We start from the raw sequence: 72,089 nt of genomic DNA, 5'->3' as shown, positions 1-72,089 counted from the left end.
TGGGTATCCTTTTGTGTGTTGTATTATGGGTTGGACATGGTGAGGATTATAATACATAGATTGGGAGGAGGAGGAGGGAGGGAAATGTTTTGTTTATTATGTTCTGTATTATGTTTTCTTTTTGGTGTTACTTTATATGTAAAATATTGGAAAATGGGGGGAAGAGAGTTTTTGTTCTTTGATGGTTTTTGATGATGTTTATGGAAATTGTCTCTTTTCCTCAATAAATTATATTAAAGAAAAGTCTATTGTCATTTCCTAGTCCAGTGGTTCTCAAACTTTTCCAGGTCAAGGCACCCTTGATGACTAGGACAAGACACCCCTTGACAAAAACAATTACCAAAATGCACAGTCGCCATTTTACGGCTTTCTCCCGTGTACTCTTTCATCCCCCTTTGTGTACTCAGTTGTCCTATGTGTCCCCCTTTGTCCTCTTCATGTCCCATTTTGTCCCATGTCCTCCTCCGCTCATCCCTGTGCAGAGTTAAAAGCTGTGGAAGCCAATCATGTACCTCACCTGATCCTGGGGGCCGGTGGCGATCAGAGACCTCTCTTTTCCCTCACTCCTCGTCCCCATATCTAGCAATGCCAGAAGAAAATTCTTTTTAAACTTCAGTGAAATATTGGAATTGTATTTCTAATTCCAAATGCAGTGTAAAGTTCATTTTTTGCAAAGATTGCTTAAAAGCTGAACTGGCAAAAGCTGAATTGCATGCCAAACAAATATTGATAGACTAGGATAGAGGTTCTCAAAGCACCGCAAGCACTTTCCAGGGGTGCCAAGGCTGCCCTCTGAGTCACATGTCCCTATTCTACTTCACTGCTGATCACATCTCTCACCTGTCTGAGGGTGCCCACGGTGATCATTGGTTTCTCCTCTCCCTCACTCCTACCCTAATGCCGACTCTTCCTGATCGTGTCATTACACGCAACTGGCACTAGGGGAAGAGAGAGGGAGAGGAGCAGCCAACACAGGACTGAAGTCTGAACACTTAATTCTGCCACAGAGGCCCATATGCAGCAGAGCATGAATCACTTCTCTGCTGCCTGCAGAAATTTTGGTCTCACAGTCAAGAAAACTGAGGTGTTTTATCAACCCGCACCAGGGAAGACGTACTCAGAACCAACTGTCCCCACTGAAAGAGAACTCCTGACGTCCGTGTAAAAGTTTACATACTTTGGCAGTACACTCTCTAGATCTGTAAATATTACTGAGGCTGTACAGATGCATTCTGTTGCTAAGGTGGGGGGGGGGGGGGGGGGACAGAATGGCATATGAGCGTCACAGAGCGGGTATGTTGATTACTTAGCCAAGAACCATCTAGTATGTGTACAGACTTAAGAATATTGTTGAAAGAAAGTGGAAAATAGGAGTGTCTTTTGGCCTACCCATATAAATGAGTGAGAGATAGAGAAAGGCCAGTTGACAAGTCATAATAAATGTCATATCGTATCGTATCTATGTAAATAAATACCAGGCAACCTAGCCTATACATTCACCCAAATATCTGATGCCTGTAGACCAGGGGTCTCAAACTCGCGGCCCGCGGGCCATTTGTGGCCCTCGATACAATATTTTGTGGCCCGCACCAGCAAAAGCTCCTTTATAGTTCGCTTCAGTGCTCCCAAGTAATCCGCTGCATCCCCGCCGCTAAACGCAGAGCCCCCAAATCGCCTGGGGGGCAATCCGTCGGCATTTCCTGGAAAAGGCAGAGCTTTCAGCTTCAGCTCTGCCCTGCCTGACGTCAATCGCCGCCTCTCCCCGCCCCTTTCTGTGAAGGAAGAGTGAGAGGGGCGGGCAGAGAGGCAGAGCTGAAGCTGAAAGCTCTGCCCCTCCAGGAAATGCCGGCGGATTGCCCCTTGGGCGATTTGGGTGCTCTGCAGCCCTCGTTTTGCGGCGGGGACACGGCGGATTACTTGTAATGGGAGCACTAAAGCGAACTTTAAGGTAAAATAGGCAAAATAGTTCGCTTCAGTGTGAATTTGAGTTTGAAAAAAAATTAATGCAATGGACAAGGGGGGGGGGGGGGGGGCAGTGGACAGCACCTGCTGATTGTGAAATCCCTTATACGGCCCAGCCTCATCCTGACTTTGCCTCCTGCGGCCCCCCAGTTAAATTGAGTTTGAGACCCCTGCTGTAGACTCTTATACCTACATCGGGGCTCCCAATTTTTGTTTTACTTTTTTGTTTTTTTTCCATTGAAATTGACATAGGGCTCAGTTGCTTCGCAGAATAATTTTGCATGTCTTCTCACTGCCCATACAATGCTCTGAGCTTGTTCACAGTACTGCTTTGTAATGGATCGCGTTATTCTAACTCGCTGCATGAGGCTTTGTATTAAAATCAGTGACCCATATCCGATTCACTTTTTCTCCAAGTTTTCTCCTGGGTTATATTGTCACATCTTGTCAATAAAATGCCTTTTAAGCCCCAGCAAGCAAGAAAATTATTTTGTCAGTACTTTCTCACCTACTTGTTGGTACTGTTTCAAATGCGGTGTGCTGAAAAGTTAATCAAACAGAAGATGAAAAATTATCTCCAAGGAGAAATTTTGGGAGAAAAAGTGAATTGGATCAGGCCCTATATCCAGTCTCCATTGCAGTTCACACTCATTATAATGCATGCGTTATGCAGTGCACCACTGTAAACCCAGCCTCTGAGTTCAGTGTTTTAGCTAATATTTAACTATTAAACAGTTGTCTTCAATACCTGGCAAATAGTAAAAGTATGCAAATGTTCACACAAATCTGGAAAAATACATATAATACCTACAGTGCATAATACTGTTTGGCTTTAGTTAAACAGATTAAAAAACAGTGCACCTCAATGAGTCATTATCTCGGTTTCAGCCATTTGTGGAAACGCAGCCATTTCCATACAAACACAGAACATAAACTCCGAGAAGCATTTAATGCCGGGCTTTCAATATCCTGTACGTTTAAGGAGAACATTACTAACATCAGTATGTGTTTCATTTCAGCATAGCCGTGTGATCTTAGACATTCGCACACCGCACTATCTCTGTATAATTTTTATGCTGAACCAATAAAAGTTATCATACTCTACAAAGAATCCAATTTCTCAGTAAGTAACAGCTGCTAATAAAAGAAGGATCATGTTCCTGGCCTTCTACTGAAAGGAAATTAACTTGTACTTAATGTTTTATAACTCTCCTTTTTCAAATATTTGCCTATTAAGGATTTTAGCACTGAAAGGGCTAGTAGACTATATTAATGATTATTGCCATTAAGGGATACTTTCCTTTCAATGTTTTTCACTTACAGCAATGCCAAAGCTAAATAAGGAATAACACAAAATAATGAAACATAGGCATATCCTGTAGTATAAACGTCTTCCAATAATGTGAAGTTCTATTTTACTTTAAAGTTCCCTGGAACAGATTCTGTTTGTTGATATACTGTGGAATGGAGATCTCTTGCAAACGTCCCCCATGCTTTATGCAGATTCTTTCTCTGATCATTGCTTAAAATGCTCTCTATAAACCACTTTATTTTCATGGTTTTTAAATGTTGCTGGAAAATAAAGATAGCCATCTTGAAACATACTTAAAGCAAACACAGTACGTGCTAAAGCCAATACCATCTTCATTTCTCAGCCACTGGAAAAAGTGCTCTGAACAATAAAATAGCATGTTAACACACAGAACTTAACCTCACCAATTTATATTTTTAAAGGACCACTATGGCAAATAGTGTAAAATTTAAAATACACGTAAACACATACAAATGAGAAGTATATATCTGCCACAGTTAAATACACTATAAATGACTTTTCTCCTATGTTGCTGTCACTTACAGTAGGCAGTAGAAATTTGATGGAACCAACAGGTTTTTGACTGGTCCATCTCTTAATGATTCAGGCTGCCCCCCTACCTGATGGCACACTATTCTGGCAGTTGGACTGAGCAACTGCCGTTCACCAAGTGCTTTTAAAAATAAAGAAAACCCTGAGAATCCTCCATGAGGAGACGGGCTAGTCTAAAACCTGTCAGTTCTGTTAGATTTCTACTACCTACTGTAAGTGACAGCATGTATTTTTTATTTCTGTGTTTTGATGTTTTTTAAATTTTTCGCGATAGTGGTGCTTTAAAGTGAGACAAAACTAAAATTTAACCTATAGTTAAAACATTAAACACAGCATAAAATAATAGGAAAAAAAGATATAAATGGTTTTGAAGCTACTGGGAGGTTAATACTCAAACCTCTACTCTACTTTGAGCAGCATGGTGGCGTAGTGGTTAGCGCTCTCGCCTTGCAGCGCTGGGTCCCAGGTTCGAATCCCAGCCAGGTCAACATCTGCAAGGAGTTTGTATGTTCTCCCCGTGTCTGCGTGGGTTTCCTCCGGGCACTCCGGTTTCCTCCCACATCCCAAAAACATACAGATAAGTTAATTGGCTTCCTCCTAAATTGGCCCTAGACTACAATACATACACTACACGATATAGACACATGACTATAATAGGGGTGAGATTGTGAGCTCCTCCGAGGGACAGTTAGTGGCAAGACTATATATAATCTGTACAGCGCTGCGGAAGATGTCGGCGCTATATAAATACTAAATAATAATAATAATTTACTCATAAGCTAACTGACAAGATTGCCATTGCCATAATGAAATTATTATTAGAGTGTGTTCAGATAATACTAACCTGCATAAGCAATGCAGAAAATAGGCTGCTGTATCCAGGGGGGAAGCAGAGAACCTTTTGGGCTTGATTACACCTGGGGCGTTTTGCATTTTTTTTAAGCACCAGCGATTTTCAAAATCGCTCTAAAAGTGATTGTACGATTCCCTATAAGAGGGTTCACATCTGAGCAGTTTGTTTCCGATCCGCTCAGCAAATTGCTGCCTGTACCATTTTTGGGGCGATTTCCCACTATTTGACAGGTATAGCAATTTCCCCAGCGCTTTTAAAGGAGTCATCAGGCAGTATTAAAGAAAAGAAGTGCTACTTACCAGGGGCTTCCTCCAGCCCCAAGCTCCCAGCATGTCCCTCGCCGCAGCTCTCCCTGTAGCCGTTCGCCGCAGCTCCGTCCCGGTCCCCGGCGATGACGTCAGGGCGACCTCCAGGTCGGCCTGTACTGTGCCTGCGCAAGCGGCGCTGTCAATCATCGCCACGTGGCCCGGAGTGGACCGCCCAGGCGCAGTGCCATAAAATGATCCGATTTTATGGCAATTGGATAAAAACGATCGGATCTCCCAAAAAAGTCAAAAGCTTTTTTTTACATTTGACTGAAAAATCCGATTGGATTTCCCGTTTTCTTCGATTTTTATCGATCCGGAATGCCCGATATTTTTCTTCAATCTCTCTAAAGATTGTATGGTGTGTGTTAGATTGTCAATTTATTAATATACAAACCCTAGCAATTTTGTCAGAGTTTCCAATCATTTTTATCATAATTGAGGAAAAATTAAACATGTGTGTGGTACATTGGTCATATTTTTGACATGTTACAATCAGTCAGAAAAATTGATTGCAATTCTTAAATGGAACAGATATTTAATAAATTGTATGATGTGTGGCCACCTTTAGTCAGACTTCAATCGAATGTACAATGCTCTACAGCTTAAGCCAATCTGATAATTTTCTGTAATCTGTTCTGTAACCAGCAATCTTATCAATTTCACACATCACTTGCTTCGCCTGCTTTGTCCTAATCTCCAGATGAGATATGACCCCTATAATAAAAGCAGAATACAGAGAGCACACATAGTGCTCAGCACTGTTTGACCATAGTGCAATTTCCACCTCGTTCTGCACTCCAGGGGGATATGCCTTCACCACTGGGATTAGAAACAAAGTCCCCCCCCTCGTGAATTCACTCACCGGATAGCCGCTTTGATACTTTGCACGTAATGATATGCAGTAATCCACGCTCCTCAACCGGTCTTCACTTAAAACTTCTTTTATTTAAAAACAATAAAAGGCAACCCAGCATACAACGGACATCAAAGGAACCCTTGCCGCGGATACAGGGCACTCAGTCCTCACTTGGTTTGCCTGCACTTCCGGAATGTCAGCGCGCTGCCTGGCTTCGCCCTACGCGTTTCGTCGCAGTGACTCATTCAGGGGCTGGCAGCACGCTATACTGACATCAATAAAATACCGTCGCTGCCCGTCCTGGAAATCGCCCACGTTGCCGCCCTCTAATGTCGCTAGGCAACTAAGCGGGGAGCGTTGCCTACAATACTTAAACAACATTTCACCTTTACTTACAGGTGGCTTTAAAATAAACACTAAAACAATTGCATATCTAATAATGACATATTATCTCCTATCCGATATAGTGCTATGGCTACATTTCCATATCATGCAAATTGCCGAGCACGGACTATTGTTGTTAGACTCCTCCCATCAGTCACAGCATTACTGTATTCCCAAACACTATTTAGAGGTTTTACATTCTGTCTGATGTGACCCCATGTTAAGACTCATACCCACTATTTGGCAGGGTACCCATAAGTTTACCTCTTGTTTTCTGGTCTAGATTTAATGTACACATGTTACACTCTGGTAATACACTGGTCTAGATCTACTATTTACGTATTGCCCCTCCTTTACAGTACTGCTTACCTTAAAGTGACAATACCTTGTGTACCAAAAGTGACAGTGATTTAGCGCAATGAGTATTTTATCACCCTATTATCTCAATAGCCTGTGAACCACTGAAGGTGCGACCCAAGTTGCACTTTATTACCCTTCAATTATATCTGTGAGTGCTGGTGTAGCTCTACCTCGTGTGTGAATACTATCTCCCAAGTGCTCATTCCTTTGGTGAACTAATGCCAACTCCAATAGTACCATAGTGTGAACCAAGCAATAATACATATTACATCATGCACCAATGGCCTTTAAGCATACGGACCATCCTTGCCTAATGTGCTATTTTACTTGATTATATTGTACACCAGTCCCATTTATAACTAACACCCCATGATACCGTGGTGTGAACCAAACACCAATATGCAGCAATGGCCATTACTCATATACGCCATACTTACCTAGTGTGCTGCCTCCTTCTCTGATAGTGCAAAATCATTCCTATCTTAGGAAAGTCCCTAAATATTATAACTAAGTGAGTACTACATCCATCCCTACCTGCCAAGCTGGAAATATCGACCGAAGTGCAGGCCTCTTTGCTGCCCTCACCCCACGACCCTCACTTCCAGGTGTGAACCAAGTGTAATGCCTATTAATAACTCTCAACTAGCAAGCTATTATAGATTGCATCCTCTGCAATCTATAATAGTGCAACTTAATCCCTCTTTACTTAAAACTGTGTCTTCAACTGTACAACCTATTTGATTAAATATAAACAAATAAAGTACAAAGTGCCCCATCTACCAAACTTTGGCTACTCGCAGCGAATTGCTTCACTGCCTGCCTATAACTAACTGTATAACTCCACAACACTTCCAAAACATATCACAGCAACATGAATAATACATAACATTCTAAAATCACCTATTTGTGATAAAACAATTAATACAGTGGCTTGCAAAAGTATTCGCCCCCTTGAAGTTTTCCACATTTTGTCACATTACTGCCACAAACATGAATCAATTTTATTGGAATTCCACGTGAAAGACCAATACAAAGTGGTGTGCACGTGAGAAGTGGAACGAAAATCATACATGATTCCAAACATTTTTTACAAATCAATAACTGCAAAGTGGGGTGTGCCTAATTATTCAGCCCCCTGAGTCAATACTTTTGTAGGACCACCTTTTGCTGCAATTACATCTGCCAGTCTTTTAGGGTATGTCTCTACCAGCTTTGCACATCTAGAGACTGAAATCCTTGCCCATTCTTCTTTGCAAAAACAGCTCCAGCTCAGTCAGATTAGATGGACAGCATTTGTGAACAGCAGTTTTCAGATCTTGCCACAGATTCTTGATTGGATTTTGATCTGGACTTTGACTGGGCCATTCTAACACATGGATATGCTTTGTTTTAAACCATTCCATTGTTGCCCTGGCTTTATGTTTAGGGTCATTGTCCTGCTGGAAGGTGAACCTCCGCCCCAGTCTTAAGTCTTGCAGACTCCAAGAGGTTTTCTTCCAAGATTGCCCTGTATTTGGTTCCATCCATCTTCTCATCATCTCTGACCAGCTTCCCTTTCCCTGCTGAAGAGAAGCACCCCCAGAGCATGATGCTGCCACCACCATATTTGACAGTGGGGATGGTGTGTTCAGAGTGATGTGCAGTGTTAGTTTTCTGCCACACATAGCGTTTTGCATTTTGGCCAAAAAGTTCCATTTTGGTCTGATTTGACCAGAGCACCTTCTTCCACATGTTTGCTGTGTCCCCCACATGGCTTGTGGCAAACTGCAAATGGGACTTCTTATGCTTTTCTGTTAACAAGGGCTTTCTTCTTGCCACTCTTCCATAAAGGCCAACTTTGTGCAGTGCACAACTAACAGTTGTCCTATGGACATATTCCCCAACCTGAGCTGTAGATTTCTGCAGCTCGTCCAGAGTCACCATGGGCCTCTTGACTGCATTTCTGATCAGCGCTCTCCTTATTCAGCCTGTGAGTTTAGGTGGACGGCCTTGTCTTGTTTGGTTTACAGTTGTTCCATACTCCTTCCATTTCTGAATGATCACTTGAACAGTGCTCCGTGGGATGTTCAAGGCTTTGGAAATCTTTTTGTAGCCCAAGCCTGGTTTAAATCTCTCAGTAACTTTATCCCTTACCTGTCCGGTGTGTTCTTTGGACTTCATGGTGTTGTTGCTCCCAATATTATCTTAGACAACCTCTGAGGCCGTCACAGAGCAGCTGTATTTGTACTGACATTAGATTACACACAGGCGCACTCTATTTAGTCATTAGCACTAATCATGCAATGTCTATGGGCAACTGACTGCACTCAGACCAAAGGGGGCTGAATAATTACGCACACCCCACTTTGCAGTTATTTACTTGTAAAAAATGTTTGGAATCATGTATGATTTTCGTTCCACTTTTCACGTGTACACCACTTTGTATTGGTCTTTCACGTGGAATTCCAATAAAATTGATTCATGTTTGTGGCAGTAATGTGACAAAATGTGGAAAACTTCAAGGGGGCCGAATACTTTTGCAAGCCACTGTATCTAATTCTATGTTCCGCCCATGGGGTTCCAGTGTACCCAGTCTGTAAATCCACTCCGTTTCTTTCCTGCATAATTGTTGTAAGCGATTAGACCCGTGCCAATGGGTATGCTCCACTGCCATCACCTTTAAGCCACTAGGGTCACAATTATGCACCTTGGCGAAATGTGCTGACACACTGTGCCGCCTGTAACCTTTTTGAATATTATAAACATGCTGGTATATGCGTTTTTTAAGCGGCCTCGACGTCCTGCCAACATACTGAAGGGGCGATTTCCCAATAATGACAGGTATAGCGATTTCCCCAGTGCTTTTAAGAAAAAATACATTGTATTTATTCTTTTCTGGATCAAAGAGTTCCCTTCCTGACTTGCGTCAGGAAGTGAAAAAACAAATCGCTTTGCAAAAGCATTTGAAAAGTGCTTTCTACAAAATCACAGCACGCAGGTATGCGCCGGGATGGGGAAAAAAAACGTGCAAAAAATCAAAAATCGCTGCCGTCAGCGATTTCGATTTTAGATGTGAACAAAGCCTTTCTGTTTGTGCTCAGTAATAATTACTCAAGAAGATCTGAAAAAGCAAGAGGTTTTGAATCAGGATGATACCATTTATTGACTAACTTAAAAGAATAAGATTAAGCTTTCGACTGTGCAGCCTTATCAGAGCTGGGACAAGGTCCTCCAGCACCCAAGGCTGAGACACCAAAGTGCGCCCCTCCATCCCTCCCACCCCAGCTGTCACACACTGATTGCTATTACACTAAGAGGGCCACAGGGCCCACAACCTTCCCAACACCTTAATATCTAGTTATCTGGCTTGCAGTCACTGCTATGTATCCCCTTTTCTTATTTCTTTCTGCTTCAAACACAATTAGGAATGACAGCTGAATGAATTGTGCGCCCCCTCCTACTCTGCGCCCTGAGGCTGGTGCCTCTCCAGCCTATGCCTTGGCCCGGCCCTGGCAGCCTTAGTCAGACTTCAATCGAATGTACAATGCTCTACAGCTTAAGACAATCTTATAATTTGTTCTATAACCAGCAATCTTAACAATTAGATGCAGTAAAATGTAAATATGCTTTGGAATGAATTAAAAAGTCTTTATGTTTTATTCATTTTCTACTGTTTTTAAGCAGAAAAACATAAGATTTTTGAGCTTCATACCACTTTAAAATCTTAATAGCGTTTAACTGGTTGAGTATCCATTTCTTACTCGCTTCTTACATTTGCCATTGCCCATTGAACATTCTGTTTTCTAGTTGATTTGATTAAAATGACTGAAAATTAAAGTTCTAATTGTAATCATTACAATTTACTTCAATGTACATTCAGCTGGTTGTCAATAGACTCGATTGGAATGAATGAAAAACATTTGATAGTTTGTAATCAAACTGCTACGTCTGTTTGTAGTTTTGTTTGATGGCAAGGCAGCCATTTTCTAGTCAAAGAGGGTATATCAACGAAGTTCAGGAGAGCACAAGAAGCCAGAGGGTTGATCAGCTTTCTGGCATATCAGTTTATGGTTGGTTTAATAGAACTCTATATTTGCTGTTTTGGAAACAGCACATGAATAATAAATGCATTCTATGAGCAGGCTTTGAAGTTAGTTAAGTTAGCTCATCCATGTCCAAGCAAAGTTACATTTACTAATCAGCATTCTTGGTTGTGGCGGCTTAAGTTAGACACACACACAAAAAAAAAATCACAATTGCTGCTTAGTGGAGCCTTGTTTCTATTCATAAATGTGATATTAACTTCTTCAGCCCTAAGAGTTGTAGTCACCTTATGGACAATACTCCTTCCATTAATTTACCAATAACTTTATCACTACTTATCACACCTACATTATCTATATCCTGTTTTTTTTTTGTTTTTTTTCACCACAATCACCATTTTTGTGGGGCATATTTTTTTAGTAATTATTTTATTCTCTACGCATTTTAAAAAGAGAAAAAAAAAAGAGAAAAAAGCACTTTCTTGGCCGCTGCTGGCTGGCTCTAATTATAGAAAACTTTTGGATTTTTATTCTCACTGGCAATTAATCCCAGCCTCCACTCTAGCTAGCACACTATCATGCAGGCCTCACCAACTTTGCCAAGTGTATCCCTATATAGCTTCTCTTGGCCCCTTCCTCCCTGATGCAGCCCCTAAATATTTTGAGAACTGGTGCAATTCCACACTACTGGAATGTAGGATTATTTATTTTTTGTATAGCACACTTGCCTCCAGACCTTCCTCCAGTATGACCCCGATTCTGGCAAGGTGGGAGGGCAACTTGGGCTTCAAACTTACTCCGGCAAAATGGGGTTACTGTTTTGAAACTCTTATGAAAGGAAGTCTATATTACTCTATCCTAGAGACCAATGTGAAACTCCTACACCAAGCTTATCTCACTCCTGCACGAGTTTCCGAATTCTACCCAGAAGCTTCACCCTTATGTTATTGAGGTTGTGGAGTCCGAGGAACAATTGGACATATGTGGTGGACTTGCCCATTGGTCTCTACCTATTGGACTTAGGTCAGCGCTCTTGTGGCCTCCGTGCTACAGATACCTTTTACCAAGGACCCTCCATTCTACTCTTTGGCGATAAAAAGAATAATATGAGACATCCATCGCATAGACTCCTGCAGCATATAGCTAACTCCGCTAAATCATACCTTGCCTCTCGATGGAAGAGCCCAATTTTACTAATAGATCATGTTATAGCCAGGGTTCACAGACTAATGATTTATGAACGTATGATTTCAATTATCGTTGATCGAATGCTACAGTTCACTAGGACATGGGTACCTTGGGTTGACTATGCTGATATTAATGGACTACAATTCATGCTGTTCTTTGATACTTAAAGCAGTTTGAAACCCTGATATAATATTCAATAAAAACATGTTTTCCTACTTTTATATGCTTTTTATATATATTTATCAAATTTGCACTTGTGCATAAGTATTATTATTAATTTAGAAGTTATAGGTTCCCAAAAGTACAGTTTTTTGCTTTGTGAGCTGACTTTGCATTTTATTAATAACTGGTTTTATTCATTATGCATTAAAGGCAGACATGCTTTGACTCTCTGTGTCGAGCTGCTTCTGCACAGTCAGAGAATGTGTCACATTCCTCACTTGATACATAGTTACATAGTTATTTTGGTTGAAAAAAGACATACGTCCATTGAGTTCAACCAGAGAACAAAATACAACACCAGCCTGCTCCCTCACATATCCCTGTTGATCCAGAGGAAGGCGAAAAAACCCTTACAAGGCATGGTCCAAATAGCCCAAAAGGGAAAAAAATTCCTTCCCGACTCCAGATGGCAATCAGATAAAATCCCTGGATAAACATCATTAGGCATTACCTAGTAATTGTAGCCATGGATGTCTTTCAACGCAAGGAAAGCATCTAAGCCCCCTTTAAATGCAGGTATAGAGTTTGCCATAACGACTTCCTGTGGCAATGCATTCCACATCTTAATCACTCTTACTGTAAAGTACCCTTTCCTAAATAAATGGCTAAAACGTTTTTCCTCCATGCGCAGATCATGTCCTCTAGTCCTTTGAGAAGGCCTAGGGAAAAAAAAGCTCATCTGCCAAGCTATTATATTGCCCTCTGATGTATTTATACATGTTAATTAGATCCCCTCTAAGGCGTCTCTTCTCTAGACTAAATAAACCCAGTTTATCTAACCTTTCTTGGTAAGTGAGACCTTCCATCCCACGTATCAATTTTGTTGCTCGTCTCTGCGCCTACTCTAAAACTGCAATATCTTTTTTTGTAATGTGGTGCCCAGAACTGAATTCCATATTCCAGATATGGCCTTAGGCCCGGTTCACATTAGCGGTTGCTATCCGGAATCGCCGTGCCGGAGCCGTGCCGGAGCCGGACCGCATGCGGACCGGACGAAACGGACGCACGGCATAGCAATGAAAGTCTATGCGACCGTTCACATGCGTCCGTTTCGTCCGGACCGGAGCCGGACCGGATCCGGACTCCGGCGTCCGTTCCAACATGCGCTATTTTTTGGTCCGGCTGGTCCGGCTGACGTATCCGGACCGGAGCCGGAATGTTGCATCCGGCCAATGGAAACCAATGAGAACCGGAGAGCGCACAACACACTGGCTATAAAAACCGGATGTTATACCACACTTCCTATGCTGACTCTATGGTATGGTGGCCATTTTGGATGGGGACCACATGGCACCAGCGTTCACAGAGTGGAGCAGCAGTGACTTCATGCTGGAGCTGTTTGGCAGCAACATGTCTGACGATATGTCTGATAACGAGGGGGTGAGGCCCTACACATCAGAAGACCTCATCCTACAGGTGCAGCAGGTACCAGCCCTGTGGGACAAGGGGGATGCGGACCACAGCAACATCAAAAAATGCAGAGGCCTGTGGAAAAAAATTGCCAAGCTGTATGTGGAGGACTTTGAGCACTTGAGCAAGAGACAGCAAGGCACAGAGGGTATGTTGACTAGAAGTTTTTGGGGGGGCTTGTGGTTTAGCTTGTGATGTATTCCACTTTTGCTATGGATTTGTGTCACCCACGTGTTGCCCACCCACCCGTGGCCCACCCACCTGTTCCCCACCCACCTGTACCCCACCTGTGATGTATCCCACCCACCTGTGATGTATCCCACCCACCTGTACCCCACCTGTGATGTATCCCACCCACCTGTACCCCACCTGTGATGTATCCCACCCACCTGTGATGTCTCCCACCCACCTGTACCCCACCTGTGCTGTATCCCACCCACCTGTACCCCACCTGTGATGTATCCCACCCACCTGTACCCCACCTGTGATGTCTCCCACCCACCTGTGATGTCTCCCACCCACCTGTGATGTCTCCCACCCACCTGTGTTGTATCCCACCCACCTGTACCCCACCTGTGATGTCTCCCACCCACCTGTGATGTCTCCCACCCACCTGTGATGTATCCCACCCACCTGTACCCCACCTGTGATGTCTCCCACCCACCTGTGATGTCTCCCACCCACCTGTGATGTATCCCACCCACCTGTACCCCACCTGTGATGTCTCCCACCCACCTGTGATGTCTCCCACCCACCTGTGATGTATCCCACCCACCTGTACCCCACCTGTGATGTATCCCACCCACCTGTACCCCACCTGTGATGTCTCCCACCCACCTGTGATGTCTCCCACCCACCTGTGATGTCTCCCACCCACCTGTGTTGTATCCCACCCACCTGTACCCCACCTGTGATGTCTCCCACCCACCTGTGATGTCTCCCACCCACCTGTGATGTATCCCACCCACCTGTACCCCACCTGTGATGTATCCCACCCACCTGTACCCCACCTGTGATGTATCCCACCCACCTGTGATGTCTCCCACCCACCTGTGATGTCTCCCACCCACCTGTGATGTCTCCCACCCACCTGTGATGTATCCCACCCACCTGTACCCCACCTGTGATGTATCCCACCCACCTGTGATGTCTCCCACCCACCTGTGATGTCTCCCACCCACCTGTGTTGTATCCCACCCACCTGTACCCCACCTGTGATGTCTCCCACCCACCTGTGATGTCTCCCACCCACCTGTGATGTATCCCACCCACCTGTACCCCACCTGTGATGTCTCCCACCCACCTGTGATGTCTCCCACCCACCTGTGATGTATCCCACCCACCTGTACCCCACCTGTGATGTATCCCACCCACCTGTACCCCACCTGTGATGTCTCCCACCCACCTGTGATGTCTCCCACCCACCTGTGTTGTATCCCACCCACCTGTGATGTATCCCACCCACCTGTACCCCACCTGTGATGTATCCCACCCACCTGTACCCCACCTGTGATGTATCCCACCCACCTGTGATGTCTCCCACCCACCTGCGATGTACCCCACCTGTGCACATAAAACATACACAATGACCAATTATTAAACATCAATTTATTGTAAAAAATTAAGACATTTAAAATCACTTAAAAACTTGAAACTCCAAAATAAACACATTTCAACAAAACATATTAAAAACCAAACATTCACCCTCGTCCTGGTGGTGTGGTAAAATAAAGTCTCAGTTGGTCCCTGTTCCGCAGTGACACTACCCTTGGCCTGGTTGCATACCTCCGCAGGGGCATTAGTGGAAGCACATTCGGGGGTTCCGGAGTCTCTCTTTCCTCCTGCCGCACAAAGTTGTGGAGGATGCATGCTGCCTTCACCACGACAACTGCGTTGCCCGGTTTCAGCAGCATGGGCGTGTGGAACACCCTCCACTTTGACACCAGGATCCCAAATGTGCACTCCACCATTCTCCTTGCACGGCTCAACCGAGCATTGAAGTGTAGCTGGCTGGCATCAAGTCCCCTGTCTGGGTACGGACGCATTACATGGTCGGACAGGGCGAAGGCCTCGTCCCCCACAAACACATAGGGGTAGGCCGGTGCCCTTGTCCCAGGCCAGGGTCTGTCACGGGGGAGACGCAGTCTGCCTTCCTCCATCAGCCGGCAAAGGGTCGTACGCTGGAAAATTCCAGAGTCATTGGAACTACCGTACGACCCCACGTCCACGTACACAAACTTGTAGTCCGCATCTGCCACTGCCATTAGAACAATGCTGAAGTATTTTTTATAGTTGAAATAATGGCTGCCACTCCCCACGGGTTTCTGAATCCGGATGTGTTTCCCATCCAGTGCGCCAACACAATTAGGAAACTTGCACTCGGTCCAGAAGCCCTGGGCGATCTCCTCCCATTTCGTGGTGTCCGGCACAGGCATGTATCTGGCCCTCAGTCGCGTCCAAAGGATCCTCGAAGTCCTCACGACGATGCCTGCCACCGTGCTCTTCCCAATACGAAATGTGACATGTAGCGATGTATATGTTTGTCCAGTTGCGATGTACCTACAAGAGAAATAATCGAAATCAATTTTTCATGTCGTTACAGGAGAAAGGTTCAAGACAAGGTGGCGCAATATACGTGATGCATACGTGAAATGGCTACGGAAGAAAAAACTTGCCGAACGAAGTGGCAGTGGCGGGGGAAAGCGACAAAAAGACTACCAATTTGCCAAGCAATTGTCTTTCATCAATGCAAGCCTGGAACCTAGACTGTAAGTACCACTACTGTGGGCAGGAACTGAGAGCTCATTTTAGCAGACAACTACCATGACTTCGGCCATGTATTGCTATAAACTGGCCTCAATTCCCATGGCTAGCGAACTTTTCTCACAAGCTTTATCAAATGTTTGGTAGAAACGGTTGATAAAGTGTTTGCTAGTGTTTGCTAGCTCTGTGAATTGACGCCACTTGCTGTTTGGCACACCAATAAATATTGTTTTTATCTACAGGACTGAAGACAATTTGGAGCAAGAGGAACCGACCCAGGAGGCACGGTTCAGCAGTGAGGAGAGCTTGGTGGATGATGACGTCGCCGATGTAACCTATGTCCCCGAGGAGAGGAGTAGGAGGAGGGAGTCCTTAGCTATCCCAGCTCTCTCCTTTGATGATGACTTGGGAGAAGAGAGCTTGGATGTTGAGGTTGCAGGACCGAGTGTGGATGAAGCTGCACCTCCACAATCGACCGCTATGGAAGCTCCCGGGGAACAAGAACAAAGTGAGGAGCACCGAGAGACTGCAGCACAACCAGCGCGCAGGGCAACCCCGACACAGGCCAGAGGACGGGAAGATGCTGCCATACCACCAGTGAGGACCACCACACCAGTGAGGCGTCGAGGTACCCTCCCCCCAACAAGGAGAGAGACAGAGTCCGAGATGTCCGGGGCTGTCTCCGGACTTCTCGGGATTCTTCAGAGCCACCAAACTCTCATAACCCGGCAGTTGCAAGATGAGGACAGGGGCCATATCATGGAGCAGTACAAGTCCCACATCACTTCACTGCAATGTGAGCTCGACGCTGTACATGGGCACTACAGGGACGAGCTTAAAATGATGCATGAGATGCACAGAGGAGAAATCGACCAACTGCGTGCGCAGCATCATCAGTCGGTGGGCCAGCTGCAGAACATGATGCAGCAAATGCATCAACAAAGCAAGGAACTACTGAAATTGCAGGCACACCCGTGTTTTCACACAGTGATGTCTCTAATACCATATTTGGAAAAGGTGCCTTCCCAAAACTTGATGGCGTGCCATTCCACTTTGCTGGAGGTGATCAAACAGCACATGGACACGCCATTATTGCAACCACCAATTTTTAGACCCCCACAACCAACAGCGGTGCCAACCTGGCAATCATCACAGATGTACACCGGCTACAGAGGCAGTCAATATGGGCCACCGCTGTCAGGGTCCAGCTCATCCACGACCAGCACCCAAGAGAGTCCAGATTTCCAGGCAGCAACTCCCACCTTTTCTAGTAGTGGTGCCGATACAATTTGAAAAAAAAAGTCAAATTGTTCCTGGACATGCTCCTCTGAATACCTCCGATCCTCGGAGGAAGGATACCATCACAGGGCTTTTTAGCCCAACCTTTTCACTGCCCCATCTCCTTCAACCAAGGTTCAGAGGTGTTCAGATGACCATGTCAGGGAACTTTTGGTTTTGCTGGACTTGAACTTTAGGGCCTGGTGTCCCCGAAAGACACTACCTGGGTCACAACCTTGTGCCTGTTGCACTGCACCTGTAGTCCTGCACCTGTGCCTTTGATTCCTCTTGTTCCTTACTTTGTTGTTCCTAATCACTTGCACAAGACCCTTGGAGCCATGGGTGAAGGATACCTTCACTGGTCGGTGAGAGGCCTAGCCTTTTCACTGGCCTGTGTCCTTCATCCATGGCTCAGAGGGTCCTGTGCCAGTGGTTAGGTTTTAGAAGCACTAATAATTTAGGGCCTGGTGTCCCCGAAAGACACTACCTGGGTCACAACCTTGTGCCTGTTGCACTGCACCTGTAGTCCTGCACCTGTGCCTTTGATTCCTCTTGTTCCTTACTTTGTTGTTCCTAATCACTTGCACAAGACCCTTGGAGCCATGGGTGAAGGATACCTTCACTGGTCGGTGAGAGGCCTAGCCTTTTCACTGGCCTGTGTCCTTCATCCATGGCTCAGAGGGTCCTGTGCCAGTGGTTAGGTTTTAGAAGCACTAATAATTTAGGGCCTGGTGTCCCCGAAAGACACTACCTGTAGTCCTGCTCCTCTGCCATCGGTTCCTCTTGCTCCTCACTTTGTTCTTGTTGCTAATCACTTGCACAAGACCCTTGGAGCCATGGATGAAGGACACCTTGACTGGTCGGTGAGAGGCCTAGCCTTTTCACTGACCTGTGTCCTTCATCCATGGCTCAGAGGGTCATGTGCCAGTGGTTAGGTTTTTAAAGCACTTCAATTTTAGGGCCTGGTGTCCCCGAAAGACACTACCTGGGTCACAACCTTGTGCCTGTTGCACTGCACCTGTAGTCCTGCTCCTCTGCCATCGGTTCCTCTTGCTCCTCACTTTGTTCTTGTTCCTAATCACTTGCACAAGACCCTTGGAGCCATGGATGAAGGACACCTTGACTGGTCAGTGAGAGGCCTAGCCTTTTCACTGACCTGTGTCCTTCATCCATGGCTCAGAGGGTCATGTGCCAGTGGTTAGGTTTTTAAAGCACTTCAATTTTAGGGCCTGGTGTCCCCGAAAGACACTACCTGGGTCACAACCTTGTGCCTGTTGCACTGCACCTGTAGTCCTGCTCCTCTGCCATCGGTTCCTCTTGCTCCTCACTTTGTTCTTGTTCCTAATCACTTGCACAAGACCCTTGGAGCCATGGATGAAGGACACCTTGACTGGTCGGTGAGAGGCCTAGCCTTTTCACTGACCTGTGTCCTTCATCCATGGCTCAGAGGGTCATGTGCCAGTGGTTAGGTTTTTAAAGCACTTTAATTTTAGGGCCTGGTGTCCCCGAAAGACACTACCTGGGTCACAACCTTGTGCCTGTTGCACTGCACCTGTAGTCCTGCTCCTCTGCCATCGGTTCCTCTTGCTCCTCACTTTGTTCTTGTTCCTAACCACTTGCACAAGACCCTTTGAACCATGGATGAAGGACACCTTGACTGGTCGGTGAGAGGCCTAGCCTTTTCACTGACCTGTGTCCTTCATCCATGGCTCAGAGGGTCATGTGCCAGTGGTTAGGTTTTTGAAGCACTTCAATTTTAGGGCCTGGTGTCCCCGAAAGACACTACCTGGGTCACAACCTTGTGCCTGTTGCACTGCACCTGTAGTCATGCACCTCTGCCATCGGTTCCTCTTGCTCCTCACTTTGTTCTTGTTCCTAACCACTTGCACAAGACCCTTGAAACCATGGATGAAGGACACCTACACTGGTCGGTGAGAGGCCTAGCCTTTTCACTGACCTGTGTCCTTCATCCATGGCTCAGAGGGTCCTGTGCCAGTGGTTAGGTTTTTTAAGCACTTCAATTTATTAGGGCCTGGTGTCCCCGAAAGACACTTGGGCAGCTATGCCCTGCAACTCTTCCAGCACAAAGTTGGTGGTTGGTGTTCCTTAAAACTGACCGGGCTATACCATAGATATGTTATTTTTTTGTCTTCCATGTTGGAAGAATGTTTCCATGTTGGAAAGTGGTTGTTTTTGCAATAAAAAAATTTGTTTTTACATACCTCAGTGTGATGAGTAGTTGTTCTTGTGGTGTGACTGCTCTCCTGAACGTGGTATCCTTCTTCCTAAGGTCATCCTTCACCATCTCCAAAAGGGTATCAAACCTGTCAGGAGATGGAAAGGAAGAAGCTGTAAAGTATGTTGTGGGACAAGGTGTTGGGTGGAGGATGGGGGAGGTGTGTTTACAGAGGTTTGGGAGTGTTGTGGAGGGTGGGGGTGTAGTGTATAGCTAGGTATACAGGGGTGTGGGGGTCAGGGTGGTGTGTTTAGCTAGGTATACAGGGATGAGGTGTTGTGGGGGTGAGGGTGGGGTGTTTAGGAATGGTGGGGGTTGGTGTATTTAGGCCTAGATACTTACAGGGGAATAGACATCCGAGTGTAGCTGTAGAACTTCTGTGGGTGTCGTCTGAGGTCCCGGTAGAGGGCCTGGAACTCTCCCTTCCTCTGCCTCCTGGCTAGTAGAGGGTGCACCCACCATCTCCTGCGAGGAGCACGCCTTCTCCCCACATAGTAGTAGGTAAACAACAGGAAGGAGAGAATTCCCATGTAATAAGCGTAAAAAATGACTGGATCCATAGTCCCAACTGCTGTCTCTGTATCCAAGGATGGTCTCCACACGTCCAGCTGTCTCCAACAATGACCCCAGAGCTTCTGCTGACCTCCCAGAACCCCAGGTATTTATACAGGTTGTTATCTCTTTAAGAATCCGGATCCGGACCGCAACCGTGTTCATACCGCACGGAAACCGTATGCAACCGGACCGGATCCGGACCGGATCCGGACAGGAACCGTACGGTTCAGGTCCGATCCGGCTCCGGTGCGGTCCGGACATCCGGTGCGGTTTTCGCAAAACCGCAAGTGTGAACGGGGCCTTAGTAGAGCGTTAAACAGGGGCAATATTATGCTAGCATATTGAGTTTTTATTTCCCTTTTAATGCATCCCAAAATTTTGTTAGCTTTAGCTGCAGCGGCTTGGCATTGAGTACGATTATTTAACTTGTTGTCGATGAGTACTCCTAAGTCCTTCTCCAAGTTTGATGTCCCCAACTGTATCCCATTTATTTTGTATGGTACTAGACCATTGGTACGACCAAAATGCATGACTTTACATTTTTCAACATTGAATTTCATCTGCCGTGTATGTGCCCATATAGCCATCCTATCCAGATCCTGTTGCAATATGACACTATCTTCCTGAGAGTTGATGATTCTGCACAATTTTGTATCATCTGCAAAAATAGCAACATTGCTCACTACTGCATCTACTAGGTCATTAATAAATTGAAGAGCACTGGACCTAGTACAGACCCCTGTGGGACCCCACTGCTAACAGTCTCCCATTTTGAGTATGATCCATTGACCACTACTCTTTGTTTTCTGTCCATTAGCCAGTTCCCTATCCATGCACACAGACTCATCCCCAGTCCCTGCATCCTCAACTTTTGCACCAGACTTTTGTGTGGAACAGTGTCGAAGGCCTTTGCAAAGTCCAAGTATATCACATCTACAGCATTGCCAATATCCACATTAGCGTTCACTACCTCATAAAAGCTGAGCATGTTAGTCAAACAGGACCTGTCTTTGGTAAACCCATGTTGATGCTCAGAAATAAGATTATTTTCTACTATGAAGTCATGTATAGTATCTCTTAGTAACCCTTCAAATAGTTTGCATACAACTGATGTTAAGCTTACAGGTCTATAATTTCCTGGATCTGATTTTTTGCCCTTCTTAAATAATGGGAAAACATGGGCTGTACGCCAATCCACTGGGACTCTGCCAGTTGAAAGAGAGTCACAAAAGATAAGATAAAGGGGTTTATCTATAACTGAACTTAATTCCCTTAGGACCCGAGGATGCATGCCATCCGGGCCAGGTGCCTTGTCTGTTTTTAATTTATTTAGTCTTGTCTTCACTTCTTCCTGCGTTAAGTATTTAATATTACAGTTGGAAGATTGAGACTCTTCTGCATCTGTAATTTGCAACAGTGCTGTTTCCTTTGTGAAGACAGAAGCAAAGAAAGCATTTAATAACTCTGCCTTACCTTGGTCATCCACCATTGAGTTCCCACCCTTATCCTTTAGGAGTCCTATACAGTCAACCTTTCTTTTTTTAGAGTTGATGCACTTGTAAAACTTTTTTGGGTTAGATTTGATATCCCTAGCGATTTGATTTTCAGCTTCGATCTTTGCCAGCCTAATTTCTTTTTTACAATTTTAATTGCACTCCTTATAATTGCTTAGTGCAGCCTCGGTCCCCTCCTGTTTTAGGACCTTATAGGCATTCTTTTTCCTCTTCATTTTATCTCTAACCTTTCTATTCATCCATAGAGGCATTTTTTTTATTCCTAGACATTTTGTTTCCATATGGGATATACATACTACAATATTGATTGAGAATAAGTTTAAACGCTTGCCATTTCCTTTCAGTGTCCCCCCCTTGTAGTACATTATCCCAGTTCACCAAACTTAGTGCCTGCATAAGTTGATTGAACTTTGCTTTTCTAAAATTCATAGTTTTAGTGGTCCCGCTGCCCCGTGGCCTATCAGTCACCAGATCAAACGTTATCATGTTGTGATCACTATTTCCCAAATGTTCTTGAACCTGCACATTTGATACATTATCTGGTCTATTAGAAATGATCAGATCCAGTAACGCATTCCCCCTAGTTGGTTCCGTTACCATTTGAGTCAAATAATTGTCCTGTAGTGCTGCCAGAAATCTGCTGATTTTACCAGAATGGGTAGCCTCAATACCCCAGTCAATGTCTGGAAAGTTGAAGTCGCCCATAAATATGACCTACATTTAAGTAAACACAAGATAACGTTATCTACAAGTTCGGATGCGTTCACATTTCACTGCACTGAACTTTCAAGCTCTGCGTGTAACCCGTCTTCGAATGCTGGTCTAGTAAAAAAAAAAAATGCTGGTTGCATATAATGTGCTGTAAATAATGTTTTAAAGCAAAGATGAAATGCTGGGTTATATTCTGCTTTAATATATTTCCCACTTTACTCCTATATACGTACGACAGAGTGGTTGACTAAAATTATATTACAGATACATGCATATTTTTACCCAATTTATATGTAATCAAAGTTATATTCAACTTAACTGGTGTTTTGTTTTTTCTCTTTTTTGTTTTGTTCTTTTTGTTATCTCCGTCCGTGGGGTTATTGTGCACAACTCTACAAATGTATATCTTTACCTTTTTATGAATAAAAATCATTGAAACGAAAAAACCCTATTTCCCAATTTCCATCCACTATAGTTTTAAAATAAATAATGCTATGGTAGATAAAACCCGCACATTTTATTTGCCCATTTGTCCGGTTTGCCCAACATTTAAATTATGTCCTAGTGCAATGTATGGACATAATATATTATTCAGAAATAAAGGTGTATATTTTTCTATGTTGTGATTTTGTTCTTAAACTGTACCCCAAGAATTGCAAGGCATTATTTGCAAAAACAACAGTAATATACCTAATATGTAACACGTTATGTATTCTATTTCACATTCTGCTGATTTGTTTTCTTTTCACAAACCTTTTGTAAGGATCCCTCCTGTAGCGTATTCTGTCCATTGCAGTGGAGCTGCAAATGGACAGTTCTGGCTTATCTGCTTGCATTGGGTGGTGCATTTAAACGGGTCTCATTGTCATTTGTAATCGCTCTGCAGTTCTGGGCAGCTCAGGATGCTGTCACCGTTCCCCCGATTGCTTGTTGCAGCTGAGCTGCGGCCAGATAGCCCTGGATTTCCTGCATGCATGTTGTTACATAATTCTGCATGTATTTCTTATGGGGGTCCTTTGCAGAATGTATGACCCCCCCAGCATTACATTATGATGGGCCCAACACAAAATCACACGGAAGAGGCTTCTAACACCGTGTGTTATGGTTTCCTGTGTTTTGAAAGATTTGAAAAGCTTGACTGTGAAACAGCAAGCAAATGTAGATTCTTGTTAAATCCAGATTTCAGACTTCAGCATTTTCTACCTGGGCTGATCAGATAGTTTGCACTCTGTTTAAGGTCAAGCTTTTTGATTGGGCAGTTGATGTTTTGAATCACACTTCTCTGAGAGAAAAACCTTTAGAATTCATAGCTTTTGTGATACATAATTGGTTAAGAATATCTCCATTACCATATCCTCTTAATGAACTCCTGATGCTAGTCAATCAGATGTCTCTTCAGCAGTATTTAAAAGCAATCTGTATGCAGCAAAGTCTAAAGTATTGCATAAAACTAAACGTAAACGTTCCAGAAAATGTTCACAAGCATCAGTCTCATCCATAGTAACCGCGCATCAGACTCTGTCATTAGCAGATAATGAAATGCAATTGTCACTCATGGCAGTCAAGGCCTTCAATATTTTTCCCTAAAACAGTTTGGTGCAGAACCTGAGGATGCAAGGAATGGGGAAGAGTCTGTGTGCACAGATAAGGAAGTGGCTAATAGACCGAAGCAAAGAGTTATGGTCAAAGGATCATATTCAAAATGGGTCAGTACTGGGTCCAATAATCTTCAATTTAATTATTAATGACCTAGTAAATGAAATAGAAACACACAGGAAGATGGTGACATTTTGCAGAAGGATCTGGACAAATTTACCATATGGGCAAGTAAATGGCAAATTAAATGAAAAATGTCATACATCTTGGCTGTACCAATGGTCTAGCACAATACAAAATAAGCGAGGTACAGATGGGAACATCAAACTTGGAAAGGGGTATGGAGGACTGGTTGACAACAAGTTAAAACACACCAGAACTGAGAGGTACATGGAGGTCGACATTCATTTCCTTTCAAACAATACAAATTGCCTGGTGGCCCTGCTGATCATATGCCTCCAATACTTTTAGCCATAGACCCTGAACAATCATGCTGATCAGGTGTTTCTGACTGACTCTGACTAGATTAATCACATGCTTGATTTGGGTGTGTGATTTTGTCACTGCTAAAGCCAGGTAAATCATGAATCATATTTATGGCAATTTCTATACCTGCATTTCGAAGGGGCATAGCAATAATTACTAGCTAATTCCCAGCTTTGTTGATCCAGCAACTTTTAGGGCTTATTGGTTTAAGCAGGTGTGTGAGGGTTTTGGACTTCCTCTGGATCAACTGGGATGTGTAAAGGTGCAGGAAAGTTTTAGTACCATATTTTCTGGTTGTTTGTTTTATTTTAAGTAAAGTGACACATGCCATTCCATAAACCACCGACGATTCGTTTCGGGGCCCCGTGGGGTCCCCTTTGTCAAGGTAACAAGCACAGAATGTCACCATTCTGTGCTTGTTACCTTGACAAAGGGGACCCCACGGGGCCCCGAAACGAATCGTCGGTGGTTTATGGAATGGCATGTGTCACTTTACTTAAAATAAAACATTGAACTTGGTTCATTTTGAGTGTGCGGATCATCTGGACATTTTTTGTATACTACTTCGATCCAGCACCTCGACGGTGGTGTGCAATTCCAAACGGACTTGTATATTTTCTGGTTGAACTCAATGGACAGATGTATTTTTCCAACCAAACTAACTATGTAAATTTAGTCAAAATGGTCAGCAGAACATAGAACAGCCACAAGAAGGATTTGTTGCCAGGAGCACAGCAAGTGATCTGCATACATTTCTATGGGTGATTTATGCACCATAAGTTTCATTGTAATTTGATCCAAGGCATTGAACTTCAGCATTGAATGTAGATATATGCAACATCATTGTCCACAGTAGTATACCCTGCAGACCATTTTTTGCTGTTTGCAGCATATGTTTATTACAGCCCCAAGTGAAACTGGACACAAAATATTACCAGTAGTTAGAATGTTGGTAATATCTCAATGCCTACAACTAACCTCCCTCTCCACACTTATCCTTCCACTCTAGACTAACACTACAATGTAGCCATACTTATAACCTACCCATGCGGTCAGTTATAATCATAGCTGAGCACCCTCTCCTAAATTAATAACTCAACACCCCTTAGCTGGAAATTTGCATTGTAGTCTTTGGAGACACCAAGTAGGGACTAGCGCTATGGCACCAAAGTCATCTGCTTTGTGTTTACAAGCACCCGAGAAGGATGCACACCATTAAACAGGTAGCCTGCAGAGACCATTCTGCAATTCTGATAGCACCACAGCCACCTTTACCAAACCTGCAGTGATGCCACCATTCCTGATCACTAATGCAGCAATGTGGAGCAGGCAGCTGACATCTCATTAACCCATGGGAATGAGTGTCCTCATCCACATGCACATCTCCACTTTAAATATCATCATTATCATAGTAATGACAGTACAAAGCTCATGTGGTCTATACTACACTACTAACCAGGGCCTTGGAATCGGTAAAAAAATCATCTGACTCCGACTCCTCAGCTTACAAAACCACCGACTCCAACTCTACGCACCCACAATTGCTGCAACTCTTCAACTCTGACTCCTTAGTCTGATTCTTACCAGGTCTATGGAGTTAGAAACCACAGAATGACACCAGGCACCCAAAATTTCTCCAACTCCTTGACTCTGACTCCTTAGTCTAATTGTTAAGAGGGCTGTGGAGTTGGCACAAAAATCATACAACTCCAACTGCTCAGTTTATGAAACCACAGACTCCAATTCCAGGTACCCAAGATTGCATCGACTCCTCGACTCAGACTCCGCAGCCCTGCTCTTAACAACAAGAACATATAAAGAGAAATCATCTTCTATATAAAGCATGGGTCAAATAAACTCATCTTCAATATGACCAACAATGATCCAATAAATACAACAACTGCAATTGATTACCTGTCACCTAAGTACAACAGACTGACATAACTAAAGTCTATTGTCTTGCTTTGTGTCATTGGCAATTCAATATAGTTTATTCACTTTTGACATTTTTAATACAGCTGTAATTTTTATTAAACATGGTCACTTTCCTGAAAATATCATAAAATCTAAAAAAAGGAAATAGTAGTGATCTCATTACTGTTTCAGGTATGCATCTTCACAGATCAAAAATGCTGGCTGTACTTCTAATTGGGAAATAAATGCAGTTTAGCTCATAAGACATTTTGCTAGAATATTACACCAGCTAATCTCTGTTCATTAAAAGATAAAAATATCCTGGCTAACAATCTCACTCTTATTAAGGCATGCCCTTTAATTTAAGAACATTTCCTTGTTTTTTTGGACTTGGGGCTATAAAAATTCATCTGCTCAGTCACAGACCATTTAATTTTGGATGCATCATTGCCAGTTGGTTACAGTAATTAGCATTCCCTGTGTTGTGGTAGATTCCCTTAAGCTATGCTAAGTAGGGTTGCACTTCTTGTATGAAAACATAAGCAGAAATGAGCGAACGAGCCAGGCCACCCATCTCACAGGCATAAGCTCAACCTACAGCTTCTTGGCTCAGGGTGACTTGTAAACCCACCTGCAGATCTTATTTACTGATTATTTATGACAAGGACAGACGGCATCTGCGAGCAGCACATTATGGCGTCTCTCAGATTCATTGCTAAATCCATGATATTATAATGTCTCATTAATGCTTATGCCCAGATACTCTCATAAATTATAGCCCAAAGTTTCATAGCATTACCTTTTTACATCTGCTCCACTTTATATCGCTGAGGCTAAGGTAGACTGGTAATAAGCCGCATGAACGGCATGAAGCATGTTCCTTACAGTTCAGCCCTCGGCGCAAGTTATGATCATAAAAAAGTCAGTGTTATGCCACCATAGGACCTAGCACTCATCTATAACATCCCATCCAGGCACATAGCCATAGCTGCAGATTCACAAAAGGGAAGATACTAAAATGGGCCACAAATAGGACAAAGCTGCCTCTCGCCTTTACAGTCTGAAATTTACATAACAGAAACACCAGAAGGAAGTGCCCCCTTCCTGGAACCAAACTTTTCAAATATGCATACTAAACTGAATACACAAGTGTTATTGTGCAGAAACCATATAGGGGAACAACACGTGCCGAGTGTGGCAAAAGAGTACGTAGAGGTAAAATTGGTTTGTATGACAAACTGAAAGTCCTCAATGTGCTGTGCAAACTTTTGACACATTTAAAGCAAACCCGATGTGCATCCCCCTACCAAAAAAAAAAAGATGCATATTTCTCTAAAAAGGTAGCCTGAGGACTCTCCAGATGCATTCCACGTCTTCTTTGAGCCCACTGCCGCTAGTCAGGACCGTCATCTTGTTTAGAGACACCCTGACCTTCATGCATGACTGTGGCCTTATTGTGCCTGTGCAGTAGCACATGCTCATACATGGCACGAAGCGCGGCCATGAGAACATATCAGACAAGCTCTCATCAGATGGATTCAGATCTGACAGATTTGGGATAGTCCCATCTCCTCATGGGCATTCTCTAGCTTGGGGAATGAGCTGAAGGAGAGCTCATCTCTTAAGAAATTACCAATGAAATGTTAATTTTCTGAGCTGATGCAAATATTATTGCAATTTGTACGCACCTTGTAATTAATCAAATACAAATGCCGCTGACTTGCACTTACCCCATTTGAAATTGCATACAAATTGCAAGAAAACGTGCATCAACTCTTAAAACTAGCATCTCAGGGTACTCAGTGTATCATTTGTACTCTGGAGCAGAGGATCTGACAGTTTCTGGAAACCTTGTTCCTGTGTCCCCGAGTGGGCAGAAAAAAAATGTTCTACTGGCCTCTTAATGACTCAAATGACACCAGGCAAATGTTGGGAGGAAGGACTCACTGTCATTTATCAGGGAAGTGCAGTGCATGCAAGGTGCAGAACGATAGCTTGGCAGGGATGACTAGTTATTCATGAGAGCCACTGGGGTTCTGTGCGTGGCGTTAGCTTGGTAGGGTTTACAGTGAGTATGTGAATTATGTAATATGAGGGTCGGGCCGGCGGTGCAGTACCATGATGTGTGCATTATTTACTTACTGTGTTTTATCGGCACTGTGCACAGCCGTCCGTGATCCGCCCCCTCCTCTATAACATCTGTCTTCCCTGGCTGAGCTGACTTGTATAGAGTCACCCCATCCCCCGAGTAGGTGCACACGGCCTTGTGATTGGTGCTGGGCCTGATAGCTGCATGTCACTCACAGGCAACTTGTACTGGCTGCCTGACCTGTGAGTGACCAGGCTAGTGTGTTTGAGCGTCAGATGGATCCTTGCTGGCTGCCTGCTTAGTGAAGGAGAGACACTGCATAAGAGAGTGAAGGAGGTGAGGATACAAGCTGCCACCGCTGCGCTAATACTATGCATCTGGGGACACAGGAAGATGGCGGCCCCCTCCCCGTATCCAGGGTTGCCCTCGTCCTCTTCCCACCCAGTGTCTTCCTCCTTACTTCCTCTTGCCCAGTGTCACCCTCCCCACAAACCCCATTCCTGCACAATGTCACCCTCCAAACGTACCCTGTCCACTGTCATCCACCACCTCCCACCCAGTGTCACCCTTCTCACGTACCCCGTCCAGTGTCACCTACCTTTACCCCAGTGTCACCCTTCTCACATACCCTGCCCAGTGTTACCTTTGGCATGTAATATGCCCAGTGTAACCCTCCCCATGTACCCCACCCAGTGTCATCCTCCCCATGTACCTCGACCAGTGTCACTTACCTCCCACTCAGTGTCACCCTCTGCATGTATCCTGCCCAGTGTCACCCACTACATCCCACACCATGTCACACTCCCCACAGAACCCAACCAGTGTCACCCACTTCCCACTAAGTGTCAACCTCCCCACATACCCTGCCCAGTGTCACCTACCTCCCCCCCCCCCGTGTCACCCTTCCACAGACCCCACCCAGTGTCACTCTCCCCACATACCCTGCCCAGTGTCACCTACCTCCCGCTCAGTGTCTCCCTCCACACATACCCTTGCCAGTGTCACCCACCTCCTATCCAGTGTCACCAGAGCAGGGACAAGGTCCTCCAGCACACAAGGCTGACACACCAAAGTGCGCCCCTCCATCCCTCCTACCCCAGCCATCACACACTGATTGCTATTAGACTAAGAGGGCCACAGGGCCCACAACCTCCCCAACACCTTAATATCTAGTTATCTGGCTTGCAGTCACTGCTATGTATCCCCTTTTCTTATTTCTTTCTGCTTCATACACAATTAGGAATGACAACTGAATGAATTGTGCGCCCCCTCCTACACTGCGCCCTGAGGCTGGAGCCTCGCTCCAGCCTATGCCTCGGCCCGGCCCTGAGTGTCACCCTCCACACCAAGTGTCACCCACTTCCCACCAAGTGTTTTCCTCCTCACCCAGTGTCACCCTTTCACCCCACTCAGCAGCTCCATCCCTCCCACCCCACCAGCACCCAGTGGGGGAACGTTTGATGCATTTATGTCTGAGGTAACACTTGCTGTATTTCATATATTAGGGGTAATGTATGTACATTTGATATGTGTCAGAGGTACCGTTTGCAGCATTTCATGTTTTCTGCATTTCATGTGTGGGAGGTAATGTTTACTGCATTTTAACGTGTGGAATGTAACGTTTGCCACCTTTCACGTTTGCTGCATTTCATGCATCGGAGGTAACATTAGCCTCATTGCATGAGTGGAAGGTAACGTTTGCCTTATTGCATTGTTGGAGGTAATGTCTGCCTCATTGCATTGTCGGAAGTATCATTTGATGCATTTCATGTGTCGAAGGTGACGTTTGCTGCATTTCATGCGTCGGAGGTATGACACATAGGTAACGTTTGCCTCATTGCACGTGTCGATGGTAATGTTTGCTACATTTATTGTGTGATGGTCATAGTGACTGCATTTGCTACTTTATGGTTATTGTTGCGGCATTTGGTATTTTAGGGGCTCATGATTACTAAATTATATGCTAATAAATGAACCAAAAGAAATACAACAGGAAAATTGATATATTTTGATGGCCACTTGATGACATGATAGCATCACATAGTTCCTGCATATTTATTGTCTGCACATCCATTTTGCGAATCTCCCATTTCACCACATCATGGGGGAGATACTGCTTTCTTATGTGTGTGGGGAACGATGTCAAATTACCTTTAGGGTAACTTTGCTTAACTGTGTTTTGGGAGAAAACCCGGGACAGTGCCTTAGAGTTACACCATTACATTACAGTTAGCTCCACCCCCATCATGTCATGGCTACACCCATTTTTTGCCGTGGTGTGCTCCGTGCGCCACACTCACCACCAATTTCCTCTTTTTTTTGGGGGGGGGGGGGGGGGGGGTAGGGAGGGGCAAATTATCAGCACCGGGTGTAAAACACCTTAGCTACGCCACTGAGCAAGGCATAGGTGCCGCTAGTATAGATAGCCAGGCATAGGTGCCACCAGTATAGGTAGCCAGGCATAGGTGCCCCCAGTATAAGTAGGCAAGTATAGTCATCCCCAGTATAAGTAGCTAGCTATTGGTGCCACCAGTATAGGTTGCCAGCTATAGGTGCCCCCACTATAGGTAGCCAAGTATAGTTGCCACCAGTATAGGTAGCAAGCTATAGGTGCCCCCAGTATAGGTAGCCAGCTATACGTGCCCCCAGTATAAGTAGCCTGGAAAGGGGGAGCAGCGGGCACACAGTGGCGGGAAGGGGGACCCGACTCCCCCTCCCTCGCCTGATCCCCCTTCCACGCTCCCCCTTCCAGAAATGTGCAATGGCAGCGGGCGGGGAACGATTTACCTCTTCCTTGTTCCAGGCGACAGAGCTCTGCGTACCGCTGGTCTTCTCAGTCTCCAATGCCACTCACTGTACTTCCGCTAATCAGGAAGTACAGTGAGCAGCATTGCAGACGTAGAAGACCAGCAGTACGCAGAGCTCCGTCGCCTAGAATGAGAAAGATGTGAGTAGTCCGGCCACTGCACTAATTTTTAGAGAGGGGAGCGCAGAAGAGGGGGGGGGGGGGCCCAGGTGAGGGAAGGGGGGAGTCGCCCCTCCACTGCTGTGTGCCCACTGCTCCCCCTTTCTGCACTTCTACCCCTTCCTGCTTGCGGCCCAGGGCCCTTTTCAGCACGGAGCCTGGGGCAATTGCCCAACTCACCCCATCCAAAGGCCACCACTGCCTGATAATTGGTGGCAATGTTAAAAGACGCGATCAGTGGACATAAATGGCTAAATGATGGCTATACATATGGTAAATAGCACACCCAAATTACAGTTTATATCCAATAAACACAGTAAACACATTTCCACCTATGATGGTGCCATATGTACCCACTTTGGTTACATTGTTATTGGCCATTCATAGTAGGCAACGTTGTAGCAAACGTAATTCTGCCCTGAATACAACAATCCCAGTTCAAGTGAACTATAGGCTGACCATAATTATGCTGCAATGATCATGAAATGGCAGCATCCACATCTGCGTACGTTAAAAAGGGGCGCTGGGAAAAAAGGGCGCCGGGTTTTTAACGATAAGCATGGATAACGTTTAAAAATGTATTGTACTGTATTTCGTTTAAAATTAATGGTTTTTAAAGTTATAAATCATTAAATAATGTGCATTAAATCGGCAATTGTAAAAACGTTAATCTTTCGTTTAAATAGTGAAACGTATAATAGCGTTTAAAAAAAAAAATACTAAGTAACCCTCCCTGTACCTACCCCTAACCCCTAGACCCCCCTGTTGATGCCTAAACCTAAGACCCCCCCTGTTGGTGCCTAAACCTAAGACCCCCCTGTTAGTGCCTAAACCTAAGACCCCCCTTTTGGTGCCTAAACCTAAGACCCCCTGTTGGTGCCTAAACCTAAGACCCCCCTGTTGGTGCCTAAACCTAAGACCCCCCTGTTGGTGCCTAAACCTAAGACCCCCCTGTTAGTTTTTTCGTTTAAAAATAATGTAAAAAAAAAATAAAAATAAAAAATGTACTGTTTTTCGTTTAAAAATAATGTTTTAAAAAAAATATTGTACTGTTTTTCGTTTAAAAATAAAATTTAAAAATGTAGAAATCATTAAATAATGTGTAATCATGAGAAACAGTAATAAAACATTAAGTCTCCGGGCGCCGCTTTTAAAACGTTATTTTTCTCCGGCGCCCTTTTTTCCTATCGGGCGCCCATTAAACGATATTTATTATAGGAGTGAATGGCGGCGCCCGATTTGTCCACTAGCCTCAGGCGCCCGAATTTACTGTTCCCCCACATCTAGCCTGTTGAACAATTCCACAAGGAAATACTGTGCAAAACAAAAAAAAAGTCATACAAGCCTCAGCCGTGTGCACAGCCAGTGAGCAGCATCACTCTGTTTGCAGACACGCTGCTGGCCCCTATACGCCTCCCTATTGGACAGGAGGGATGCAATCCGGATGGTACACTGGCTGTGCAGGAGAATGGAGGCGCGCTTCATTACTCGCACGGCGCGAACAGACAAGTAACCTGCTGGAACTGGAAACGCGTTGGGGAATTTTGCCTCTGCTGCGCTCCGTAGCCGATCACTTGTGCTTGCGGTAGGACACCGGAGAGACGGGAAAGCGGTGCAGCAGTGTGTGCGGGCGGTACCAGCTGCAAGTATGGCTCACACCGCCGTACAGAACGTCACCCTGGCGCTCACTCTGCCCATCACCTGTCACATCTGCCTGGGGAAGGTGAGAGCTGAGTGCCTGCTTATCACACACTTGTAGCATGATCTGCAGCCTATACGGTGCCATATACATTATACAGTATTATGGTTTCATGGTTTCAGCTATGCCAGTTGCTTTGTAGTTAATCTATGCATAATTAATCATGAAACGATCATTTATAAAGATGAAGTGAAAACTTGGCTTTATATGCTACGCTTTCTCTTCTATAGAAAAGTGTAATCCAAGTAGGCAGAACCCGATCTTTGCAGGCAAACCATCAAAAACTGATGATTAATCATGTGACAGCTAATCAAGCTGGCAAATATCAATCACTAAACTTTAATCTGGTCCTGTGGAAAGATTCGCCTTAGCCAAGGAAAGCTAACGCTAGTTATAGATCAAGAAAAATGTACTTATTAACTTTATATATGTAGAGAATATGAGCAAATGTGGTAATTTACTTTTTTTTTTTTTTTACAATAGATCAGTTGCTATCAGTTATAACTGAAAGGACAACTGATTTTCAGAGTAATGTCCATGGTTCCCTATGGCTCAGTTCCCACTATACATGTTTTAACTGAAAGCTTGTTCACATTGCACTGCTATTGAAATGTAAAGCGCATTTGTTTTTCAGCATATAGTGTAAAATAGGCCTTTCAAAAGGTGGCCACTAATCATCCAATCATTTTTATTTAATCTTACCAAATCTATGTCGTATAAGGGTAAATTGAGTGAATATATTGAATGTGTAATTAGGCATTTCCATTATATTACATACAAATGGTAAAATTGGATTAAAAGGTTGGATAATTAGCAGCCACCATAGGGCCTGTTTCCACTACACGCAGATTGGATGCAGAAAAATTGACTCCAATGCCTATGGGCCTATTTCCACTACACACGGATTCTGGATGCAGAAAACTGACTCCAATTAATGTCTATGGGCCTGTTTCCACTAACCGCCATTTTTCTAAAGCAGATTTCCCATAGGCATTCGTTGGAGTCAGTTTTTTTGCATCCAATCTACGTGTAGTGGAAACAGGCACTTATTGTGAATGGCCACGTTCGTGTGTGCTGAAATTATACATACTGTGGCTAGGATGCTTATGTGCAGAATGCAGCACTCCGTAGAGCTTGGTTGCTAACTTGCTGTTTGGAATGAGCTGAGAGGAGGGAGCATGTACTACTACGAACTAGGGCTAGTCAGTGAGATCAAATAATTCTTAGTTGATGCAGGATTATGTAAATATATGTAGCTTGAACATGGACCAATCAAATCCTGCCAGGGTGGAATTCAGTTCGTCCATTTTTAAGCTGCGTACAGAATTTACATATTCCTGCATCATCTCTGAATTATTTGCATCTAATTGACCATCCCTACGACAGGACCATATGTAAAACTTCAGTTCTAATATTTACTATCTGCTATCAAGAATGGGTATAAACTTTTAAATGTATGATTGAGATTTCCGGCCCTAGGATGTGTATTAGATGGGCGTGCCCCAGACTATAGTGGTATGTGCGCACATCCCATTATGATTGGCCAATTTTACCACCTCCATGTAGTATGAGGGTCGACAGATTGTGTAGGTAAGCTCACATACTACCGCACATGGATGTGGTAAAATTGGCCCATCAAAATCTGATGTGTGTGTATGCTCCCTAGGAGTAGCTGCATTATTAACTGCGTCCAGCTGAACTACGGTTTTTCTATAGATTGTATACTTGACCTTGAATAATGAAGTTTTCTGCTTTTGTCTATAGGTGCGACAGCCTGTCATTTGTGGCAATCGCCATGTTTTCTGCTCCGTTTGCATTGATCTGTGGCTAAGAAACAACAACCAGTGCCCAGCTTGCAGAGTTCCTATTACTTCGGACAATCCCTGCAAAAATATTATAGGTAATGTGAAGACCTTCCACAGTATTGCATATGACTTTTTATTAAAGGGGCACTATTGCTAATTTCATCTTTTTTAGACCCTTTAGCATACATATGTGTTGTTGGAGAAATGATGTTTCTCAGTATGTAGTCTTATACAAATGTATTTGTTCACTGGCAATAAACATTTATAGCAAGTCTGTCACGTCAGCAGTTTTACCTTTCCGAAGCCAATGCAGTCTAAACCATTATGTAATAGGGAGGCATCTGTTACTGATCACTGAGCTGCCGTTATTTTTCACCGCTCTGGCCAGCTCATTTATTATTATTTTTTTCTCCCTGTGACTGCACTAACGTGCAGTTACTGAGCTCACAGCACTCGCCATAAAGTGAAGGACGCAGCCTCCTCCGTACAGCGTAGGATGTTGCTGTGAGTGGTTGTGTGTAGATACGCAGCCCGGCCGTCAAGGACCACTTTACCTAAGCTGGCAATGAAACAGACACCTATTGTCCGTTTCTATGGGAACCTGACCGGCTTCCGCTGCTAGATTGCGCAGTTCGGAAACCTGTCGGGGTCTAAAAGAGATGAAATTAGCAATAGTGCCCCTTTAATGTAGGAGCTAGAATTCAGTGTTCTTACTACTATATGTATTTACACTAAGCAATAACTTTCACTTCCTGCCCTAGTAGACCCTGATAGCAAATGTCAGGAGGTGAAAGTCATGTCTCCTCTGAAGGGACACAGACTTGTCCATCTCTGCAACAATTTGACATTTCTCTAAAATGAAATAATTTCTCGTATTAAAAGATAATTTCTTTTGTAGGTGGAGTAAGTGAAAATGAAGACATGTTCAGTCCTTCAATCCGTAAACATCTCAGGAAAACTAGACTGGACCTTCTTCATAAGGAATATGAGGTGATTAATATTATGTTGGGAAAACATAGGATTTGTTCTGCCTGTTGCTAGAGCTTATGCAGATTGTCAGGAACCGGCCCGTGGCACGCCTGCGTATACGGTTCCCGACTGCGGGTTTGACCAGATCAAGTGGGGGACAGCCTTATTCAAGCCACAAACAAGGCTGTGACCCCTAAAAAGCTTCTTACTGCCACCACTAGTGGTTGCTAGACACGTCAACTCAGCTGTCGAGTGCTCAACACGCAATCTGCGTTTTCGTATTCGGGTCAGCTTTGCGCTTAGGCCGAATACGGGAACGCCACGCACCCACACACGCAGTACAGTTGTACAGTAACACAGCACAATCAGGCACTGACTTGTAATGCAAGTTACACTGTCGTGCAGCAAAACCACTAACAGTCGTTCCGAACGATACTGTTAGCCACTCCCACTCTGCTGTTGAGCGTAGAAGTGTCCCATACACACAATGCAATTGCAATTTCACATGGTAGTGTTGCTCAAGCATACAATTAGGCATGGACTTATACACAGCTACACTGCAGTCTCCTCTAGGCTATGAGTGTTAGTTTAGTACAGCAGAAGTCAAGCTTATTAAATAATAATTTAATATTCCAGGAAAAAAGTGGAACAATGCACAGCAGAATATATACAAAAGATTACAAAAAACAAAATATAAAAAGTTACAAAATTAAGAGTTTACAAAGATACACACAAGCGATTTGCTTACCAAAATAACAGGGATCAAGATAGACGAATCTTGGACTTGGGTTCTGTGGACGGACACCGTTCTGATTGGATCAGGAGCCAACTTAGCTTAGACCGGGAGTCCGGCTCCAGCTACCGTCAGGAGTAGACTGATTTTAGGTATCTGTCCCCTGCTTTTTATAATGGAATATTTGCCTTGAGGCTATAAGCCTGTTTGGACGGGGGAACTAGATTTAATTACATCCTCAGACATAATTTAATTCCCAGAGATCTAACATCCACATGTGAAAAGTGTATTATAGCACACACACAACAAAAGACTTCCTTAACATTCAATTTCCCCAGGTTAAAGTGTATTTTAGCACATACATCAAAAGACTTCCCTAGTCCAAGTTACAGGTGACAAACACATTGTTGACAGTATTGGCCTGAATAGCCATCTCCTAATTAGAGGCTAGGTAGACAGTCCCTAATTTAAAAAAAAGCCGACATAAAAATGGGAAAATGAAAATATATTACTGTATTATCCTTAACAACATCAGCACCCCAATATATCACCACACAGATGACTGGATTGTCCACCTGAAAGCAGAAACTAAACCGCTTTAAAGGACAACTGAAGCAAGAGGCATACAGAGGCTGTTATATTTATTTTGTTTTAAGCAATACCAGTTGCCTAGCTATCCTACTGATCCTCTGCCTCTAATAGTTTTAACCATAGACCCTGAACAAGCATATGCAGATCAGGTGGTTCTGACATTGTCATATTTGACAAGATTAACTGCATGCTTGTTTCTGGTGGTATTCAGACACTTCTGCAGCCAAATGGATCAGGAGGGTTGCCAGGCAACTGGTATTGTTTAAAAGGAAATACTGTAAATATGGCAGCCTCCATATTCTTCTCACTTCAGTTGTCCTTTTAAGGCCTGTTTTCCATGAACAGTTGAACTGTGTGCTCAGCGAGCAGCTACCTACCAGGCAGCAGCGAGCAGCTACCTACCAGGCAGCAGCGAGCAGCTACCTACCAGGCAGCAGCGAGCAGCTACCTACCAGGCAGCAGCGAGCAGCTACCTACCAGGCAGCAGCAATTCACTGCCTATCAGCAGTCCATGGAAAAGTCGCCTAAGAGAACCCGAGGTGTCCACAATAGGCCTGAACGATTTCAGGAAAAGATTGAATTGCATGATTTTTGTCAGAAATTGCGATTTTGATTCTGTACACGATTTTTGCTATACAACGATGGATCAGATCGCTCCGACCATCCAGTCGCTCTCTACCTGGCGGGGGACAGTCTGCGACAATTACTATTACTGCCTGTCCCATGTGTGCTGCTGGTTGGGGAATGATAGTGACCGACGCTGAAAATGTCACTTTGCTGCTGGCTGGACAGCTTCTACTAATCACCCAACCACTGCTTCACACAACTATTACACTCATCATCTCCCCTGAGCACTGATAGGTTACATGGGGAGTCACTGCTGTCATGCCACACAGTACTGAGCAGTGTATAGATAGGAAGGCAGCTAGATATATGTAGATATATGTATATGATGTATATATTCCCCTACCTCTACATAATATATCTAGCTGCCTTCCTATCTATACACTGCTCAGTACTGTGTGGCATGACAGCAGTGACTCCCCATGGAACCTATCAGTGCTCAGGGGAGATGAGTGGAATAGTTGTGTGAAGCAGTGGTTGGGTGATTAGTAAAAGCTGTCCAGCCAGCAGCAGCGAGGTGACCTTTTCAGCATCGGTCACTGTCATTCCCCAACCAGCAGCACACATGGGACAGGCAGAGAGGGGCACGCAGTAATAGTAATTGTCGCAGACTGTCCCCCGCCAGGTAGAGAGCAGAGAGCGGACAGAAGTTTTAGTAAATTACTGTGTTAATGGCTCCCTGGGCAGCGCCGCGTCTCCGAATCTTTTCATCTTCTGGCGGTAGGGGCGGGACCAGCCTTCCTTCCCCCCCCCCCCCCCGTCTTCCCATTCACCAGCCTGGCTGAGTGTCATCCTGAGAGGGGAGGGGGCATGGTCCTCCTCTCCAGTGCCTACAGGGGAATGTTTCTGTTTTGTTTACACGCTGAGGAGGGAGCAGAGTGATTTACCAGTGGCCGCAGCAAAACCGCAGCTCTGACGATCTCAAGAATGTCTTACCCTTGATCAGGCTTTTCGGTTTAAAACCGAAAATCGTTCAGCCCTAGTCCACAATGTGAAAAAGTAAATGCTTACCTAAGGAGAGGAAAGCTTCTGGATCCTCCGGAGGCTACTTACGCTGTCCTCTGCCGCTGACCAGTACCCTCCTTAGCTTCAGGGCTACACACCTCTTCTTGCATGAGGGCGGCCATGCCTGAGTAAGTGGCTTCGGCTTGCTGCACAGGCACAACCATACTAGCTCCTGAAGAGGAACACTGGGGACCGAAGGATGGCGTGGGAACTGGGAAGCGTCTATAGGGCCATAGGCTTCCCTTTATTAGGTATTTACTTTTTGACACAAGCTTTAGCTTGGGTACACTTTTTAACTTTGTGCCCTTCGTTTTCCAAACTAAACCCCCCCCCTCTCTTGAAGTGTTGGCCCTTCTTGCTTTTAGTGACTGGTACAGGGAACTTGTCAGGTTCAGGAATGTTGGCCCACTGTTTAACTTTGTCCTTTGAATTTTTGTGAACTGGTAGTAGGATTCATTGTCATTTCTCTAATATTGTGCCCATGGCCCATAAATGGAACCATATGCTGTCTTTGATGCAGCCTCCATTTACCGTGCAGTTACAAAGTTGGGAAATAAGAAAAGAGATGGACAGAGGGGTGTAAAATAACGACAGCACACCAACCACTAACAGATGCATCCCTATTTCAGAATGGTTTAGGCTGCATTGGCGTCGGGAAGGTAAAAGTACTGATGTGACTGCATGCCTTTATATGTTTATTACCAGTAAACAAATACATTGCAAAAAGACTGATTAATGTGAAATATCAATCCTCCAATAACTCATATTTACACTAAAGGGTCTAAAAAAGAAGATTTTATCAATAGTGCCCCTTTAATATTTACCAGTATGTTTAATCGCTAAACAAAGCACTCCTTAGGTGAGAAGCCTTTTGGTTATGGCAGCTGGGCACCCGTGTTCCACCCAGCCTTAATGCCAAATGGAATCGAAGTCTAGTATATGACAGTCGTTTAATCCTATTATAACAATATTGTCTTATTATGACACATTATACTCCCCTTAAAAAAAACAGAGCAATTTTCACCTGTCGGCACTCCTTCCATTCATTTGCCTATAACTTTATAAATATTTATCACAACAAAACAATCTATATCTTGTTTTTTTCACTTTCTTTGTGGGGTACCTTTTGCTATGAATTATTTTATTCTAACTGCATTTAACAGGAAAAATAAGAAAAAAAAAATGGAAAAAAATCATTATTTCTCAGTTTTCGGCCATTATAGTTTTAAAATAATACATGCTATCATAATTAAAACCCACACATTTTATTTGCCCATTTGTCCCGGTTATTGCATCTTGTAACATTTTTCCCTAGTACAATGTGTGGCGCCAATATTTTATTTGGAAACAAATGTGTATGTTTTCAGTTTTGCGTCAATCACTAATTACAAGCCCATAATTTAAAAAGTAACAGTAATATACCTTTTTGACATACATATTAAAAAAGGTCAGTCCCTAAGGTAACTATTTATGTATTTTTTTTTTAAATTGTATATATTATTTCTTTATTTAGCGGGAGTGCGTGGCAGCAAGGGATGTAATAGCTACGTCACTGCGAGAGGATATGGGGAAATGCAGAGACCTAGTTATTCATCCCGGAGGAGGGGAAGTGGTTAATATTAGACATTTATTATATTTCTTCTCTTTCCCTTGTCATACCTATGCGGAGCTAACTCTTTGGGGGTTTTTTTGTACTCTTGTCCCTCCTTCGGAGACCTTTTTTTATCTGCAAACATAATAATCATTTTTATATGTATGCTATTCTCCTTTAAGACCTGTGCAATGCCCAATGCGGGGGGATGCAGCTTTTACCTGCCTATATAACATGTCTCTGATCATTTTGTATGTAAGCTATGATTAAGGAGTCATGCATGCTCCAGTACACATGAGCATTTATGCTGTGTATCCATAAATGTCACAATAAGGATTCAACTTTTAACCAAGCCATTTGTGTAGGGGATGTCTTTTCCATACAACTCGTTTGTGACACACTGATTCCCTGCTCCTAATTGGATGGTTGCAGCGGCCCTCCCTTTCCTTTTCTGATTAAAAAAAACTTAATGACCAGTTTCTTATTTGTCTGCAACAGAACTCGCTTCTGATTGTCAAGTAGTCTAATCATCTGGTTGATTTGATCTAAAGTGAGTATCTGCTAGTGTGCTAGACCTTATTCTTGCAGGAACAGTAAGTTGTACACACCCCCCCCCCCCCCCCCCCCACACACACACACACACACACACACACACACACACACACACACACACACACACACACACACACACACACACACACACACACACACACACACACACACACACACACACTTATGAGCTCGGCTGAGGCATTCAGTTCTAGACCCAGATCTGATCTAAAAGGGTTCAAAGATAAAAACCTTCATGGGGAGTCCAACTGTAGCATATTCAGTACATGTCATTTATTTAAAGAGGAACTCCAGTGAAAATAATGTAATAAAGTGCTTCATTTTTACGGTAATTATGTATAAATTATTTAATCAGTGGTTGCCCATTGTAAAATATTTTAAATCTCTGATTTATATTCTGACATTTATCACATGGTGACATTTTTACTGCTGGCAAGTGATATAGCTGCTGCTTGCTGTTTTGGCATTTGGAAACAGCTGTTAACAGCTATTTCCCACAATGCAACCGGGCTCACAGACAGGAAACTGCCAAGAGTTCGTACTCAGAATTTCTTTGTGGGATGGGTTTCACCACAATATCAGCCATACAGCGCCCCCTGATGGTCTGTTTGTGAAAAGGAATAGATTTCTCATGTAAAAGGGGGTGTCGGCTACTGGTTGGGATAAAGTTCAATTCTTGGTCGGAGTTTCTCTTTAAGCATGTCTCCACTGTGGCAGTTGGGGGGCTTCAGTCGTGGAGATTTACAGTCCCACTCACAAGTATAGTAATGTACAGTATACAGGGAGTGCAGAATTATTAGGCAAATGAGTATTTTGACCACATCATCCTCTTTATGCATGTTGTCTTAGTCCAAGCTGTATAGGCTCGAAAGCCTACTACCAATTAAGCATATTATGTGATGTGCTGCTCTGTAATGAGAAGGGGTGTGGTCTAATGACATCAACACCCTATATCATGTGTGCATACTTATTAGGCAACTTCCTTTCCTTTGGCAAAATGGGTCAAAAGAAGGACTTGACAGGCTCAGAAAAGTCAAAAATAGTGAGATATCTTGCAGAGGGATGCAGCACTCTTAAAATTGCAAAGCTTCTGAAGCGTGATCATCGAACAATCAAGCGTGTGGAAAAACCAAGGAGCAAAATAACTGCCCATGAACTGAGAAAAGTCAAGCGTGCAGCTGCCAAGATGCCACTTGCCACCAGTTTGGCCATATTTCAGAGCTGCAACATCACTGGAGTGCCCAAAAGCACAAGGTGTGCAATACTCAGAGACATGGCCCAGGTAAGAATGGCTGAAAGACGACCACCAATGAACAAGACACACAAGCTGAAACGTCAAGACTGGGCCAAGAAATATCTCAAGACTGATTTTTCTAAGGTTTTATGGACTGATGAAATGAGAGTGAGTCTTGATGGGCCAGATGGATGGGCCCGTGGCTGGATTGGTAAAGCGCAGAGAGCTCCAGTCCGACTCAGACGCCAGCAAGGTGGAGGTGGAGTACTGGTTTGGGCTGGTATCATCAAAGATGAGCTTGTGGGGCCTTTTCGGGTTGAGGATGAAGTCAAGCTCAACTCCCAGTGCTACTGCCAGTTTCTGAAGGACACCTTGTTCAAGCAGTGGTACAGGAAGAAGTCTGCATCCTTCAAGAAAAACATGATTTTCATGCAGGACAATGCTCCATCACACGCGTCCAAGTACTCCACAGCGTGGCCTGTATTAACCTCCCTGGCAGTACGCAGTTTTAGATGCTGCATCCGCTGGAGAATTTTTTAAAAATAAAATTTGATCCAAATGCTTAAGCTAGCACTTTGCTAACTAACTGTGGCCCTCAAGTCCTCCGGCACCGCTCTGATCCCCCCCGATCGCCGCCGGCATTATTTACCCGTCTGCGAACCCGCGAGAGCCGCATCTTCACCCTTTAGCTTCAGTCGTCGCTATGGCGACAATCGCACATGACATCATGCGCAGTCCTGATCCTCCCCATAGCGAAGCCTGGAGCTGATTGGGAGGCTGCACCATCGCGGGATCCCTGTTGGGTAAGTATAACGGCGGTGATCGGGGACGATCGGTGGGGACCGGAGGGACTTGGGGGGCATCGTTAGCTAGCAAAGTGCTAGCTTAAGCATATTGTTCAAATTTTTATAAAAAAAAAAAAAAAATACTCCGGGGGCCATGTGATTCTCCCCGGCGGCTAGCCCGAACGTAGCTCCCTGTGTCTACAGTAAAGAGTATTGATTAGGTGATTATTTTCTAACTTCCCATTTCATTGTTTATTTTATTTTTAACTAGTTTATCTTTTGTTTACAGCAGGCTTGTTCAGTGTCCATTGTCTGACTAATCAGAAACATGTACCTGCAAGTAATAACTACTGTTCACTCTGATCAGGACTGGAAACACATATTAGGGTTGCAGTCCTTACTTTGACTAAATGGTTATTTTCCTATTCACATAGCCTAGCTATTGGGAAAGATTTTTGCAAAAGGTAACACATGCTCTACCAAAATTGTTTGCAAATCAGTCAGGTATATAAATATCCTTTTTCGTTCTTAGGATGAAATAGACACACTGTTAAAAGAGGCCCAGGATCTAAAAAGAACAAATCTTGAGTTAGAAGAACGGATGAAGGGTTTTTCTGACCCTGTTACTAACTTGTCTTCATCCTGTAACTGTGGAAACCAGCCAGCACATGACAACAACAGAGCCGATGATCATCAGCTGTTACGGGACTGCAACACCAAGCTCCAAGTCATGAATGCTGAAAAGAAAAAAGTTACAGAAGACGTGCAGAAGCTAAAAGAGGTAACTTTTACTTTGAGTATTTTTCATGCAGATGATGATTGGGACAGGGCCTAGTAATGTATCTACATTGAAGAATTTTGTTACTGCATCCTGACTGTTCTCGCCAATCAAATCAAAGCTATGAAAAAGCCTCTTTATGGATAATAATGTAAAATGCTTTTAGTAAGCAGTCAAAGATTTATTTTACTTTGGCAGATAACATTTTTTTGGCATATAAGACTACTTTTTAACCCAGGAAAATCTTATCAAGAGTCGGGTGTCTTCTTATACGCTGAGTGTCGTACCTCACTGGGAAGGTGTAAGTGAAGGGCGTAGCACGCTGCAGGAGTTCGGGACGCCTGGGGTATGGAAAAAAAAGAGAGCAGCGCTGTGCCCAGAAAAACACTCCTTTTTCACCTGTCTGGCCTGTCCTTGTAACATATTACTGTACCTCTTTCTCTGCCTCTCGGATCTTGTTCCTGAGGACTGCAGTGAAGTGCACAGGCATGCATGTGCAAGGTCTGAGAGGCAAAGAAGGAGGTAATAGTATACAAGGGCGGGTCAGACTGGTGACAGAGGTGTGTGTACTCTACCGCACTTATAGTCTTGGTGACAGGGTTAGCTGACCAATCCATGCAGGCATTGTATACAACCAGCTAATTTCCGGTAAGGTATATTGCTTGCAATTATTGGCTGGTTGTTGTATACTGGGTACCACATACAGTACAGCACAGTATCTGTACCTGTTTATACGGTATAGCACCAGTACATGTAGTACAGTATACAAATGTGTAGAGCTGTACAGAGGCGCCAGTAGGATAAAATACACTAAAATGTTTAAAATATTCGGGATGCGGTGGTGGACCAGCCAACCCCAAAACAGACAATGGTACTGTCGATTAAGGTGAAAAACAATTTATTTACATACTTCTAGCACCAGTTGCAACGCGTTTCGCAGGCAAAATCCCGCTTCATCAGGCAATAAATAACCGGAGCAAACAACAACACGGAGTCCAAACGGAGGTGCCAAGCTCCGTTTGGCCTCTGTGTTGTTGTTTGCTCCGGTTATTTATTGCCTGATGAAGCGGGATTTTGCCTGCGAAACGCGTTGCAACTGGTGCTAGAAGTATGTAAATAAATTGTTTTTCACCTTAATCGACAGTACCATTGTCTGTTTTGGGGTTGGCTGGTCCACCACTGCATCCCGAATATTTTAAACATTTTAGTGTATTTTATCCTACTGGCGCCTCTGTACAGCTCTACACATCAAAAATACACCCTTGGTGGAAGGGTGATATACCCTCCTTTTTTTCCTTCTATCCGCAGAGAGCGACATTTTAATCCTGAGTGGGAACAGGCTTGTTCTCCCCACCTGCCTCTACAGTGGTTGCCTTGGAGGTAACCCTGGTTTGTGAGTATAATACTTACACTATACATTAACTTCACTATTTCCAGTGCATACTACACCATATTGGGCTCTGGGTTTTTGTTTTATAAGTATACAAATATCCAACAGTCAAGAGGGGTAGTCTTTTATACGGCGAGTATTTTATACACAAAATTCATATTTTAACTGGAAAAGTTGGGGGTCGTCTTATACGCTGGAAAATGCAGTATTTTTCATTGGTTGCACATTTTATATTTTTCTTTACATTGTCATTAGGTAAGGCTGTATCTTACACTGTTTCATTATTCAATGTACTGAGAATTTCAAATGTTTCTCGATTCACACTCCATAACACTTGAAATTCAGCTTTCACATTGGCTAGGTTGGTATCCAAGTAACATTGTTACGACTAGACATTGTTTTCACTATATTCTGCAATACTGATGCATGTATTGCTGTATGTGTGTCTTCTCAGGACTCCTGCCTATATAACCACTTGAATGATGCAAGCCACGGTGTCTTCCCTTGTCTATAGAATTCTCTACTCCTTATCAACTGTGCATCTGATAAATCCTCCGTTTCATTAAGTAATTAACTTTTTAATAGGGCTTTATAAAAATAGTAACACTCAATGGAATGGGGAAGCTGTAGAGCAGTGTTGGCCAACTGTCGGGCCGCATCCGCCCTACAAGAGCTTTTGCTGTGGCCTATCTATTTGCTGTGTTACTCCCCGTCTTCTCACTACTTCTGCCAGGCCCACCTCTTTGTCTTCGCTTGGTTGTCTTGGTGAGAGTGAGGGGGAACCCCTTTTATGTTGTACATTATTTGTGAAGTGTCCTATCTATTATTTTAAAATGAGTTCAATTCCAAAAATAGTATGACAGGGCAATGAAGCTTAATTGGACTCCTCCACCACAGCAGCCATCATTGGTTCTTGGGTCCGTCTTTGTCTTGGTTCAGGGACAGCTCAGAAGTGCAGGCAGTGTTGTAGCTTAAAAATATAAGGGACGAGTGTACAGTCATGCCGAATGTATGTGCACTTAAAGGGAAGGTTCAGGCTGAGGGAGAAAAAAATGAAAATGATAATCCACTTACCAGGGGCTTTCTCAAGCCCGTGGCAGGCAGGATGTTACCTCGGCGCCGCTCCCGGTAGTCTCCGGTGGCCGATCCGACCTGGCCAGGCCGGCGGCCAGGACGGGCTTCTTCTGCGCTCCAATCTGCGTTTCACACTGGCGCGATGATGTCATCGGACGTCCTCCGGGCTGTACTGCGCAGGCTCAGTAGTTATGAGCCTGCGCAGTACAGCCCGGAGGACGTCCGATGACGTCATCGCGCCCGCGTGAAACGCAGATTGGAGCGCAGAAGAAGCCCGTCCTGGCCACCGGCCTGGCCAGGTCGGATCGGCCACCGGAGACTACCGGGAGCGGCGCCGAGGGAACATCCTGCCTGCCACGGGGTGGAGGAAGCCCCAGGTAAGTGGATTTTGATTTTCATTTTTTTTCCCCTCAGCCTGAACCTTCCCTTTAAAGATTTGCATCCAGTGTCCAATAGAGAGCCTGCAATGTAAGACTCTATCATTACTGCTAGGATTGGCAGTTGGTAGGTTTAAATCACTCAGCCGCTCGTCTGTAGCTTATTAATAACATAAACCCCACCCTACCTACCCTCCATTTGTAAGGCCCTGAACACGCTAGTGCGCTTCTGTATGCTTTTTATCAGCACACCAATGTTGACTGATTCGCATTTTCTGAAAAGTGGACAGAAGAGCACTAGTGTGATCAGGCCCTAAGACAGCCACGACCCTGTTTCCCAAAGTGTTCTGAAGCACTGTGGCCAACCCCACCTGCTTGCTACGGCCTGCCCCCAGTTCAGTAGCCACTAATTAGGCTGTGGCAGCTGAGCTGGGGCAGGACGTGGCCAGCTGATGGGAATAGCCACAGAGCTTCATAAGACTTTAGAAGAAAAAACGCCTCGGGCTTTGCTGAGGAGGGGGCAGAGTTCCTCTCATTAATGAATTTTGGGCCAGCAGGTGAGTAATTACCCTACCACCCACTGATCCTTGCAGCAATAATAGAAGGCCTTATATTGCAGGTTTTATATTTTACACCGGAAGTAGTGGGGGGGGGGGGGTAGTATTTGGGTGGCCATGTGGGAGAAGCAGAAAGGACCAGCAACAACATACGAGAATAAGGGTAAGCTCCTCCATGGCCTTGTGAGAGTTACTGCCAAGACAAATAATCTTCCACCAAAAGTTATGCTCAGTTCCACTTTAATTTGTCTTGGACGTCTTTGTTTGTTTGAATTTAGTATACTTTGTTTTATTTATTGATAGACCAAAATGATCATCTATTTTGCTGATACCTGCATATTGTGATTTTTCTGCCCCCAAAATCTCTAGTCATGTGAAAAACATGGAAAAGCAATTAGTGCATTCCCTTAATGACTTTCTGCAGTAAGTGCTAAGCTTTCCTTCTCTCCCTTGATGAGGGACTTGCCTCGTGTTCTGGGAATATGAATACAAAGTGCCATTTCTGTCCCAATGTTAATTAAAAATGATGTTCTTGCATTGGCAAGATGTGTCTCTGAGATTTTCCTCCTATATAATCTAGCAAAGATGTGCTCCTTTAATATTGTTCTGAATCTTCCTACAGGAAAACACAAGGCTGAAAAATGAAAATATTGAATTTGTTAGAGAAAACTTGAGACTGAAAAATGAGGTAGAACTCCGCTCACCACAGAAGTATGTATTTCCCTCTGATACATATCGGTGTTTGTTTTTAATTTTTTAATTTTTTTTTTACTAAAAAAATTAATTATACTAATTTCACAGTGTTAAGATATCTATTGTTAAGATATTTATTTAAAGTGACCCTATACTGAAGTGCTCTGTACTGTCACTACTAGGTATCTGCTGATTCCCAGTAGTGTCCCTGAATTTAACAAAGGATATGGATTATAGGCTAGTCATGATTGCCTGCAGAGCCCCATATTGACCATGTTGCGCTGAGGGCAGCGGCCTGCACACAACCAGTAAGAGTACCGGTGCTTGTCCTATTTAAAGACACTGGAGGTGTAGGCATATTTTCATCACATGGCCAGAAACAGCTGAGTTAAGGGAGTTTTTATTTGTTTTTTTGTTTTTTACATGTGCTAATCATTGTGCTTGTACAGGGACACAAGTAGGCTCTGCCAATAACGCCCATACAGGTTCAGGGAAACATTTGTCCAGTTTGAGAGTTGAAATCTAATCATAATTCATTTTTTACAGTAAGTATTTTAGAATTTGAGTGTCTATTTTGCATTGTTTTCACTAGTTCATGAAACAGATTAGATACGTCTCTGGTTCTATGTAGTGTACAGATAGTGGCAGTAACGCTGGTAAAGTTAACTTTTGTCCATTTGTGATCTGTATTTGTAAATCTTGCTGTTGATTTTCAATGATGCACTCCTAAGCCTTTTTGATAGCTTTATGTTAGGTGTTTTCAGGCAGCAAGAATAATTTTATAAATTGAGATTAAATAATTCTGATGATAATGTTGTGTTGAGCTTTTATTTTTTTTTAACTTCTTTGTATAATATTCAGTGCAGTAGTTAAAGAGCTGTGCTGGAGGCAGCCTATCCAGAATAATCTATGCAAGTATTTTTACCTGCTTTTTTTAATTCTCTGCCATTCTTTTGCAATAGCCATAGATCATTTGTAATAGTCACCCTAGGGAGAGGCACAAGGCATACTGTTTCCTTCAGCTTATGGTATCCTTGTTCAGCTGGTGCCTCACAGTGGTGACTTTCTAACAAAGTTCACTTTAAAGTAAACCTGAGATGGCGAAATCAAAAGATTTTATACTCACCTGGGGCTTCGTCCAGCCCCATGAGCACTGATGTGTCTCTCGCCGTCCTCCCAAGTGCCTCCCTTCAGCCGCAAGCACGTGCCAGTCTGCTCTTCTTCTGCGCATGCAGTGTATCCCTTTATCCCCGCCTCCTTGGATACCCAGTGTGTGCTGCTTTATTCCCGCCCCGCCCCCATAGATTGCCAAGTGTGTGCCCCTTTATGACCCGCCCCCCCCCTCCCCCCCCCCCGTGGTCACATGGCTATGCCTCCAGGAAGCTACCGACTTCAATTGATTTTAGTAGAGTAAATTATAGTATTAACAACGCAATTCTTTTTCAGCAATCATTTAGAATAGGCATTAGCAATTCCCTCTTTATGGCACCCTCCTCCCTCCCAGAAATTGGCGCAGGGAAGCAAATTCATTAGACTTTCTTACTGTAGACATAATCATGTGACCATTGTACAGTGAAACTGGAAAGATAGCTTTTTGAGATTGAAAATAAAAATAACTAAGGGCTGGTTCACACGGGCGTCTGCCCGGCTTTCTGTGGCGTCGCGTTTGGTGGCGCGGTGGCTGCGCGTTCGGGCTTTCAGCAGCCTTCACGTAGCTTTCGGATGCGGTCAGCGTTTTTCTTTTCGTCTAGGGGAACATTACCCGTGGCGGTTAACTGCCCAAGGATGCTACATGTAGCGTCCAGGGTCGCCTTGAACGCCAGGGAAAATCAGGACCCAAACGCCGCATTTGTGGAAATGCCGGTAAAAGCCTGGTACAAATGCTCCCATTCACTTGAATGGGAGCGTTTAATGCCAAGTCCCGAATGCTGGTGGTAAATGCTCCGCAGATGCCCGTCTGGACCAGCCCTAAAGCATACCCCTGGTGTGACCGTGACTTAAAAAAAAAAACAAAAAAAAACCTGGCATGTCGTGTAACAATCCTCACTGGTGCCCATAGCTGGACTTTGGCTTATAGCTCCGCCCCTTGCAGAGAAAGGCCTTGGCTCCAGCAGTGAAACACAAAAGGCCATTTTCTGTGAGGTGGCACACCGTAACCTGCCTTCGGTTAGGATTCTTACACACATTACGTGGTCAGGCCAATATAGTGTTGTAACAGTAGCACACCTCTTAGTTTTGTAGTTATACCAGAGGTATGCATAATCATTACCTTTGTCACTACACAAAGTAAGAGACAAACATTAGACAGAGCTGGTGAGCGGCACTCACTATCAGACAATACATAACAAAACCATAAAACCGTTTAAAAAAACAATATGGAAGATAAACCTGGCCTTGTGTACTTAGAATCGAAAAGGTATGATAAGGAAATGAGGGCAGGACATTCATTATAAACCATGTAAATTGTGACCATAGTTCCACTTTCACGTGTGCCCCTTTCTTGCATTCTGTGTCCCATCTTAATATTAAGTTGTTCCTCTTGTTGCATTTACTCATATAGACTCGCTGGTTCTTTAAGATAATTTTACTAACATTAATTAAGAATGTTTTTGCATTCTGATTTAATTAAAGATATTAATGACTAAGCTGTAATTAGCCTACAGATATAAATTATGCAGATTTTACTATGATTTATCCACAAGGGCTTTCAGAAAAAAGGACAAAGGAAAAACTGATGGCGTTTCTGATTTATTATTTCATTGAAGTAGCGCTGAATAGCGGTGCTGGCCATCCTAACCCAACTCTTTCCTGCACTCGCTTATTAATACTTTCTGTGCTGTGTAAAGAAGAAAAAAGCTTCTCTTTCTATATGCCTCCAGTGACAATTAGATTTTCCATTAAATAAACATGGCACTCAGAACATTTCAAGTCCACATCTTACCTGCTATTTGGAAGCTTATGTTGTGTGTCTTATTTTTGGTTCAGTGTATTTCTTTAACAGCACTTGCAGATGCACATAATATTAATGCCCGATACAAGAGGAGCTTCAGGGCCGGAGTAAAAATCATTAATTTGTCCTGCAGAGATTCACTTTGAATAGAAGAGACCTGTGATTAGATTGATCAGGTGATTGATGCATACATCTGTGGCTGATGATTGTAGTTATTTGGTTCCTGTTTTAGGGCTGAGATACACCGAAGAGCACTTTTCTATCCACCAGCACTGCATTTGCGATTTTGAAGATCCACTCCCATTGACTTGCATTACAATTGCAGCAAAATTGGTGCGATCGCAATTTAAAAAAAAAAATCACAATCTGCGATTTTGCTGGGATTTTACCGCAATTTTAGCAAATGCAGCGCTGACAGATTGAAAAGTGCTCTGCAGTGTGTCTCAGCCCTTAGCTTGTGCTTTTATCTCATCTTGCCTATATGTTTTTGGGGGGGTTATAAAAGGTGTGAGTTGGCATATTGATTGCTTCTTAGAAAAAAAAAAGAGTAACTAGTTTAGATGCATGTTGTGCAAGCTTCCTATGCATAAGAGTAAGGATCAGAAGAAGTGGTCTGGACAACTTATAGGTCTTCCAGGGAAAAGAAAACCGAGATAAACCAGGAACCCCATGTAGTGTAATGTATCTGGTCAAGGGAAATGAAATATAAGAAAGCGGATACTCACAAAACTAGTTACAACCATGGTATATGTTTGTCCTAATCACCTGGAACTTTTAATAGCCTGGAATGATCTGGTACTTGTACTGGCCTGCTGAACCTTCGCCTCCTTCTGCCCCCCTCCCCCCACGTCACCTTAGGGATGACAGATGATTGCCAAGTGCGACTGGTGGTGCCATAGTATGGCAGCCTCGACTCTTGAGTTTCAAACATTATCCCCCCCCCCATCCTTCCAGAACCTGTATGAGCCAAAACCAATTCCGGGTACAAACCCCATTTGTACATGGCAAAATAAATGATTCTGAATGATCACCCTGGGGAGGGTTCTGGTCACTCTCCCCAAAAATTAATTGTAGGTAATGAAAACCATAAAAACCCGACAGAGCTGTCCCCTCCAGGGGAAAATGCAAAGAGACAAGTGGGAACAAGGGGCTCCCACAGAAATGATTAAAATCTGTTTAAAAGGTAAAATGAACCTGCCTCAAGAATGAGTGTCAGCTCCTCCAGGAAGTAGTTTGAGACACACAAAAATCGGCAAGCAGCAGGTGCAGATGGTCTTACTCTGAACAGTGTTTATGCTCTTGATTGGCTTACTCTATGTAGTGTTCTTGTGGCAGTGAAGATTACGGTTTTTGTTGCAGTAGCCTGCAGTAACCATAATCAATCACCAGTGACATTAGTTCAGTTGCTATGTATCAGTTCCAGGCACAGATTGAACTGCATTGCCTGGCAGCTTAGTAATTAGTCTAAATATTACTTTCTTTAATGAAAAAGGCTTCTGTAGCTACAAAATCCTTTTTTAAAAATGTGCTGTCTGAAGCAGCAGAGCTGAGCGAGTTAATGGCAGACTCTGAGCGGGGCTGCTTGTGCTTGGTTTAGCATCATTTATACTGCTCCATCTGTTAGGGATGTTTTCCACTAGGAATTGCGATCTTGGTTCCTAGTACCACACGCAATTACGGTGCAGGCCTTAAAGAGAAACTCCAACCTAGAATTGAACTTTATCCCAATCAGTAGCTGATACCCCCTTTTACATGAGAAATATAATGATTTTCACAAACAGACCATCAGGGGGCGCTGTATGGCTGATTTTGTGCTGAATCCCCTCCCACAAGAAGCTCTGAGTACCGCGGTACTCTGGGCAAACTGCCACAATGTAACAATGTTCACAGACAGGAATTAGCTGTTTACAGCTGTCTAACAGCCAAAACAACTAGGAGCAGCTACATAACCTACCCACAGTAACAATGTCACCATTATTATTATTATTATTATTATTGATTTATAAAGCGCCAACATATTCCGTGGCGCTGTACAAAGTAAGAAACAAACATGGGGTACATAATAATACAGACAATGGTGTACACCAATATACAAGATACATAATTAGTGACAAAATACTAAGAAATATACAAAATACAAATTATAGAATTGGTAATGACAGTGATAAAATTAACATGATGAATAAAATGTATAATGGTTACCAAGACACAAAAGGGGGAGAGAGCCCTGCCCTTGCGAGCTTACAATCTAAAGGGAATGGGGGGGGGGGGGGACAGGAGGAGGGGTAGTATGCAGCAAATATATAGAGGCTTTGTGTTTTAGGATACCTAGTAGGAGTGCAATTTGGTCTTAGTACAAAGGGAAGTGGCCTAAGGTAGAGCATATGCTTGTCGGAACAAGTGTGTTTTTAGAGAGCGTTTAAAGGTAACAAAGGTTGGCGAATGACGGATGTGTTGTGGGAGGGCATTCCAGAGGAGGGGTGAAGCGCGTGCGAAGTCTTGTAAACGTGAATGTGAGGAGTTGATTCTAGAGGAGGACAACAGAAGATCATGTGCCGATCTGAGATTGCGATTGGGTTTGTATCTGGAGATTAATGAGGATATGTACCGGGGAGAGAGATCGTGGAGAGCTTTGTAGGTTGGGGTTAGGAGTTTGAACTGAATCCTCTGGTTAATTGGCAGCCAGTGAAGAGCTTGGCAAAGAGGGTCGGCAGAGGAAGATCGAGAAGAGAGATAAATGAGACGAGCAGCTGAGTTCAGTACTGACTGGAGCGGGGCCAGTTTGTTAGACGGTAGTCCACAAAGTAGTACGTTGCAGTAGTCCAGACGAGAAATTATGTGAGCATGTACTAACATTTTAGTTGTGTCTTGAGTGAGAAAGGGACGGATGTGAGATATGTTTTTGAGTTGGAGATGGCAGGAGCTGGTTATGGAGTGAACATAAGGAATAAAAGAGAGAGATGAGTCGAATATCACCCCCAAGCACCGAGCTTTGGGAACTGAAGTTATGGGAGTGTTATTAACATTTATTGTTACTTCAGGCAGGGAGGTGGACAGAGACGGTGGAAAAATTATTAGTTCAGTTTTACTCATATTAAGTTTTAGGAAGCGAGAGGACATGAAGGAGGATATAGCAGACAAGCAGTCAGGAACACGTTTAAGGAGGGAGTTAAGGTCTGGGGCAGAGAGGTACAGTTGTGTATCGTCAGCATAGAGGTGGTATTGAAACCCGAATGAGTTGATTAAATCACCAAGACCATGCATGTAGATGGAAAAGAGGAGGGGACCAAGGACAGAGCCTTGGGGAACTCCGACAGACAAAGCATGAGGAGAAGAGATCTGATCTGAGTAGGAGACTGTGAAGGACCTTCCAGAGAGGTAGGAAGATAACCATGTGAGAGCAAGGCCCTTTATTCCGACATTTGAAAGTATTTGTAGGAGTAAGGTGTGGTCGACAGTATCAAATGCTGATGACAGGTCAAGAAGGATGAGTATGGAAAATTGACCTTTGGATTTGGCTGTAAGAAGGTCATTGGCCACTTTGGTAAGGGCTGTTTCCGTGGAGTGGTTAGAGCGAAAGCCAGACTGGAACTGATCAAGTAGGGAGTTAGCAGATAAATAATGGCTTAATTCTGCATGTATATGGCGTTCAAGTAGTTTGGATGCAAATGGGAGAAGTGACACTAGGCGGTAGTTGGCAAGTGTGGTAGGATCTAAAGAAGGATTTTTAAGTAGTGGTGTCACAACAGCTTTTTTGAGTGGGGACGGAAAGATGCCAGTAGAGAGGGACAGGTTAAATAGCGTTGTTAGTGCAGGCAAGAGAGATGAGGATAGCTGCGGAATGAAATGGGAGGGAATAGGATCCAAAGAACAGGTGGTTAGATTAGCTTTGGCAATTATAGAGGAAAGAGAGTGTTCAGAGAGTGGAGAGAAGGCAGTTAGAGAACAGTCAATGAGAGGTGTGGAGGTGGGATTTGAGGGCTGCATGGAGAATTCACTTCTGATTTTGTCAATTTTATCAGTGAAGTATGTTGCAAATTCTTCAGCTGATAAGCAAGATGAAGGAGGAGGAGGAGGGGGATGGAGAACGGAGTTGAAGGTGCTGAACAAGCGTTTTGGATTGTGTAAATGGGCGGATATTAGGGAAGAAAAATAGGACTTTTTTGCCACAGAGAGTGCGTTTCTGAAGTTGTTCAAGGCAATTTTATATAAGATGAAGTCCTCACTTGTGTTACTTTTCCTCCAGCGCCGTTCAGCTGCTCTAGAGCATCTTTTTAACTGTTTAGTGGTTTTGGTCACCCAGGGTTGGCGACAGACACGGTGAGGGCGGGCATTGACGAGGGGGGTGAAGTCATCCATGACTTTTGTAATGGAGGTGTTGTAGTGTATGGCAGCCGAGTCTGGGTCAGTGAAGGATTGTTTGAGGAGATGTGCCAGGGCATCAGAGACAGTTTGAATGTCAAGATTGCGATTGTTTCTTCGAGTATGTGAGAGTGCTTGTGCCAGGGTGGTAGGAAAAGAGGAGGAGAGAGAGAAGCTAAGTAGGTTATGGTCAGAGAGTGGTAGTGGATCATTAGTAAAGTCAGTGACAGAGCAGAGACGAGTGAATACAAGGTCAAGCGTATGGCCAACAGTGTGGGTTGAGGTAGAGGACCACTGAGACAAGCCATAGGAGGAAGTGAGTGATAGAAGTTTTTTGGAGACAGTGTTATTGGTGTCAATAGGAATGTTAAAATCACCCATGATGATGGTAGGGATGTCAGAGGATAGGAACTGGAGAAGCCAGGCAGAGAAATGATCTAAGAAAACAGAAGCAGGGCCTGGAGGGCGGTAAATCACTGCAATTTGGAGGTTCAAGGGAGAGTATAGTCTGACTGCATGGACTTCAAAGGATGGCAGGGAGAGAGAGGGAATAGGAGTGAGAAGCTTGAAGGAGCATTTATCTGAGAGGAGAATGCCCACACCACCACCATGCTTATTCCCACCTCTAGGAGTGTGGCTAAAGTGGAAACCTCCATAGGAGAGGGCGGCAGGTGAGACTGTGTCAGAAGGGGTCAGCCAGGTTTCAGTGATCCCAAAGAATGTGAAAGCATTGGAAATGAAAAGATAATGGATAAAGGGCAGTTTGTTGCAGACTGAGCGGGCATTCCAGAGGGCAGCCGAGATCGGAGGGGGTGTAGGGGGAAGGAGTGGAATATTAATAAGGTTACAGTAAGAGGGAGGGAAGTTTGATTTATTGCAAACAGTGTGATTAGCAGGGGGAGTGGGGGTCCAGGGTTAGGTGAAATGTCCCCAGCAACAAGGAGGAGGAGTAGGCAGATATAGCGGAGCAGAAGTTGCGGTGTAGACTTATGTTTAGATACATGTCAGAATGTGAATCTGGGAGAGGAAAGATTTTACAATGAGCAAACACTGACTAAATCATTTATACATAATTATGGTAAAAAATGAAGCACTTTTTTTTACTACATTATTTTCACTGGAGTTCCTCTTTAAAGAGAACCCAAGGTGTGTTTAAAGAATGTTCTCTGCATACAGAGGCTGGATCTGCCTATACAGCCCAGCCTCTGTTGCTATCCCAAACCCCACTAAGGTCCCCCTGCACTCTGCAATCCCTCATAAATCACAGCCGTGCTGTGAGACTGTGTTTACATCTGTAGTGTCAGTCTCAGCTGCTCCCCCGCCTCCTGCATAGCTCCGGTCCCTGCCCCCGTCCCTTCCCTCCAATCAGCAGGGAGGGAAGGGATGCAGGCGGGGACTGGAGTTCTGCAGGAGGCGGGGAGAGCAGCAGACTGACACTATAGAGATAAACACAGCCAGCTCTGACAAGCTGTTTGTCAGCAGCGTGGCTGTGATTTATGGAGGGATTGCAGAGTGCAGGGGGACCTTAGGGGGGTTTGGGATAGCAACAGAGGCTGGGCTGTATAGGCAGATCCAGCCTCTGTATGCAGATAATATTCTTCAAACCCACCTCGGGTTCTCTTTAAGTGTTTGTTAATGGACAGATACCGTATATACTCGCATATAAACCGCCCCCCCCCCCCCTCACTTTTACCTAAAAACACAGTAAAAAAAATGATTGACCCCCATATAAGCCGGAGGTAGGAAATGCTGGCCGCCTTATTCCCCTAGTGTGTCCCAGTATAGCTAGTATAGTGTCCAATATAGCTAGTATAGTGCCCAGTATAGCTATTATAGTGCCCAGTATAGCTAGTTTAGTGCCCCCCGCCTCCCCTCTCCCCCGTGGCCGCCGCTGATTTTACCTTAGCCGGCGCCGCTTCTTCTATTCCCCTCCTTTCCGGCTCCGTAGGACAGCAGTACTCTTCACGGCGGCTGCTGTGATCAGACAGGAAGCAGCGGAGAGCACGGCTTTCTGTAGCGGCGGTTGCTATGGGAACCGCTCTCTCGCTCTACTGCAGCCGCCGTGAAGAGCGCTGCTGTGAATTATGGAGCCGGACAGGAGGGGAATAGAAGAAGCGGCGCCGGGTAAAGTAATTGCAGCGGTAGTGGCGGGGGGGGGGGGGCTGTCTGGTGCGGGGGGCTCGGACCAGCACCAGACTTGCATACAAGCCGACCCCCCCCCAACTTTTGACCCACTTTTTGGGGGTCAAAAATCTGGCTTGTATGCGAGTATATACGGTATATGTTGTTTCTGTGGGAGCTGGAACTATGCTGGCTATGTTTCCATTTGTAATCAAATCTATTTGTATGTTCTCTGATTTATATACATGTATTTACTATTCCTGAGATATTCTCCCTTTCTGTGTTGATTTTCTGGGATGATCCAGAGGCAGGATTGAACTGTTTGGAGTCAGGGTATCGGATGCAGGGTACTGCTATTTACAGGATTTGCAAAAGGCAAGATGGCGGCCCCCATGACACAGAAACCGTATATATTTCTGGCCGACAAAGTGATATGATGCTGTGCATTAGTAAAACCGCAATTCAGAACTTGGAGGAAAATCGGTCACATAAATGAAAGCTTTTTGTTCTCACAAGATGTGTATTTTAGCCAGGTGGTGAGAATCTGTAACTGGGTGGTCAAAAAGTAGGTGCACCCATTGCAAAGTGGTACCCCCTGTGATGTGGTTAGTGTGCAAAAGTTCCAGTGATCCTATTTGTGTGCTTAATCTTTCCTGGGCCCCCTATGCATTGCTTCTGTTTTATGGTACCCTCCAAAGTAGTTTCCAGGGCCTCTGTATTGTAACCCAGTCCCAGCCATCCCAATTGCCTTCCAGCTTTTTAGTCCTTTCTGTTACATTTTAGTTTGTGCCCCATAAGGTATCACCAGCTTTATGAACAGCAGACCTGTAATACGAGGGGCATGAAGATTGTGCAGAGTTTGGAGGAGATCATGAAAGGTTTACTTCGAGGCCAGTTTTACACCTGATTTTTGCAGTGCGATGCCATGCTCCTGCCGCATCCCACTGCAAAGCAAAAAATGACAAACGTATGACCCTGCAGCAGAGGGCAGCGACAGGGTTATATGCATTGCGCAGCTACCCACTCAGTGACGTACTCCCTGCTACACATGTAGTATGTCACCGGGATCCCCACTGGTCTACGCATGTGCAACGCACTGCACTCCCGGCGTTCACGCTTAACTGCATTGCCCATTTCCATAACCACAAGCAACATGCGTTAAACACACTCTTGCAGTAACGCCCTGCAGGCTGTGTGTCGGGATTATGATTAAATGAACACTTCACAGTTAGTGTAAAAGGATCCCATGACTTGCATTGCTGTTGTGTTACCCTGCATTAAAACAGGGTAACACCATGCACACTTGCAATGCAAGTGTAAATAGAACACTGTGACAGAAAATGTATTTAGATTGGTAACATCAGATATGCTCTATTTCCCTCTTATGAAGCAAATAAAGGTAGGATGCACTGGGAAACTGTTCATACACTTTTTAGACTAAATTTTCTACCTTTTATTTGTTTTTTGCCTTTAGATTTGGTCGGTATACAGTAGCTGCTTTGCAAGCTAAAGTAGATCAGTATGAAAGAGAGATGAACAGACTAAAGAAAGCTCTAGAGAGGAGTGATCAATACATAGAAGAACTGGAAGCACAAATTCTGCAGATGAAAAGGCCATCAGCGAGTAAGCAAACAGAAAACCTTCTAAGTGAAACTACTACCCCCATGGAAGAACATAGTCGTAACGCTGCAACTAGTTCTGTCTGCCAAAATGTTGGTGCTGCTGGTTTATCACTGAATGCTAGCCATGACTTTTTGAGCTGTGCTGATAACTCTGAAGTCTGTTCTTCTGTAGCAAGGTTAAACCAGATACAGTCTAAAACTGATAACACCCCTCAACTGGGAAATGTCTCTTCTGCTGTGTGGAGTGGAATGAAAAGTAAAGCAAGTATACATGAAGACAATGCTAATATGGAGGTGGTTACAATGTCCCAAGACTTTAACAGCCCTTCTTCATCCTTGGCTTTCAGTTTTCTGCAGCTGAACACACCAGGCAGTAAAGTGAGCTCTTCAAGCCATCCAAATTTAAAAAAGCCATTAACGTACCTTAGAAAATTGGTGTTTGACGACTTGCCTAAACGTGGAGACAGGTACAGGTCCTCTTCAGGCGAGGAGCACCGTTTAAGCACTGCTAATGAAACAATGCAACTTGGGTTACTAGAGCCCACACATCAAAATTTAAATCCACAGACTGAATACTCTGAATCAAGTGGAAATGCAGATATGGGTTTGCAGCTAAGGAAACATGGGCTACATGCTGGTAATCAAAGCTTAATGAATGGGTTACAGTCCAGATGTCGTGAAGGTCTAAACCACCTTGGGGCTTCCGCTGACAACTCCGATGTACAGCTTCACAATGATATGCATGAGCCCACTGATGGGGAAAAACAGAAAAGATCCTCTCATGGATGTGTTACTTATGTGCCACATGGTCAAGCTAAAACATCTAGTTTGTGCAACTCTTCTTCAGCTCCGGACAACAATGAACATGCAAGTTTGGTTTTGGGTCAGTCATCTACTAGTATCTGTAATATAGGCTTCCACAATAACCACTTAAAGACCCTACCTTGTGTGTCATTGCAACATGAAGAGGAGGTTAAACAGCGCCATACTCCGGTTAAAGCTGTCCTTTCAGGATCTACTTCTGAATGTGGGCGTCTACCTTCTTCTGTACCACAAACTCACAGAGACAGCTCTCCAGCCAAACGAAAGTTGTTTAACCAATGTAGTGACAGCCCTTCAAAATCCTGTAAAAAATGAGTGTATATTCTCATTAAAGACTGTAAAATAATGAAAATATTGCAATTAAATAATTTGTTTTAGATATTGATGAAAGCGGTTAGGACCCCTGAGTTTTTATAGCTGTGTGTTCTCAATAGATTTCCTTTACTTTCACTTTTTGCCATTTGGACCTCCATGGCCTTAAAGAGAACCCGAGGTGTGTTTAAAGAATGTTATCTGCATACAGAGGCTGGATCTGCCTATACAGCCCAGCCTCTGTTGCTATCCCAAACCCCACTAAGGTCCCCCTGCACTCTGCAATCCCTCATAAATCACAACCATGCTGTGAGGCTGCGTTTACATCTGTAGTGTCAATCTCAGCTGCTCCCCCGCCTCCTTCATAGCTCCGGTCCCTGCCCCTGTCCCTTCCCTCCAATCAGCAGGCAGGGAAGGGATGCAGGCGGGGACTGGAGTTCTGCAGGAGGCGGGGAGAGCAGCAGACTGACACTATAGAGATAAACACAGCCAGCTCTGACAAGCTGTTTGTCAGCAGCGTGGCTGTGATTTATGAGGGCTTGCAGAGTGCAGGGGGACCTTAGGGGGGTTTGGGATAGCAACAGAGGCTGGGCTGTATAGGCAGATCCTGCCTCTGTATGCAGATAATATTCTTCAAACCCACCCCGGGTTCTCTTTAAAGGACAACTGAAGTGAGAGGAATACGGAGGCTGCCATATTTATATACATTTAAGCCTGGCTTTCTCAACCAGGGTTCCTTGATTACTCTGCAGGGGTTCCTTGGCATTTTCCCTTTGCCCATCATAGGGAAAGTATTATAGAGCACATTATAATGTGTGTGGATGGGTTACTGTAAAAGGAAGCTCTAAATTGAAGGTCAGAATAATAATGATCACATAAAAAAAAGCTCTAGGATGAGGAGACCGTATAAATTGTTGCAGTGTAATAGAGAGTAGTGAAATAAACCAACTCAAATACTTTTAAAAACCATGCCTCCTGCAAATTAAATGCAGGGGTTCCTCTAGATTAAAACATTGTTTGCAGGGATTGCTTGAGATGCAAAAGTTATTTACTCCAGGGTAGAGAGTTTGAGAGAGTCTTTTTTAAGCAATACCAGTTGCCTGGCTATCCTCTGATCCTCTGCCTCCTTTTAGCCATAGCCCCTGAACAAGCATGCAGCAGATCAGGTGTTTCTGACATTGTCAGATCTGACAAGATTAGCTGCATGCTTGTTTCTGGTGTGATTCAGACAATCCGGCAGCCAAATAAATCAGCAGGACTGCCAGGCAACTGGTATTGTTCAAAAAGGAAATAAATATGGCAGCCTCCATAGCCTTCGCACTTCAGTTGTCCTTTAAGCAATACCAGTTGCCTGGCTATCCTGCTGTTCCTCTGCCTCTAATACTTTTAGCTATAGACCCTGAACAAGCATGTGGCATATCAGGTATTTCTGATATTGTCAGATTAGCTGTATGCTTGTTTCTGGTGTTATTCAGACACTACTGCAGCCAAATAGACCAACAGGGCTGCCAGGCAACTGGTGTTGTTTAACCACCTTAGCGGTATGGACGAGCTCAGCTCGTCCATTACCGCCAGAGGGTGCCGCTCAGGCCCTGCTGGGCCGATTCGGATAAAATAAAAAGCAGCACACGCAGCCGGCACTTTGCCAGCCGCGTGTGCTGCCTGATCGCTGCCGCTCTGCGGCGATCCGCCGCGAGCAGCGGCGAAAGAGGGTCCCCCCAGCCGCCAGAGCCCTGCGCAGCCGGAACAAATAGATCCGGCCAGCGCTAAGGGCTGGATCGGAGGCGGCGGACGTCCATGACGTCACTCCGCTCGTCGCCATGGCGACGAGGAAAGCCAAACAAGGAAGGCTGCTCATTGCAGCCTTCCTTGTTACTTATGCTTGCCGGAGGCGATCGGAAGAACGCCTCCGGAGCGCCCTCTAGTGGGCTTTCATGCAGCCAACTCTCAGTTGGCTGCATGAAATAGTTTTTTTTTTAATTAAAAAAAAAACCTCCCGCAGCCGCCCTGGCGATCTCAATAGAACGCCAGGGTGGTTAATAGAAAATAAATATGGCAGCCTCCATATTCTTACTACAGTTGTCCTTTAAAGGCAACTAGGCTCCTTTAGAGGAAAATATATAAAATGATCCTCCCCTCTAAGAGAGGTTTGTAAATGGTGTGGCAGGCATTGCTCACCTTTTTGAAGGGCTGCTCCCTGCCTCTTTGTGCTTTACTTCTAAAAAGTAGACACCGAGGTACCCGGTTTCAATCTCCCGTGGCGATGTAATTCCCCCCAACCACCACAGTGCATTGTTGGGAGATGTAGTCTTTTGATGTGAGTACGTCTCCTGGCTGGTGTGTGTAAAAATAAATACATTTTTGTTGTAGACTTTGGCCCTATTGAACACATTAACCTATTTCTCATTATTATGCCATTTCTCCCATATGAGGACACAGACAGTAATGAAAACTCAATAACATTTTTCATTGCTTTTCAATACTCAAATACAGTATATATTTGTATTTTTTAATTTCATATTTTGGGGCTTTAACTGTCGGTAGGCTTCGTAGTGATTGCACTGGAGAAAAATGTTTACTTTTACTATCATACAATTTTGTATTTTCTTTTTATAGTTTAAGTATAATAAAATTAAACAAAAAAAAAAACAAACAACTCTGATCTCAATGCATAACATATACACAGTTTTGTTGTGAGGTCTAGGAGACCTGCAAGATGTATACAGCCCTGTCTGGTGGTTGCTATGTGAACCCTTTTGGGACTGGCAGGCTCTGGCTCCTTAAAGGCGGTGCCTTCTGTGCATGCGCGGGAGGTCCTGAGTCTGTTACCAGGGCTGACCACGGCTGAACGGCAGACCACGGGAGAATGCCGAGGCACTCAGACGTGCTTATGGTGTTGGAGGAAGCCCTGGGTATCGATTCTTGCTGTTATTTCAGCTCTGTTTTACTTTAAGGAGCTTTTCTTTTTTAATACTACTTCTTCTTTCCGTGTGATTGGCTCGCAGTGAACACAGGGTCAGGGGCCAATGAAATCACCTCCTAACCGGTGCACAAAGCTCAGTTGTCATTAGACACCTGAGTGCAGCAGCCCTGAGAGCAGCAGGAGCACACAGCAATGCCTGGCTGAAACCGCTCCTGTGGGCCCCAGTCCTAAGGATTCATTTCCCCTAGGGGTGATTCTGCGCTATTTCACACATACAAATCTAGGTTCAGAATCGCAGCCTATGTAGGCTGCTTCCAAATTCACCTGGTGCTCAGGGAGGATTCCCATTGGACTTATGGGAGCCTGCTGCTTCTACTGAGGCTCTGATTTGTATACCAGCACTTGACCTGTCCATTGGAGACAAGCGGCGGTGGCAGCAGTGGCAGAGTACTTAAATGGTGGAAGTGGTGGAATGGATACATAATGGTGAGTAATGTGAATATGTGTGCACTGATGTAGTGTGGATCTAGACCAGTGATCTGCAAACTTGGTTATCCAGCTATTAAGGAACTACAAGTCCCACAAAGCATTGTGGGAGCCTGACAGCCACAGTCATGAGTCATAAAAGCAAATGCATTGTGGGACCTGTAGTTCCTGAAAGCGTCACTTAAGGCTAAAAAAATGTTTTACTTACCCGGGGCTTCTCCCAGCCCCCTGCAGCTGTCCCATGCCAACGCAGTCTCGCTCGGATCCTCCTGGCCCCACCAGCAACTACTTCTGTTTTCGGTGACAGGCCTGAGAACGCAAGTGATTCTTCGCGTTCCTGGCCACAATAGCGCCCTCTATACTGCTATTGTGGCCTGAAACGTAAAGAATCACTTGCGTTCCCAGGCCTGTCGGGGCTGTCGCTGAAACCGGAAGTAGCTGCTGGCGGAGACAGGAGGATCCAAGCGAGGCTGTGTGGGTACGGGACAGCTGCAGGGGGCTGGTAGAAGCCCCAGGTGAGTAAACCCCCCCCCCCCCCCCCCCTTTTTTTTGTCTTAAAAAGAAACTCCGAGCAAGAATTGAACTTTATCCCAATCAGCAGCTGATACCCCCTTTTACATGAGAAATCCTATTCATTTTCACAAACAGACCACCAGGGGTCGCTGTATGGCTGATATTGTGGTGAAACACCTCCCACAAAGAAATTCTGAGTATGTACTCTTGGCAGTTTCCTGTCTGTGAACCTCTGCTGCATTGTGGGAAATTGCTGCTTACAGCTGTTTCCAACTGCCAAAAAAGCATGCAGCAGCTACATCACCTACCAACAGTAAAATGTCACCATGTAATAAATGTCAGAATGTAAATCAGGGATTTAAAAGATTTTACAATGGGCAAACACTGACTAAATCATTTATACATAATTATTGTAAAAATGAAGCACTTTTTTTATTACATTATTTTCACTGGAATTCCTCTTTAAGTGTCCCTTTAAAAGCTGGAAAGCCAAGTTTGCAGATCACTAATCTAGATGATTAATCTGCAGGAGCAGCCTACTCCCTGCAATTACTATGTAACATTTTTCTCTGCCCTAAAATTGCAGAGTGTTAGTCCCCACTTGCTTAAAGGACACTTGAAGTGAGTGATTTGAAGGCTGCCATTTTTATTTCCTTTCAAACAAAGTAAATTGCCTGGTTGTCCTGACAATCTTCTGCCTCTAATCCTTTCCTTAGTGGTAAATCCACTCCACCATCCGCTGTAATTGCTGTCTCCCTGGGGCCAAAATATGTTGATCTGTAAAAATAAAAACACTTGCTAAAACACTAATATAATGGAGATCCCCACTGTGACCACCAGACAACTTTTAATCATCAGTAAACTCCACAAGGCTTCTGAAGGCCTCCTAGGTAACTCTCTTTAAGACATTAGCAGCAGATTGTCTAACTCCTGTAAGTTGCAAGGTGGAACCTCCATATTTTGGACTTTTTCTAGTACATCCTGCAGTTGTTCAACTTAATTAACATATGGGTAATCTGAATGCTAAGGGAAAGGTGATTTATCAGACCAGGCTTCTTTCTAACTTTACTCCATGTTCCGGTGCTGATGCTCACATGGCCACTGTAAATTTTGGCAATGGAGAGGGGTTAGTATGGACACTGCCTACCCTGCAGATATCAATCTCATGCAGAAAGTTACAACGCACTATATGCTCTGACACCTTTCCATAATGACTAGCACTAGGTCTTTCAGCAACTGTAGAAACAGACCAGACATGCTAGCTTTCACTCCTCATGTACAGCAATGGGGGGGGGGGGGGGGCATGAACCGGTCACTGGTTCCAACCACTTCATATTTGCCATTTCGAGATGCTTTGACTCAATTGACTAATTATTATAACTTGGTCCTTCCCAGAGTGGCTCAGGTCACTACACTTGACCTCTGACACTTCGCTGCATCCAACACATCACCTTTAAAGTGGATGGGAACCGCATTTAAAAAAATGAGACAGATACTTACCCAAGGAGAGGGAAGGCTCTGGGTTCTATAGAGCCTTCCCGCTCCTCTCCTGGTCCCCTCGTTCCAGTGCTGGCTCGCCCGGTAGCAGTATTTGACTAATTTAGTCAAATACTGCTTTACCCTGCCGAAGGAGGCTTCAGAAGTCTTCAGGGAGTCCAAGTGCTCCTGAAGAAGGGCGGCCCTGTACTGTACCTGCGCAAGCACGCTCTCTTGCATGCTCACGCCTGTGCAGTATGGAGCCGCACGTCTTTGGGAGGACACGGCTCCCGAAGACTTCCACATACCCTTTCGGTGGGGGATTGAAACGAGGGAGCCAGCACAGGATAGAGAGCACCGAGAGAGGATACGGAAGGTTCTATATGACCCAGAGCCTTCCCTCTCCTTAGGTAAGTATTTGCTTCATTTTTTTTTTAAATGTGGTTCCCATTCACTTTAAGAACTGACTTCAATTTCTGGCTAATATAATCCACCTGTTATCCTTGGTTATTAGGTAAAGACTAGGGCTCTTCCAAGGTGTACATTTAATAAAAGCCCCTGCTGAATAGGGCACAGGAAATAGTTGACAGTAGAATATCTGTAAAATTACCATTATTCTACTAAATTCATATAGTAAAATATATTTAGCAATATTTTACTATGACCTAACCCTACTTTCACACAGAGCCCTACCTCTGTTAATGCCTAACCCTAAGACTCCCATGGTGCTGCCTAACCATAGGACCCCCTGGTAATGCTTAACCATCTGGTGGTGTCTAACCTTAACCCACCCCTCCATTCCTAACGCTAAGGACCCCCCTCCTAACATTAAACACCACTATTTGTAGCCTCCGTTTGCATTGTGGGCGTTCCTAGTGCCCTTTATTTAATGGGATTCCCTTTTCTACAGGATGTCTTGTGCTTTTTTTCAACTGTTCCACTTTGAAGGCATAAAGTCTAAGTGGCTCATAGGTGTACCCTGCCACGGATGATGAGCTACCATTCTTAGTAAGTGATGGGCAACTCTGCTGCTAAATACTGTACCGTGAAATATGATTCCCCCACTTGAATTAAGGAAACAAGGCCACAGTAGACTCGCCAGTGAAGCTGATGGAAAGTCAAGCAAGTCAAATTTAGACAAAAGTATGATATTGCCACTGATTCACTGACTAGTAGTGCTGCTGTGCACTGCAGACTAAGCATGGATGGAATGCCAGGCACCACTAGGGAAGGTATGATCATGCCACTTTATGATATTATGATCCATTTAACATTTCAGTCCATTTTATGTTGATAAAGTGTATTGTGAGAACTTTGACAGTGGTGAATCTTCCAAAAATAAATCCAGAGAAAGAGCAGGAAAAACAGATTTGTCAGGCAGAGTTCGTGGAGTGCATATTTCAGATCCTCTTCTTGGTGGTCACACCATTTGTAGCAAAAAAAATCAATATCAGGACATAATCAATACCCAGTTAAATCACACAGTAGTAGAAGATTAAATAACCGGTATACTTTGGCTCCTATCATTAGCACTGTCTGCGCCATCCCACAACTCCCAAACCGCTACCAAGCTCATGCTCCCCCTGTTAATTGATTTACTGGTAGGAGGTCATGGACTGTGACAGTTAAACCTCCCCTCCAATTGGTAGCAAAAGCGGGAAGCACCACACCTACTATCAGAGGTAAACATAGAAGATCAGGCAGCTCACCTCCTGACACTTGGATGAAAGCCCCAGTGCAAAACATCGCATGAATATTTGGGCGCACCATGCACCGCCATAGGCTGTAGTGTGAATTACGGCTATATCAAACAGTCATTTGGGCACCGGAGCCCAAATTACTTTAAGAACAGCGTAATTCAGCCGACAGCAATAGCTGGCAGCCATATTATGTCTTACCCCGAGACCATGGCGCCCTGGAGAAGGATTAGTAATTAAGGCTGCCGGGACTTTTGCAGGAGCAGGATGAGCTGTTTTTTGGCTTCACCCTGCGCCCAGATTTCTTTGCACTGTTTTTGCATGTATGCGCCCCACTGGAGAAGTGTCAGAGGGCTAAAATTAAAACTGTAAATGGACTTTAAAGCCTCAGCTCAAGAACAGATTTTGTGTATTGATTACCTCAAAGCAGGACCAAACTTTAACACAGCACACAATGAAAAGTTTTTATTGTACATACACTCACCTAAAGGATTATTAGGAACACCATACTAATACGGTGTTTGACCCCCCCTTTCCCAGGGTCGTCTCCAGGACAGCAACCCAGATGAGAGATTACCCTTCCACCTACTATTGGACAGAAAGAGGTTAATCCATGGACACAGGCAGGGTGTATATATATATATATATATTTATATATCTGCCCCTACCAGACATACCTCAGTTTTATTCCTGTCCACGGACGGAGGAGGTCATGGATTTTCTGAAGGGCTGACGCCAGATGGTGGGGTCCTGGAGCGGGGGTCTTCCGTGCATGCTGGCCAGAGCAGATCAGCTAGGGAGAGCGGCCGCCTCCCTGTCATTACAGTTTGTGAACATGTCCGGCTGCTTTGAACGCGTAGACGCGCGGGCAGGGCGGCTGTGATTGGCTAGGAGAGTCAGATGACTCGGCATGACGTCGGCAGGTCCTGGAGCGGAAGGAGGAGATTCCCTAGGGGAGTCAGATGACCAGGGAATTGACTGTGATTCGCGGCGGCGGCAGGGGGCGGCAGCATGGTGGCTGCTGGATGACTGGCGACACGCCCCCTGGTCTTGCCGGAAGCTGGGTTAGCGTGGCCACGAGGGGAGGAGGAATTAACCCCTTCAGTGCCGGAGACTTCAGGGTTTGGATGCGCGGTGATGTCCCAGGAACCCTAAGGTTGGTGATGGTTGCCGGGAGGGAACTTTTGTTATGCGCACATCCCAGGTCTTTTTAAGCATCTCCCTTGCTGGATTATTTTGTTGAAAGCCAGCATGGAGACAGCTGAAAGCACACCGGACGCTGGGGCATTGGTATGTGCTGTGATTTAAGGCCGAATGTGTATATATGGATATATGTATACATATATAATTGTGAACATGATGGGCTCATTAGCTCTCTTTTCTCCCATTACTTTTCAGCCTAAAATTGATAAAACTGACAAGGCTACTAGGGGGAAGGAACCCAAAAGGGGTAGCCAGAGTCAGGCTCGCCCCTCCGGCGATTCTACTGCTGCTCCTCTGGCATCTGTGGTTGCTTCTTTTCCAGAGCAAAAAAGGGATAAAAAGAAATGTGTTATGTACTGCTAAAATACCTCAAGCTTCTAGTAAGCCTCTATGTCAATCCTGTATCCAGGAGATGGTTAAGGAGGAATCCCCTTCTATATTCAAGGATCTTATGGGCTGGATGAAGTCTGAAGTAGCATCAACTTTACAGGCTGTTAAAGAGACTCCAGTTTATCCCTCTACTTCTGCTACTCCCAGTACCTCTGCTGCTTCTAATCCTGTTCAAAGTTCCCCTAATAGGATATCAGGGCCCGTGCCAGTCACAGTGTCCCCGATTGTATCTACTCAGCCACTACAAGTGCTACAAGCGGTTAGAAGTAGGCATCATACTGAGAACTCTGATGTGGAACTTTCAGAAGGGGAGATCTCTTCCTTAGAGGAGATGTCTGGTTCTGAAGAGGAGGAGGAAAAACCTATGGAGGGGGTTAAAGTGCAAAGATTTGCCTTCGCCACTGAAAATATGGATAGTTTGTTATGTGCTATGTATGCAACTATGGACATTAAGGAGGAGGAGCGTAATCTGTCCACGCTAGATAAGATGTACCAGAGTCTAGCAGAAAGCAAGAAAAGTTTCATTCTGGTTCATAACTCTGAAATGATTAAAAAAGAGTGGGAATTTCCAGAAAAAAAGAGCCTTCTGGCCCAGATCGATGGGTAGAAGATATCCCTTTAAACCAGAAGACCAGAAGTATTGGGGCCCGGTCCCAAAAGTAGATCCTGCCCTGTCTAGAGTTTCTCGTAGATCAGCTTTGCAGTTTGAGGACTTTGGCGTATTAAAAGATCCACTGGATAAGAAAGTTGATAATCTTCTGAGGAGAGCATGGGAGTCGGCTACTCTTAATTTCTTACCAGGTATAGCAGCCACGGTTTTTTCTAGGTCTCTTAAGGTCTGGTTGACGCAATTAGAGATGCATATTGCAGGAGGTTCTTCTAGAGAAGTTATCTTAAAATCTTTTCCTAATATATTCCATGCTGTGAATTATCTTTGTGATGCCACAGATGACTCGGTTCGGTTAACAGCAAGAACAACAGCCTTAGCAAACTCTGCACGGAGAGGAATATGGGTCAGAACATGGAATGGAGATACATCATCTAAGGTGAAATTGTGTGGAGTACCTTGTGAAGGGGCTTTTTTGTTTGGCACCAAGCTAGATGAGACACTGGATAGAACGGCAGACCACAAGAAGAACTTCCCAGAAAGAAAGAAAGTTTTTAGGTTTAAATGTTCCTTTCGTTCATCAGGGGGTCAAGATCCAAACTACAGGACCAGTAGAAGGCAGTGGAGAATGCAAAATGATCAGAAAGGGAAGCCCTCCACCCCCTTCATGCATAATCCCACTAATCAACCAAAGAAGCAATGACGCCAGGATACCGGTGGGGGGAAGACTGGCGCACTTCTTCGAAAACTGGGAGTCCCTGTTCCAGAACGAGTGGCTACTAAGAATCAATTTGGAAAGTTACAGACTAGAATTTACAGAAATCCCTCCAACCAGGTTCTTTCAGACGTCACTTCCCCCATCTCAAGCAATGTCCTCAGCTCTACAGGAGGCTGTATCAGATCTGTTGGAAAAAAGAGTCATAAGGCAAGTTCCTCGATGCCAAGAGGGGAGGGGGTTTTACTCGCCAATCTTTCTAGTTCAGAAACAAGGAGGCAATTACAGGCTTATTCTCAATCTGAAGCTTCTCAACAAGTCCATCAAATACAGGAAGTTCAAGATGGACAATATCCGCTCGGTGTTGAGCCTACTGCAAAAGGATTCATTCATGGTGTCACTGGACCTCCAGGACGCTTACTTACATCTACCGATCCATCTGGACTCGCAGGCATACCTGAGGTTTGCGGTCCGTCATCACGAAGAGGTAAGGCATTACCAGTTTACGGCATTACTGTTTGGCTTGTCATCTGCCCCCTGGCTTTTTACTAAAATTATGACTGAAGTATTAGCTTATCTGAGACTGAATGATGTACAGGTGATTGCCTACCTGGATGACCTGTTCTTTTGGGGGGACTCCGCTTTGGCGGTTGCTACAAGGGTCCAGACCTCACTGGAGGTACTGGAATCCCTGGGATGGATTATTAACTGGAAGAAGTCATCTTGGGTGCCATCACAGACTATTTTGTTCTTAGGCTTTATTATTAACACTGTCGATCAGAAAGTTTATCTACCTTCATCCAAGAAAGACTTGTTACTAACGAATGTTTTCTCCTTTCAGGAAGTTTCTACCATCTCCATAAGGGGCGCTATGTCCTTACTAGGACTTATGACATCCTCATTCCCGGCTGTCCAGTGGGGCCGACTGCATTCCAGACAGCTCCAGCTGTGGATTTTGCAGGTTTGGAACAGGGGAGTCAAAAATCTGGACAAGAAAGTGTTCATCCCATAATACATAAAAACTTTGCTTCAGTGGTGGTCGGAACCAAGTCAGCTCACAGTGGGTTGCCTGTGGGACTTTCCAACCCAGAGGATCATCACTACAGATGCCAGCAGTTGGGGATGGGGTGCTCATATGGACAGTTCGCCAGTTCAGGGAGCCTGGAACAGTTCCTTGAGGCTAGCACACTCCAACATCAGGGAGATGGAGGCGGTGAGACAAGCCTTGTTGCACTTTCAGGATCAGATAAGATTTCAGCATGTAACCATCAGGTCAGACAACAGCACAGTTGTAGCTTACCTAAATCATCAAGGGGGAACAAGGAGCAGGACCATCATGATGAGAGCAGAGAGGATCCTCTTATGGGCAGAAATGAATTTAACTTCGTTAAAAGCAGTACATCTGAGTGGTATGTTGAATCAAGTAGCAGACTTTCTCAGCAGGTCAGAACTGAATCAGGACAGTTGGTCCCTGAATCAGGAAGTTTTTCTAGAGATAGTGGCCAACTGGGGAATGCCGACCATAGATCTTTTTGCAAGCAAACAGAATGCCAAGTGTCAGATGTTTTGTTCCCTGTGTCCAAACGACAAGCCTTGGGCAGTGGACGCTTTCTCACTCAATTGAAATTTCCCTCTTCTATATGTGTTCCCTCCTTTTAATCTGATTTCCAGGACTGTCAACAAGATCAACCGGGACGGTTCTGTGGCGATAGTGATCGTTCCATTTTGGCCAAAGAGATTGTGGTTTTTCACTGCTGAAGAAGCTAGCTGTAGCAGAGCCAATACTGCTGCCAGATCGCCAGGACTAACTGACGCAAGGTCCAGTCTGCCACCCTCAGGTAAAGATGTTACATCTATCAGCCTGGATGCTGAGGGCGAA

General features: G+C 44.4%; 1 protein-coding gene and 1 long non-coding RNA gene across 2 annotated transcripts in view; one reads left to right on the top strand and one right to left on the bottom strand.

Annotated features, from left to right (window-relative positions):
- The window catches only part of LOC137546005 (uncharacterized), an 18,987-nt gene extending 18,406 nt beyond the window's left edge, over positions 1 to 581 (bottom strand). Inside the window, exon 1 of the long non-coding RNA XR_011026148.1 lies at positions 518 to 581. This is a non-coding gene — a long non-coding RNA (uncharacterized lncRNA). The remainder of the gene's footprint in view (positions 1 to 517) is intronic.
- A 32,514-nt stretch (positions 582 to 33,095) lies between these two features.
- OBI1 (ORC ubiquitin ligase 1) lies at positions 33,096 to 60,240 on the top strand. The gene is made up of 6 exons (XM_068267902.1): positions 33,096 to 33,259; positions 35,000 to 35,135; positions 35,939 to 36,030; positions 43,675 to 43,923; positions 47,941 to 48,029; positions 58,919 to 60,240. Exons 1-6 carry the CDS (start codon positions 33,185 to 33,187, stop codon positions 60,201 to 60,203), a joined length of 1,926 nt encoding a protein of 641 aa, XP_068124003.1. The 5' UTR covers positions 33,096 to 33,184; the 3' UTR covers positions 60,204 to 60,240.
- The last annotated feature ends 11,849 nt before the right edge of the window (positions 60,241 to 72,089 follow it).

Source organism: Hyperolius riggenbachi, chromosome 2 (assembly GCF_040937935.1).
Source record: "Hyperolius riggenbachi isolate aHypRig1 chromosome 2, aHypRig1.pri, whole genome shotgun sequence".
NCBI classification, from domain to species: Eukaryota; Metazoa; Chordata; class Amphibia; order Anura; family Hyperoliidae; genus Hyperolius; species Hyperolius riggenbachi.
Note: the sequence above shows the minus strand (reverse complement) of the source record. Positions and strands in the feature narration are given on the sequence as shown.

What these genes read in the sequence shown, in the direction of transcription:
- OBI1 (XM_068267902.1), top strand. Translation starts at nt 33,185, where the DNA reads ATGGCTCACACCGCCGTACAGAACGTCACCCTGGCGCTCACTCTGCCC. An exon ending in GTCACATCTGCCTGGGGAAG is followed by an intron (nt 33,260 to 34,999) that starts GTGAGAGCTGAG and finishes TTTTGTCTATAG; the next exon opens with GTGCGACAGCCTGTCATTTG. An exon ending in TTCTTCATAAGGAATATGAG is followed by an intron (nt 36,031 to 43,674) that starts GTGATTAATATT and finishes TTTCGTTCTTAG; the next exon opens with GATGAAATAGACACACTGTT.